At 39.5% G+C, this 72089-nt stretch overlaps 1 protein-coding gene across 6 annotated transcripts; it reads right to left on the reverse strand.

Annotated features, from left to right (window-relative positions):
* Positions 1-11916: 11916 nt before the first annotated feature.
* Positions 11917-42544, reverse strand: LOC127794892 (pyrophosphate-energized membrane proton pump 2). 6 transcript variants are annotated; one of them, XM_052326184.1, is made up of 17 exons: positions 42380-42544; positions 42144-42249; positions 41280-41331; positions 40949-41151; positions 37973-38176; positions 26542-26693; positions 26258-26405; positions 25948-26080; positions 18775-18947; positions 16699-16819; positions 15050-15237; positions 14175-14612; positions 13867-14031; positions 13623-13778; positions 13437-13548; positions 12672-12891; positions 11917-12305 (listed from the first exon to the last, which is right to left on the reverse strand). In XM_052326184.1, the coding sequence occupies exons 4-17, from the start codon at positions 41039-41041 to the stop codon at positions 12206-12208; spliced, it is 2403 nt and encodes an 800-aa protein (XP_052182144.1). In that variant the 5' UTR covers positions 41042-41151; positions 41280-41331; positions 42144-42249; positions 42380-42544; the 3' UTR covers positions 11917-12205. The 6 variants fall into 6 exon arrangements, with proteins under 6 accessions (XP_052182144.1, XP_052182145.1, XP_052182142.1 ...); XM_052326185.1 differs by having other exon boundaries at positions 42144-42205; positions 42380-42540; XM_052326182.1 differs by having other exon boundaries at positions 40949-41331.
* Between the last annotated feature and the right edge of the window lie 29545 nt (positions 42545-72089).

Genomic DNA, 72089 nt, shown 5'->3' on the forward strand with positions numbered 1-72089 from the left:
TTATGCTAGACATCTTGGTAGGAGACGTGCCTTCGGCTTACAACATGATTCTAGGAAGATCTGGTCTCAATGCCCATCGGGCCATTCCAAGCACATATCATATGATGATGAAGTTTCCCACAGATAGGGGGACAGGCGAAGTGCGGGGAGATTTGCGCTTAACTGGTGAATGTTACATGGCCTCTATAGGCATTGCGAAGGGTAAAAAAGCAAGGCCGCAAAGGGACACTGACCCTCCGAAGGAGGTCAGTTTTTTACTAGAAGGACCCGAAGATCCCAAAACAGCAGAGCCGGTGGATGAATTGGAAGAAGTACCTTTGGAAGAAGATTGCCCAAACCGATGCGTAAGAGTGACTATGGAGTTAAAGGACCCGCTGAGGAGTCGGATAGTATCACTCCTTAGACAGTACGCAGACATCTTCGCATGGACAGCCCGAGACATGCCAGGAGTAGATCCAGAGGTAATGACACATAGACTAGGGATCCGATCAAGCTTTCAGCCTATCAGCAGAAGAAGCGAAGCTTCGCCCCAGATAGAGCTCGGGCAATCGAGGAGGAGGTTGCAAAATTGACAGAAGCGCGCCACATTCGGGAGCTGGATTATCCAGATTGGTTAGCAAATGTCGTGCTGGTTCCCAAAGGGCAGAGCAAGTGGAGACTTTGTATCGATTTCACCTATCTTAATAAAGCCTGCCCAAAGGATAGTTACCCACTCTTGAGGATTGACGCCCTAATTGATGGAACTGCTGGATGTTCACTCATGAGTTTCTTGGATGCTTTTCAGGGATATCACCAGATTCCGTTGCACCCAGAGGACCAAGAGAAGATGACATTTATTACCAACAAGGCAACCTACTGCTACACCGTAATGCCTTTTGGTTTAAAGAACGCAGGAACCACTTACCAACGCTTGGTAAATAAGCTTTTTCACCACCAGCTCGGGAGAAATATGGAGGCATACGTTGACGACATGCTGGTAAAAAGCCTGGTGGCTGAAAGCCATCCGGAGGATTTGGAGGAGTGCTTCAAAACCCTTCGTAAGTTCCATATGAAACTTAATCCTGTCAAATGTGCTTTCGGCGTTTCTGCAGGAAAGTTCTTGGGTTACATAGTACACCACCGAGGGATTGAGGTGAACCCTGCGAGGTCAAAGCTATCATGGATATGCCAACCCCGAGGAGTGTGAAAGAGGTACAGAGCCTTACGGGCAGGATGACAGCCCTTGGCAGATTCCTTTCTCGTTTGGCAGAAAAATGCCTTCCCTTCTACAAGGTCTTATCGAAGGCAAACAACTTCAAATAGAATTCTGAATGCCAGCGAGCTTTCGAAAAGCTGAAGGAGCACCTGGCCACGCCCCCGGTTCTTACCAAGCCGAAGCCTGGAGAACCATTATATATATATCTGGCGGTGGCCAATGAGGCCGTAAGCTCGGTGTTGATACGAGAAGAAGAGAAGATCCAGAGGCATGTTTATTATGCGAGTAAACGATTGTCGGGAGCTGAGGTTCGGTATCCTCCTATGGAAAAACTGGCTTTCGCCTTAATAATATCGGCGAGGAAACTCCGACCTTACTTTCAAGCTCATACGATTATAGTGCTTACTAATCAACCTTTGAAGCAGGTCCTTAGCAAACCAGATCTTTCAGGACGGATGTTGAAGTGGGCAGTGGAGCTCACCGCCTTCGACATTGAGTATAGGCCGCGACCGGCTATTAAGGCGTAGTCGTTAGCAGACTTTATTGCCGAAGGGATAAGAGCTCCCGAAGGCGCCGAAGAAAATCAGAGACCATGGTTGGTGGCAGTAGACGGAAGCTCGACCTCGGGGGTGGAGGAGCAGGATTAATGATAAAAAGTCCTGAAGGACAAATATGGCCTTATGCTTTACATTTTGAATTCCGAGTGTCTAACAACGAAGCAGAATATGAGGCCTTGTTGGCTGGTCTGAGATTGGCTGAGCAATTGGGAGCTCAAAATGTCGAGGTGAGTTCAGATTCTAATTTAGTGGTGCAGCAGGTGAATGGAGAATATGAAGCTCGAGAAAGTCACATGGCACGATACTTGACCATGGTCAAAGAGCTAATGGCGCGTTTCCAACACGTAAAGGTGGAGTACGTCCCTCGGGCTATGAATACAGAGGCGGACCTGCTGTCCCGAATCGCTTCTTCCTCTTTCCCTACGAGCTCTCGGGAAATTCGGATCGAATCTCTTCCACAAAAGAGTATCGAAGAAGTCGCGGACCAGTTATGTGTAGATGACGAGCCTAGCTGGATGGACCCTCTGTTGTCATATTTGAGAGAAGAGAGACTCCCCGAAGACGACTCGGAGGCATGGGAGGTCAAACGAAAAGCCCGAAATTTCGTGTTAGTTAGTGGGGAGCTATACAGAAGGTCTTTTTCACAACCACTACTCAAATGTATCCGACCTCGCGAAGCAGATTATATCCTACGAGAGATTCACGAAGGAATATGTGGAAACCACATCTAGGCTCGGGCTCTTAGTCAAAAGGCTCTGCGGCAGGGGTATTATTGGCCAACGATGGTACGAGATTCGGAGCAGCTAGTCAGGACTTGCGATCGATGCCAGAAAACGTCTAATTTGGTCCATGTGCCGGCAGTCGCACTGGCTTATCTCGCTACGCCATGCCCTTTCACTCAATGGGGTATTGACATCCTGGGGCCTTTTCCCCCAGCAGCTGGACAAGTCAAATATATCATGGCTGCTATCGATTATTTCACAAAGTGGGTCGAAGCTGAGGCAGTGGCCTCTATTACTGCCCGGCGGGTGAAGCAATTTCTATGGAAGAATGTAGTCTGTCGTTTCGGAGTTCCTCGGGTGCTGATCTCAGACAACGACACTCAATTTTCAGATCGGTCTGTTCAGGAATGGTGCCAGGAGTTGGGAATCAAGCAGCAATTCACCTCGGTAGCTCATCCACAGGCTAATGGCCAAATTGAGCTCGCCAACAGGACTCTGTTGCGCGGTTTAAAAGCGAGAGTAGATAAGGCGAAGGGTAGCTGGGTGGAAGAACTATCGAGCATCCTGTGGTCTTACCGAACCACGGTGAAGGTTTCCACGGGAGAAACTCCTTTTAGTCTATGCTACAGCTCGGAAGCGTTAATCCCAGTTGAGATTGGAGTACCTACGCTAAGAGTAGAGTTGTTCAACCCTGAATCCAATGAACAAAGTTTGAGGGACAACCTAGACCTCCTTGATGAATTTCGTGATCAAGCGAAGGTTCGACAAGCTGCTTACAATCAGCGCATAGAGAGATACTACAATCGACGAGTAAAAACACGAAATTTCCTACCGGGAGATTTGGTATTAAGGCGAGTAGATGTTCAAGGAACCCGAGAAGCAGATAAGTTAACACCAAATTGGGAAGGTCCTTACAAAGTGACAGAAGTTCTCAGCCCTGAGGCATACAAATTATAGACCCTCGAGGGTGCACCGGTGAAAAACGCGTGGAACGTGCAGAACTTGAGAAAGTTCTATCAGTGATAACTCTTTATTATTTTCATATGATCTGTTAGTAATAATTTTTTATTACATGTCTTGGCAGCAGTATTTTTCTTTGTTGCTTTGCATATGCTATCCAGGAATAAATTCATTTTTTTTCTCCTATGCGTAAAAACTCATCGTTTCCAAAGACCTAGGAAGGCACATCAGAGCAAAAAGAAGGATTTGACATACCCCCAATGGGGCTAGATCCCTCAACAAAAACAAAGGATAAGATGTGATCCTCGGAGGGTCCGAACCCCCGGCAAAGACAAAGGATCATATGTGATCCTCAGGGGGTCCAAACCCCCGGCAACAACAAAGGATCAGATGTGATCCTCAGGGGGTCTGAACCCCCGGCAAAGACAAAGGATCAGATGTGATCCTCGGGGGGTCTGAACCCTCGGCAAAGACAAGGGATCAGATATGATCCTCGAAAGGCTTAAGCCTTCGACGGATATAAAAGGGTTAGATACGATCCTCCCGAAGCTCAACCCCTCAAGGACGATACGGGGATCAGGCGTGATCCTTGGGGGGCCAGAGCCGAGCCCTTTTGAGCAAGTGGCAAGATCAAGTCTTGCGATAAGCAGAGGTGGCAAAAAGGAAAGATCAAGCCTGATCCCAAACGGTCTTTTCTTGTTTTCGACAAAAAGCAGAGGAAACAAGACAACAAAAAGGCAGTAGCAAAAGAAAATTGTGCGAAAAAATCTAACACTTTTATTATTACCGCAATAGGTTTGAATACAAAAATATCTACTCTAAAGAGGACAAGGCGGCAGCAATGTCGAAGGGGATGGAGTTTACATCCAGGTTCGGGAAGCGCTCTTTGACGAGTTTCTTCATGTGCTCGAACCCGCCCCGAAGAACTTCTTCTAGTTCCGCGGCATAAGCTTCGGAGCTTCGGAAATCCTCGCGACCATTTTGAAAAGCCACTTGGGCATCCTTGAGGGCGGATTGGAGTTGGACATGAGCAGTGCGAAGGTCTTCTTTGCACCGGGAATAAGACTCCAACGCTTCGACCTGTCCCTTCTTGGCCTCCTTCAGCTCTAGAGTAAGCCTTTTTATATCCTCCTGAAGCTGGTGATTAACACCCTTAGTGGCGTCCAGTTCCTCCCCGAGCCGAGAATTGGCCTGATTAGAATCAAGCATGTTTTTTTGGACCAACTCTAGATCCTCGCGCACTTGAGCTTCGGCTTCGTTGGCGAGTCGGGCATCTTCTTGTGCCAGCTCAACAGACTTAGTTAAAATGTGAACACGGTGTTCGAGACTCGACAGTTGGGACGAAAGAGACTCAAGCCCCCGAAGCCTTGCGACCTCAGACTCCAGGGAAATAATTCAGGCTCGAAGTTCAGATTCTCGCCGAGAGACCAAACCTTGGAACTCTGTAAGGTTCTGAGGAAGCGAAAATAGAACATAGATTAAGACTTACTCGCATAGAAAAAGGGCGAGGTCAAAAGAGAAAGGAACACGGTCGTACCCTCAGAATCTCGGCGCAGTAGTTGGTTTCGTTCGGGGTTCGTAGGGTCCCCGATAGGATTAAAGCTGTTGAGGGAACATTGGTGGCTTCAGGAGCCGGAGGCTCAGAGGGAGTAGCAGCCGGGGAGGTGGTCTCCATCCTACGACGTTTCGTCCGGCGTGCTAATATTTCCTTCGTTGATAACGCCGAAGCCTCTTCCAGCAAAGCCTCTCCCGTCAGCTCTGAACGCCCCGCTGGTGCTAATGGCGTTAAAATTCGTTTAAAAATCGAACTAATAGGGATGCTGGGAGACGTAGCACTGGACTCCGTACCTGCCAAGGTTTGTTTTTTCTAGGCCTCTGTACGAGCTGCAGCAAGCACCTGGACGATGGTTGCCGAATCATCTTCATGAGAGATCGGCGAGGGCGCAAGCATGGTGGAGGTTTCCTGCCGCGCATTCGGAGGGTCTCTGGTCTGAGAAGCGAGGAGTTGGGAAGATGGGTCCCCCGAACCCCCAGCGACGTCCCTCTTGGAAGCCTCTTGGAAGGTTCGAGGATCTCCCTCCACTGCTCTTCGCGACCTAGAAGGTATTGAGTTTTTTTTATTATTCTTCCTACTCTTTGGAACTCGCTCGGGAGGTACAGCCCTCTCCGACATTCTCTGGTTGCTGGGAGAAGCCGAGGGACCCTTACTCCCTGGGAAGTCCAAAATCATTCCTCCGGTGATAGAAGAATACGATATCTCCCAGACCTCTTCAACTAAGAAAGAGATAACAATGAAAATCAAATACAGACAAAGGAAGAAGAAAGAGTAAAGAAGAGGATGAAAGAAGAAGAGCTCACAGTTCTCGCCGTCCAAGCCCGCTTGGGTAAGGCTGGGATTGGAAAGCCATCCTTCTTCCCAGTTCCGGCTGTTCTTCATAAGTCGGCAAGCGAAATCTTTGATGGTCTCGACGCTCAGACGCTTGTGCTTGGTATCTAGAGTTCACTCGTTGCAGACAGACCAGATTTCTTGAGAAGAGCCGGATGGCCTGGGGCGGACGAAGACGAAGCGCTCTTTCCAATCATCAGAATCTTTTAACCCGCCAGATTGCATGAGAGTCGAGGCAGAAATCTCAAGTCCGGAGTAACCCTTGCAGGCGAGGAGGCGGCCATCTTTCACGATTCGGGGGGAGATGGAGATCCACCCTCCTGGGTCGCGGTTGGTCATGAAGAAGTAGTCGAAGAGGTCCCCGGTTGGCTTAATTTTGCCAGTATGGCAAATAAGGAGGAACCCCATCAGGTATCGCCATCCGAAGGGGGACAGCTGGGCGGGAGCGATGGTAAGATGTTGAAGTAAGGACATCACTCTTCTTCGGGGGGAAGTCGAAAGCCCCTATCAAAAGCACACTTGTAAATGCAGAGGTGGCCGGCGACGGGATGACACGCTCGCAAATGGCTATTGAACTCTACTTCCCACTCTTCGAGGACGTTGTATTTTTCTCTGAACTGCTGGCATTCCGTTTGGCTCATCCATTGGCATGGAATTGAGGCAGCAGGGTGTTTTTCCCATTCAATAAGCTCTGCGCCGGCGAAATTGAACCTCCCAGAACCAATTATCGCCATAGCAAAGAGCTAGAAGAAAGAGATGTGGAAGAAGGGGAAAATGCTTACCGGCACAAGAAGAGCTAAAGCTGAAGGAAAGTCGTGTGGAAAGAGAAGTAAAAGGGGTGAAGAGTTCCCATTTAAACTGTGGGAGTAAGAGACCAAAGGGCGAGCAATAATGGGCATTAATCACCCCGCATTGGCAGAGCTCGAAAGACAAAAAGGCCTTGGACAACGCATAGGGAAGGGATATCGCCGTCAAAACCAATCGATTCTCGCGCCCTCCAAACACGAGCAAAAAAAAAAAAAAGCAGAAGTTAGAAGGAAGAGCCTTGGGAGCTTTACCACTCCTCGAGCCCTTCAAGCCGAAGAGCTCAAGAAGTGGGAGGGCAAGTGATGAGGAGAATGCCCTCGGTCCCATAATTACGCCATTGCCCCAGACGGATACCCAGTGGCGGTCAGGAGATACGTTTCCCAATAGGGAGTTTAGTCTGTGATCTTCTTGTTTAAATCTAGAAGATACATGGCAGACAAGCATCGCCACGTCAATCGAATAGGCACTCCGTAAAGAAATCTCCGAGGCCGTAGGAACAGACTAACTTGCCGAAGGTCACGGAAGCAGCAGCTATCCCGAACTCCTCGGAGACAGATACTATTACGAAATCCTTATCGGGAAGGTTCCGAAGAAAACGAATGGGAGATCCCGAAGATCCCTCCATGATCCTTATCCCGAGAAAAGGTTAAAAGGGGAGGCGAGGTAAGAGAAAGGGGATTCCTTTTTCTTTTCTTGAGCATATAGTTTGAGTAAATATACTTAATCCTCAATTGAGAGATATCTAACTTGATTGTCGGAGGTTGACCGGGGGAACAAGTCCCCGTCTCCATTGCAAGTACCTTTGAAGAGGCAAGAAGGAAACATGCGGCTACCACTTCATAAAATTAATCATCAAATAGCAAGATTTCTTTAGAATTGGTTGAGAAAATTACTCTTATGTTTAAATTAGACTTGGAATAATAATAAAAGTAGAATTAGAAAACCAAGAATTATAATTGAGAATGGTAACCCTAAATGAGGGATAACTCCTTATATAGTAGTTTAGAGATAATTCTTTACTTAAGATCTCATTGTTAGATATCATTTAGAAATAGTGATCTTAGACAAATTTAGAGGGATTAAAATTATCTGTGCGATTGCCTTTTGATATGCCTTGCGAACGAGGAAAGGTTCATAGAAAATCGAGTGGGCAGGCACCTCACGGCGCTGAGACTCCAAAATGTGTTGAGACTTCAAGATGCGTCGAGACTTTAAAATGTTACAAGAGTCTAAAATGTGACAAAACTTCAAAATGTGACGAGATCTGAGATAACTTGAACCTTAAAATCACCCACAACTAAAAGACTATCCAAAGCGAATGTGATATGCCCTGAAAATTGCACTCATATCCGATTGGAGAGTAGATCCAAGCGTTGGAATATAAATGGGTTTAAACCAAGGCGAAAAGGTAAGGGAGTCACTTAAGACTGAACAGGTGAAGACCCATTCGGTTATATGACCGAGTGAGTAAGGGGTTCTCATCCCTGTCTCTCTTCTACCTTTCAAGACATGAAAAAGTAAGGCCACCTACATGATCATTTGACCAAATGGTTGTCTCCCACCCACATCTCATCCCTTGGATACACCATCACAATTGTGAAACTCTTGGGACGGGCCTCGAAACTCTTGGGACGGGCCTCGAAACTCTTGGAATGGTCGCGAAACTCTTGGGATAGGTCACGAGACCCTCAAGATGGGCCGCGTGACTCTCGAGATAGCCACCAAGTGTCCCCCCTCTCTCTCCTCTATAAATAGAAGGCCACACCTCCGACCTCAGGTATGCTTTGCTTGGCACTCTAAGTACATTCTTGCTCTCCCGCTTTTGAGAACTAACTTAAGCATCAGAGGGTTTGTGTGGGGACACTCACCTGTGCCCCTAATCATGCATTCGTCTTACAAGTCTCTCGGTCATCAAGACTCTCTCAATCATCAAAGGTCACCCGATCATTAGAAAGCCTCTCGTCAGATCCAAAGAGGTCTCCTTTTCAAAAGATCACGAGTCTCAAGACACTCTGGTGACGAGACTCTCAAGGCACTTGTGACGAGACTCTCAAGACACTTTGGTGATGAGACTCTCAATGTACTTTGGTGATGAGATTCTCAGAATTTACAAGACTCTCATGGTTCTCAGGACTCTCAAGACTCTCAGGATCCCCGATACTCATAAGACTCTACATTCTCAAAAATCTCGTGATCAACCACACACATTGCATTCTTCTATGATTAAAAATAAATTGTTGTATTTTGACAACACCTTCTTATGATTTTGGAGAAAGATTTATCTCAATTTTATCTAGATTAAGATTAATTGTTAGATTATATGAAGTAATCTTAAATCATGTTTGACTTTATCCGCTAATCTAAGAGAAAATCCTAGTTAAATTGGGGAATTAAATTCAAGATTTGGTTGGTTTGCCCTTTAAGTTTGTGGGAAATCCTTTTCTAGGTCGAGCCAAGCGCAAGTGGAATATTGAGACTGAGGATGGCGTTAAACATGGCCCAAGGGTGAGAGTGACTTGAGACTGAGGACGGCCATAAACATAGCACAAAGGTGAGAGTGACTTGGTTATTGTGGTTGAGGCTAGGAGTGACCCAAAGAAGATACACACGTATCATCAAAAGTCCCCTACTTTTGTTTTTTTTTTAAGTTCAATATAATTTAATAGAGGAAGTTGAATTAGTGTCATCCTCCCTACTTGAATCTCAGGGCCAAGGGAGGCTTGCAAGTGTGGTGCTTGTAAGTGTCGTTAGTTGAGAGGCTCCAGATTCGTACATAATTAATGCGGTAGCCAACACCAGCAGCTTTCTTTCCATCAAACAGTCTTCACTTGCCTAGAAGGTCTAAGTCACGCGCTGTTGAAGTAGTGTGTGTCGCACACGTGCAGTCAAATACTAGGCTTCGAATGGCTGGGTGGGTGGTTGAATTCAACACCAATTTTTGGGCATATCACCCATTATTGAGAAAATGTGTCCCTGTTCATGCATTCAACTTCGGTTTTTGACTGCCAGCTTAGCGTCGCATGGAATTTCTGACAGTGGCTCGGGATTGCACCTGCATAACTCTAACCCCTACAAGTGACTGGGTTCACGATGGTCTGTTCCCTTGCCAAAGTTGAAGCTACTCCAACCCTTTGTTTTTTAGTTCTGGTTCAACCATGTCAAAGACTTGGGGGGTGGATCTATTTGTCCCCGAAGAAGCGACCTCATCTAAAGCACACAAAATATGATGCCAAAGAGATGATACAAAACAAGGTGTCAAAGTACTTCAATGATTGTAAGGATACCTTTATCCTAGTCTAAATGGTGAAATCACTCATCTCGGGCGCCTCCCACACCCCACCCAACCCAACAAGACATGGGGGGTTAATCATAGTGACCTAACCGGATGCAGTGACTAGACTCGAGCTCACCAAGAACACATTTATCTTGATTTGCTCTAGGGTTGACAACCCTTGGAAGGGCACCTAGTTCGCTCAGAATGTTTGGGATTGTGCCGAGGAAACACAAGAGTGTTGGTTTGCTGTTTAATAAATAAGTGACCTAAAATTAAGGAGTTGAGTATGATAATTAGTTTACAGTTTAATAAACAAGTGGCCTGAAAGCAAGGAGTTGAGGATGACAATAGTGGGAAGTTATTAATAAATAAATCTCATACATCCATTAATAAAATAATTGATGCTTGATAGATGTATCAGATTAAAGGAGGAGTTACACATATATTGGTTCTTTCTCTCCCCGTAAGAGAAAAATAATGAAAATCCATCCGTGAATTAGAGTGTGTTTTATCAAAAGGAGTAAGGGAGAGAAATTAATATACAGAAAATAACAAATGCACTGCAATGACTTCATCATCATCATCAAACCCAAGTATGTAAAAATCATAGATTTAAAAGATCGTAGGTGTGAAAGATGAAAGAAGTAGAAGATAATAATTTTTTCTTACAAAAACCCCTTTTGATAAGAAGTTTGAGATGAAGTGGTGCAGTTGTTCAATGCTTGAAACTAGTTCCAGACTTTAAGAAAGAGATATTTTCTAGCCTTTCTTGAGAAAGTTTGGCTTTTTAGGTAGGTGATGTACATTTTATCCATTTTTGCAAGGTGATTTTCTTTTTAGCGTATGCTTTTTCTCATTTATTTTTTTATTTTTTTTGAGGTTTTCATTTGAATACTTTGTCCAAGTGGTGCTGATTATCTAAATAACAAGATTTTAGATTTTTCATAATGAAGATTAAGTGATTAGATCATGATAAGCTAGATCTAGATCATAAATTTGATTTTTTGTCCTGTACAATTAGGTAAAATTTTCACCCGTAATTTATCTCCTCTATCAAAATCGATGACTCAAGCGATAGAAAATCACACAAAAATAATAATCTCAAGATTTTAAATTTCTCATACTCAAAAAGGTCATCTTCCCCTAGATAATTCAAAAAAGAACAACCACAAAGGCCAAGGTAACGTTAGTCCCTCAAAGATTCTTGAAACCAACAAAAATGACGCTAAAGTTGACTCGAGTACACTAAAAGTTATCTGAGATTTGCGATGGTTTCAATTTAATGGCTTTATAGTTCGGTGGTCTCAATAATATAGTGTTGTGCGTGCACGCACGTGTAAAACATAAAATCGATGAAATTTTTAGTTTGGCCATATCTAAATGGTACAAAAGTATTTTAAATTTTTTTTTGGAATTTTAACTAATAACAGAAAAAAATGTAATTGCTTTTTTTTCTTTTTGGATTACGCCTCACTGATGTCCTCAACCACCCTACCCCTAGAGTTACACTGAGGAAGTAAATCGTAAGATATGCCCGAGTAACCAATGTGGTAAGCCTTGACACCACTGATACCACTCCTAAAATCCTCCCTCAAAAAGAAGCATCCTGCTTTTTCCAGGAATCGAACTCACACTAGGAGTGCCAGACAAGTTTTCAGCCTGTCCTTTTGCCACTTGGTTATGCCGCCGGGGGGGGGGGGGTAATACTTTTAGGGTTTAGGGTATTACTTTTGGTTATGCCGGCGGGGGGGGGGGTATTACTTTTATTTCTCACATGTTTGGGGTACAATGTTTTTAGGCCAAATCCTACAACCAGGAGGGCATGGTTAAATATGTCACCACCCCCTTTCAAAGAAGCAAAATGAAAATGTATACGCCTCTCAAACATTACTCCCTTCCATAGCATCATGCTGCTATGTGTGGTGTTTAGAAACACTGAGTTAAAAAAGTTTCAAGTGCATGGTCTCTTTTGAACCCATAAAACATGATAATTGCCACAAACAGATCCATCAATCACACAAAATCAAATGCCTTGTAAGTAAATATCAGAGAGAGAGAGAGCACAAATCATTCACTAAACAAAAGTAAGTTTTCTAACTACTAATATCTTATATCAATTATTTAAGAAGAAAAAAACAAATTGCATGGCTAGGAATCATCCGGCAGGCATCTCATATCATTCATCATTTTACTAATTATCTTTCTACACTTGTTGCTAGAAACAGTATTAGGGGACTACCACCAGTAGTAAGTATTTAGGGCAGGCAGGAGGAGAAGAAGTTGGACATCAAGGAAACTCTTGAGTCACAGAAAGACGGGAGCCATCACCAGAGTTATTGTCGCAAGCATTTTGATGAGGACATGGAGTGAAGGCCCCGCTGTGTCTTTGAATGGGTCTCCCACACTGTCAGCAAATTAATCAATATTATCATCGATCAATCAATCACAAAAAAAAAAAAAAAAAAATGCGTAAGTAAATATTGGAGGACCTGCAGAGAAACAAGAATTCTGCTAAAAAGTTGGAACTTTATTCTCTCTGTTTGTATATGCATATAGATATAATTCTTTTCTTCCTGCTCATTATAGATTCAAGCTTTTCTTCCTTTGAATGTGCTAACACTAGTACTACTGGCACACTCCTAAAACAAGAAAATAAGATGGATGGGGGAATGGGGATGCAGCTCGGTAAATGCTAAAGCCACTAGTCTACTAACACGAAAATATGCTGCAACTATCATTCATTACTTTTAATCACAGAAGTGCTACTTACGTATCTCCGGTAATTGCAGCTTTATGGCAGTCGCTCCCTTTGCCCCCAAGAGCACCAGTCTCAATGTACTTCTTTGCATTATCCCAGGCACCACCAGCGGTGTTCAGGAAAAGAGCCATAAGAATCCCAGAAACAGTTGCAAACATCAACATAGAGGCAACAACTTTAGCCCCAAGTAGAGGGTGTCCAGTATAATAGCCCAATACCCGGAAGACAAAACCTTTATCATGATAGAGACAGTGATTTCAGTGAATCATGGTATAGCATGTACACATGAAATATACACATAGATGTAGAAGATTAGAAGACAAGAAGCTGGTACATACAGCTCTAGAAGATAAACTAAGACATGCGGATTGCCAAAATTAGATACAGATTTATTTGAACACAATACACACCCTAATGGCAACATCACAGCTCTGATCGTGATCATATTAATTTATCAACAAAAAACCTATTTGGAGTTAAATATCTGTTCATTTAATTTGAGATGCTAGTGACTTAGCAACTAAATCAGATAAATGCAAATCTAACTGCTATATAGAACTAAATCAAATACATGCAAATCTATTTAACTGTCAATCACTTTTATGGCAACAATGAAATGAATTATCACCGTGTAAGCTATCTAAGCCCTAAATCTTGTACTAGCCAAATAGATTGTTTTCTCATTTCTAGACAGCTGCGTACATTCCACCACCAAAACAGCAATAAGAATAACAACTAATTATTTGGGCAACAGAAGGAAAATAGTAGGTAACTCACCAACAAGTATAGGTGAAACAATAGCCAAAGCACCAGGTTTTATCATCTCCCTCAAAGATGCTGTTGCCACAATGGCAACACAACGACCATAATCTGGTTTCTCCTTATAGTCCTGTAGGAAAAATGCCCAAAATATTCACTGATAACGCAGACAATGCAATATAGAGATTAACTGGAGACACTCACCATGATACCGGGTCTCTCAATAAACTGTCTTCTTACTTCATTAACCACCTCTTGAGCAGTTCGACCAACGGCAGAGCAGGCCCATGCGCTGAATACAAAAATAAGCATAGAGCCCAACAATCCACCAACAAATACTTCTGGGATGGCAATGTCAACCTGCATGAAAGCAGCAGTAAACTTGGATAGTGTCAAACTGAAACTGGGGGGGAAAACCATACAAATTTGGATTAGAAATTGGACTAACCTGTCTAAAAGGTACTTGAGCAAATGCAGCCACCTCATCCATATAAGCACTGAATAGGAGGAAAGATGCAAGTGCTGCAGATCCAATTGCAAATCCTTTGGTAGTAGCTTTTGTGGTGTTGCCAACCGCATCAAGTATATCAGTAATCTCCCGAACACTTTCAGGCTGTAAGTTACATTGTTAATTATATAGTCCACATCCCCCCCCCCCCAAATGGGGAAAAATGAAAAAAATATATATATACATATATTTAGTGGACAGTTTCTACTGTCAAAAGGGTTAACATTTCCAAAGAATTGGCAGGTTACCTGTTGACTCATCTCTGCTATTCCACCTGCATTATCAGCAATTGGGCCAAACATATCCATGGTGAGAACATAAGCTGCAGTACTAAGCATTCCCATTGTTGCCACAGCTGTTCCAAATAATCCACCAGTGGGATTTCCAGCATCGTCAACCAGTCCTGAAGTATGACCCAGCCAGAATGCTGAAACAATAGATATACTTATGACAAGAACAGGAAGACCCGTTGATTCCAAGCCCAAACTGATACCAGCAATTATGTTAGTTCCATGTCCTGTGGAACTTGAAAGTGCTAATGTGCGTACTGGCTCATGCTTGTAGTCAGTGTAGTACTTAGATATCCAAACAAATACATATGCTGTCATAATTCCAACCAAACCACACAAAGCAAAGTTCAACCATGCGGAAGGGGCTTGTTCAGTATATAGCATCCACCGTGTAGACTGTAAAAATAGTGCAAACAATAATTCTTAGTTTCCATTGCAACCGGCTATTATTTAAAACACTTTGTTAATATGTTTCATTAGTCAATAAAAACTTGGTTTGCAGTCAAACCCCTAGTTGTTTGGGTTATTTACATAAGGACCCCCTATGGTTTAAAAATGTTTCTAGAGGTCCTTGTGGTTGACTTCTTTTGCTTAGGCACCCCTGTCAGTTTAAAATGTCTCTCGATGAGGTCTCCAAGCATAAAAAATTAAGCCACGGGAACCTCCAAAGATGTTCTTAAACCATAGGGTTAAAATGCCTCAGAATGAGGTGTTCCAGCAAAAAAACTTACACCATAAAGACCTCCAGAGACATTTTTAAACTACAGGGGGTCTCCTTGCAAATGACCCAAACCACAGGGGGTCTGGATACAATTTACTCTAAAAACTTTTACCAGTCCGAAAGTCACAACAGCTAAGAATATTGTAACAGAATATCCTCTCTGAAGAATTGCCATAGGATCCTCTAATGCTCCTATCATTCCGGAGTCACGTCTACTGCGAATTGAAAGTATTCCCACTGACGATATCACTAGGTCAAATGAGTGAACCACAAGTGGGAATAAAATAAAGCCCGATGGATCTGCATGCAATAGATGGAAGTAGCTGCATGAGTTCAATAAATAAGAAAAAACCTCAATCCTTATCAGTATTATTCTCAAAGGAAGCAACATCATAGGAATGAAGAAAATGGCTCATTATCTGGTGGATCCTGAGGAGTTGCTGCCCAAAGATCATCAGTTTCAAAACAAGAATGCAGAGCTGAGGGTATTACAACTACTTCTATTGTGAAGCAGAGAAAAGGGGCTAAGAAGTAATTTAACATATGGTGTTTGATGATAAAAGATAAGTAATTAATAGATTTGTGAGGTAGAGGAAAAAGTAAGAAAGTAATTCACATAAATGCTCTGGTGATAGAAGAGAGCAACCAACACACAAGTGTCTAATACATAAACAAAAAAGCAGCGACGGGAAATCAGCAGAGAAAAAGGCACTACTGCAAAACAACAATATTTCCAGAAAATGTTGGTTACTTGTCATGTACCTGCTGTTGGTTTTTGTTTGTACTTTTTAGTAGCAATATACACAGTTGTACTTAGAAGATAGCTGCCTTCAGTTGTACTTGATTTTGAATTTGGCAGCCTTGTTGGCGCCAACCCACTGCTGCCTGGATCAGTATATAAGGCTGATCCAGACTAATACAAAACTACCAAAGAATTATTTGAGAAATATCTCTGTTTCCCACTCAATTCTTCTCTCTCTCTCTCTCTCTTTCAATCCTTCTCTCTCTCTCGCACCCTCTGTTCTTCTCTCTTTCTCTCTCAATTCCTTCCCAATTCTCCCTAAATTTCTGCCCTAATTCTCACCAATTGGTTGAGAATTCACTGCCAGATCTCAGGATCTGACACTTGTTTGCTGAAGCTAAGGCTTCTTGTATCTTGATATAGTTACCAGCTGGTTTTTATGTTATCACTTATCAGAGATGCTAACATTCCAGCAATCAATGGACCAACACTCACTTTGGCATGCTAAAATTTCTCCCAAAACTTGGGTGAATTTAAAGACCCAAGTTGTCACAAAGTATTTTCTATTTATTTTCCCTAGGGTTTTGTCAAGAAAAAATATATACAATCAACCAAAATCTAGAGATAAAACAAAACATTCAACAAATAAAAAAGTGGTGATTATGCTTTCTGAAAATGTAATTTTACAACATTACTTGAACTGCATTAAAAACAACCAGATTGACACCCCCTAACCTGCATGATATTGATTATTATGCCAACAAGTAATACAAGAATATAAAATTTAGCACTTACAACTCCAAAAGATTAACTACAGCACAGGAAATAAATGATGCATGTGTGAATTCATCTTAGAGCTAAGAACTATGAGATTGAGTACTCAGTAACCCTGTGTTTGAGACCATGTTTAATGACAAGGGTCATGAGTTGAGATGTTACATCATCTGACTGGGCATCAACAAAGAAACAAGTCAATGTACTAATTCCATAAAAACAGTTACAAAGGAACTAACACATGCCTTCAATTTTGCAGCGCTGAGCCATTGTTCCTCCAAGTATCATGGCACTAATTATTTCTGCTGCGATACTTTCAAAAAGGTCAGCACCCCGGGCAGCACAATCACCAACATTGTCTCCAACCTCCAAAGTGAGAACAAATTAGTTCAATCATCAGAGAACAATCCAAGATTCATTGTGATAACAAATTAAAAGAGGAAATCACAGAACTTAAGCTGCAGGAAAATTAGGTTTGCACAATCAATTAAGCTAAAACTGCTGAAGCTTCACTGCACAACCGGGCCACCCTTTTCCTGGATGCACAAAAATGTTTTAATTGTTTTCCAGGAAGGGTGGAAATCTCACATTTAAAAAAATGTCTTGAACCGGAAGATGTATTTTTCTTTTTTTTTTTTTCCTCTGGATGGGGGTGAGGAGTTAAGGACCCAAAGGGTTCTAGAGAAAGTTTCCGACAGAAACAATACATTGTACAGTTACAGGGACAAGTCACAGTTCCTTTTGAGCCAGGAAGAAAATTAATAAGAGGTCTACATAAAACTAAATCGGAGGCCGCAAAGGGTTTGGGTGAAATCTACTTTATTTTTAACTTTGTTAATTGCTTGACCTAATATAAGGGGATGCTTGAGGAAAGAAACCAAAAAAAGAAAAACACAACAACAACAACAACAAAATACAAAGACCTCAAATGCTAAATTTAAACCGAAGGGGGTCTTCATAAAATGACTTAAACCATAGGGCATTTGGACACAATTTACCCCAAGCATGGATGATGTTATTTACATGTTCTATAGACAAATATGCTCAAATGAAATAAGACAAGCATTCAAAACAAAGAATTATAGTAAACAATTAAACTAGATAAGATACTGATAGAAATATGGAAATGTATGAGAAAAGAGAGCATTTTTGTTAAACAAAATTAATTAATATGATTCTTAGGTCAAAAGTATGTCGAACAAGCGGAGGAAGAGAACTTTAGTGCCTATTTACAAGAATGAAAGGAGTTTGTGCAAAGTTGTGGAAATCATAAAAGAATCAACCTAATAAGCCACACCATCAAACTTTGGGAGAGAGTAATTGAGCAAAGATTAAGAAGAGAAGCCAAGGTATCCAAAAACCAATTTGGTTTCATGCCAGGTCAGTCAACAAAGGAAGCTATATACTTGTTAAGGTGCCTAATGAAAAGGTATAGAGATAAAAATATTTATATGACATTTGAATATAGTGTACATAGATTTAGAAAAAGCTTATGACAAAGTTCTAGAGGAGTCTTACAAAGGTTTTATAGAAGAAAGGAGTCTGAATTGCTTATATACAGGTCACTAAAGACATGTATCATGGAACGAAAACATGTCAAAACATGTGGAGGCTTAGTGTGTATATCAATTGGTTTATGTCAATTATCTACTTTAAGCCCTTATGTATTTTCCCTATTAGCTAATGAACTCATTAAACATGTCCATGCAGGAGTGGCTTAGTGTTTGCTGTTTGCATATGATATTTTGTCAAATGGAGTGAATACTATGCTCAAAATATGGACTATAGAATCTAAAACCTCGAATCACCCCTGCCTCTAGTCCACAAATCCAAGTTGCATGAGCCGATTCAGATACTCAAATGCCACCATCCTTGAAAATTTGTGGGATTCAGCAAATCCATATGGGGTTGGGGTTGACACACACCACAGTTTAATTGATGTACCACATTAGTCTTGTGCGACAATAGAAGATTACTTCAATAAACACTTAAAAAGTGTTGAACAAGTTCCATTATAGGTGTCAGTTCTGAGTGCCCACTGGCAGCCTGTGCCATGCAGCAAAGCAGTTTATGCTCAATAGACAAGTGATGTTCATCTAATACAATTTCATCTCATAGCAAAGACACAAGTCTAATATAAAAAGATATAAAAGAAGAAGAAAAAACAAAAATGAAAATAAAGCAAAAGGAGACCACTGTTTTTTGTAGTTTCAAATTCTAATTCAATTGCAAACATCCAAAATTGTATTTATTACTAGCCGTGATGCTTCATATGCACTTAGTATCAACAAGAAAAAAGATTAAGGGAATGAATAGAATACCAAATCAGCAATCACAGCAGGATTGCGAGGATCATCTTCAGGTATCCCTTGCTCTACTTTCCCAACAAGATCAGCTCCAACATCAGCCGCTTTTGTGTATATTCCACCACCCAACTGAGCAAAAAGGGCGACAAATGAAGCTCCAAAGCCATATCCCACAAGAAGAAGAGGCACTGGGAAAGATAAAATATAAAATAACAACAGATGGAATTACAAGTTAATTCTACAATACCGAAAAGTATGAATATGCATGCTACAAACATATTACAGTTACGTGTCAAAATAAATCCAATTTATTTGTACATGCACATCCAAACATCTGTTAGCAAACCAAAATTCCAATCAAATATTGACTGCCTGCTCAAATACTTTAATTCCAATTTACAGTTAATCAGAAGCAAATCTCAAGGTTTTAGGGTTATTTGAACGGCTTGTGTTTTTCTAATCCAGATGAGTTTTCTATGTAGAGTACCCAAATGATTCCTACAAATACTCAGTCTTAGATACAATTATGACAGATATGACATCCTACGTGATATTAATCACAAAAGAAATATAATAATAAAAAACTAAAATAAAAGTAAAACATTAACAAAAACAAATGATAGGCATGACATCCTTGTGCAGCAATCTGTCTGGGAAAACAGAATCAACTCTTAAAGGAATTGAAAAACTAAATCATTTGATATCTCTTTGTTTGTTTTATATAAATGATTAAATTAATCCGTGAGAATATAATCCAGCAACGCAACCATTCAACTGAACCAACCATAACACCTACCAATTATCAATCATTAAATTACAACTTACTCTGGGGAGAAAAAAGTAAGTTCCAAATACTAGAAACAAAATTAGCTTTGACATTGTATGTATAGCCTTTGTATGCCCATCTCTATAAACTGAGTCCAAAATGCAGCTGTTCCATCATTCCATGATGCATTTGATAGAGATTCCCATCAGGACATACTGCATGCATAGGTTTGGTTTCACAATATATATCTCCCTCATCTTAAGTTCAATGCATAAAAGGCCTTGTGTTAGATAAATTTATGTCCAAGGATGAGGATATGACGGTGTGGCTTAATATGAGTGAATTGCCTGAGACTAATTGATAATGTATGTGCTTGGCAAGTTTCTGGATGATGTTGGACCATTGGAAGTGGGCAGCTGACACTAAAAAGTACTGTTGACCAGATAAGGCTATGTTAGTGCCAGTCAAGCATGCCATCTGTTCTGTAATCAACCATGCAACGCAAGAGAACAGTAGACATGGAAAGTCAACTATTGGCAACCTAGAATGGTAATTGGTGACAGATTGCATGCTTTCACCTAAACCCAAAAATTGTGTGAAGATGGACATCCAAGCAGATTGAAAGAGGAGAGGGAATGTTCGAAATGTGTCTTTAACTGTTTGGCATTTGGAATGGGCATATGTTGATTCCAAAAATGTTTATTTCAATGGCCATTTGGAGACCTTGGAAATTTATTTCAATTGTTGACAGATCAATTCAAAACATTAAGTTGATTCCAAAAATGTAAAAGACCACATTTTTGTTGTTGGGGGGGGGGGGGGGGGGGGGGGAATGTAACACCCCATACTTTGATTGAGAATTAAAAAAGGAAAAGCGTGAAGAGTAGACCTACAATCAACTACAGGGAGAGTGATGTCCAAAAGGAAGAGTTGACAATTAGTCAACTTTAGGTAGACCATTGGAAGCAGGCACATTAACACTCAGGTGAGCAGCTGATTTTAAATTTCATTTTGAGGGCTTAAATGAAAAGATAAATAAGCACACTTTGAATATGTTGTTAGGAATGGTAAGAGGATACCAATGACAAATTTTTTATTCAATTTGGTTAAGATCAGTGGAAATGTGATTAAAAGCTAAAGAAGGGGTTTAAAACAATTATTAATGAAGTTCCAACAACTAGTAGATCTATCCAAGACACTCTAGAAGCTTCTAAAATAGTGGTGACTTGTAAAGAAAATGTTGAAGCAGGTGATCATGCATCAAGGGACACCACACAGTTAGAGCATGTGGTAGCCAAAGAGCAGCCTACTTGCAACAGTTTCTGTTGCTTGTGGAGCTCTATAAATAGGGAAGTGTCAGGACCCTAGTCCTAACTAATGTTTTCTTTGAAGGTAGAACTAGAATTTGAGGGAGAAATAGGAAGAAACAAGGGAAAGAGAGACTGAAATAAGGGAGACTGACAGAAAGTAGAAGGAAAATTGGGAGAAATGGAGGAGAAATCTGACAGCATTGAGGGGCAAATCAAGATAATAATGAGAGATTTCAATAAATTTCTTCATAATTCATACATGATCTTGGCACTATGGGGATTACAGCTTTATATAGAAAGCTATATCACAATTATTTGTGACAGTTAACCCTCCTCCACTGCCAATAACTGCTCCTAAAACACTCCACTACCTCCCCACTTCTCTATAACTGTAATTCCTAGAACATAACCACTAATTAAATATATAACTAAAATAAAAAGAAAATATCTCCTTAATTCATGGGGATCGTGACATTCTCTCCCCCTTAAAAGATTTTTTGTCCCCAAGGAATCATGGTCACTAGCTACCTTCTTCATTCAATCCCTACAGCTTCTTTATATCCTACTGCCCCTTCATCCACTTCAATTTTCCATGCAATTTTTCATAATCTCACACCAAAGTTATATACATCCAAGCCCCTTTCAATCAACACATTGGACAACCCCAAAGGAACCTGCTTCGATTCTCTCTTTCAGAACCAAATCAGCCCATGGTGTATCTTCTTCCTCCACCTTTAGTGGAAGGTCTTGAGTCGGTTCAGTTGGAATAATTTGACCTTCCTTGACAAACCTAGAATCACCTTGGACTGTAATGTCCTCTGGAACAGTAATGCCTACAAATGGTTGAACTTCTCGATGATAAAGTAGAGGGAGATACTTTACAGAAGGAGGATCTTTGGCTATGTTCATTGAATTGGTGACAACGACAGGATCATATGATTTGAACAAATTCAAATCCCAGCCATGAACATCTTTGTTGCTACTTGAACTCGACACCTTGTTGTGCTCAACCACAGATTGCTTAGGACATGTAATGTTAGCAACATCACCATCAATACCTTCCAAAATTTGATCATCATTCTCCTTCAGCAGACAGTCCTCTGTCACAGGGACTAGTCTCTTTTGTTGAATAATTGGATCAGAATATTCCCTAAAAAGTAATTTTGCTAGAAAACTGACATGATACCTTTTGGCTATCATGATCATGAGTCGTCCAACTTTTTATTGGTTTCTTCCTTAAATACTCTCTCCAATATCTACATTCTCTCAAGAGTTCCTTTTTCCATCTACACAATCCATATTCTTCTAAATTCACTTTGGATCACTGATGCAATAACCACCTTGTTCTGAGCAAAATCAACTGCTATGAACCCTAATTCACAGCCAAGAAACTACTATAATATCAAATGTCAGGACCCTAGTCCTAACTAATGTTTTCTTTGAAGGTAGAACTAGAATTTGAGAGAGAAATAAGAAGAAATAAGGGAGAGACAGACCAAAATGAGGGAGGCTGACAAAAAGTAGGGGGAAAACTGGGAGAAATGGGAGAGAAATCAGACAGAATTGAGGGGGAAATCAAAGGAAACAATAGGGGAGAATGAGAGACTTTAATAAATTCTTCATAATTCATTCATGACCTCGACAATGTGGGGGTTACAACTTTATATAGAAACCTAACCACAGTTTTTGTGTCAATTACCACTCTTCACTGTCAATAACTGCTCCTGAAACACCCCACTATCTCCCCACTTCTCCATAACTGTAATTCCTAGTATATAATCGCTAATTAAATAAACTAATTAAATATATAATTGAAAAAAAAAAATATCTTCCTAATTCATGGGGGTCATGACAAGAAGCAAGCCATTTGATTTCCAGTAAAAAGAAGATAGAGAGAGAAGCTCTCAAAGCTAGAGAGAGGCTCCCAAAGTGAGGTAGTATAAAGGATGGGGAAAGAATTGGAAAGTGAAAAAAAACTATGGAAAGAAGGGAGGTTTTGCTAGAAGAAAGGAAAGGTTGTTGGGAGAAGCAAGGAACTAAGGTAGAAAGCCTGCATTGGTGTAAACTGAATTATACGGTTCCTTATGTCACATGTTAAATGATTTATGCATGAAATGAATGGTAGCCTAATGTGCAATATGACATGCGTGAATTATGTGGGCATGTTGTGTGGAATTGTTTAGTTGAGCATATAATAAAGGTTTAATATTGTGCATGTATTGTAATGCTCTCAAACAACTGATGTTTGGGTATCCAAAGCGAGTCTACATTTCTCAATTGCAACATCTAGAGGTTATTTGTGTGAGAAATGTAGCTAAAGATGCACATTGGCCCGTCCAAGACACCATTAACTGTAGCTAAAGATGAACATTTGACATCCTTAATTTCACTAGATGGTGATGAAATATTAAAGGAAGTGGCATTCAAAGTTAGCCAATCCTTTGGACTCAAACCACCCACATCAAAGGAGTTGTGATGGGGAAGTTGGTGAGAACAGTAGTCTGCAGGTTTCAGCTGCTCACTTTGACCAACAAATAATGATTGATTTTGGTTTTCCAATCGAGGTGCACATGAGAGCTACTACAAATTTGTTATGCATACAAAGGTTTTTCAAAATTTATCCATCCAAGATGTGGAAGAGAAGGAAAAAGCATATTGGGAGCTATGGAGGTTTGGCATTTCTTGGGGACAAGAAATGTTTTAAGGCGGGGGGAAATGTCAAGACCCAAGGGTTTTACTAGGGCTAAAACAACAATTTAGCCTATTTTACATTTTACTTGTATTTTTCTCTAGTTGTATTTTTCTGTTAGTTTGTTATTTTTGTAGAGTAGCTATATAAAGCTACTGAAAACTATTTGTAGGACATGTTTTGAATGATAATTGAATTTCAGCTTCCCTCTCATCAATTCTCTCTCAAATTTCCCTCCCGTTTCCCTCTGCTTTCTCTCTAATCTCTCCCTTTCTCTTTCTCTTTCTCTGTTCTGTCTGCAACTCTCCCTCATTTCTGTCTATTATCTCTCTCCTATCCAATTCTCCCTCAATTCATTCTGTTCTTGGTCCTAATTACCTCATATTCTTCCAAATTTCAATCCAAACACTAGGTACATGACACTCCCAGACCTACTCTCCCAATTTCCAAAGGCAGCATGGTTGCTCTGAATTTCTTGACGCCAAGAAATGTATCAAGGGAAGGGGGCCCGGGGGGGGGCAGTGGAATTGTCATGTGCCTGCGGTTATAAAGGCAGGAAAATAGAAAATATGGTTAAGGCAATTACAACATTATTTCAATTTATAATGTTTGAATTTGGGGCAGCCGTTGGCGCCTTTTCCGAGCCAAGGATCAGTATAAATGCTAACTAATCCTGCTCCATTTGTTCATCTTGGAATACAATTGATCAAACTTCTCCTGCCTAAACTCTCTCTCTCTCTCAAACTCCCCCTCACTTTCTCTCTCTTCTTCTGGCTCTCCCTCTCAATTCTTCACCAATTCTCCCCAATTCAAAAAAGAATTTCCCCTTGTCAGATCTGACTCTGACATAACTATTCCAAAACTTTATACTCCTAATTAGGATTTTATCTATTAGAAACTTTAAAGGTTAGAAATTTTCCATTTTTGTTTTCTACTACATTTTAGATTTCTAGTTTAGTAGAGAAGTGTACGAATTCATCATCATTGGACACTACTGATAGAAAAATTTATATTCTTCTTTCTCGAGTATTCTTCCTTTCTCCCATCCAACATCTATTCCTCCATCCTTTTTGTTCATTTTTCTTCTCTATATTCTCCTATACTTCTCTTCTTCGTCCATGTCTTTTTTTCATTTCTACTATCAGCTTTGGTTTCTATCAACACTTAATGAACATTTGATATACCCATTAAACACTTTTGTTGAACTACCAGCCTTAAAGGCCATTATTTTACATGCTATATAGATATAATTATTTAATAGAGAAATGGTCAATTTGGCCCCTAAACTTTTCGATTTTGGTCAATTTAGCCCTTTAAACTTTTTTTGGCTCAAATTCACCCCTGAATTTTTTGAAATGATTTAATTCAGGGGTACATTTGAGCCCCCCCCCCAAAAAAAAAAAAAAACAAAAACCTAGCATTTCAAGGGCAAAGTAAACCATTTTGAAAAGTCCGGGGGCTAAATTGACCAAAATCGAAAAGTTCAAGGGCCAAAATTGGTCTTTTTTCCTATTTAATACATTGAATCCATCAAACAAGATTCCAGCATTGGATCTAAGAGGTTGAAGAACTCATACGACACATTTTGTCACTCTGGATATTTTATCACTTGGACTCCTAAGATGTTTGAGGATGCCTATTTGAAGATATAAACAGTTAATGCCAGCAAATTGTTTAGAGTTCAATTTAATAAATGATTTTTTTAATAACCAAATTGGGTTTTTTGATGACTCAGCAGTAGTATAGTCAATGTGCTTCTTATAACCAAGATTATGCTTTTGTGGGTCCAGTGCACTATCGAATAATTTATTCATGGCATAGTGTCCCACTACAGGTACTTTATCCACTACAAAAAGGTCATCAGATCTTTATCATTTTACTGTTTCTAACATCAGTTCAATAACAAGTGCAACAATATCATTGGTGGAAAGAGTAGTAGAGGGTACAATAACAGTGTCCTGACAGCTAATGAAATAAATTTAGCATACTGTTGGCAGCACTCTAAAAGCCATGCACCATTTGCAAATGTTTTAGACAGTGAAGAACATGTTATCACATTAAATCAGTAAAGTTTCCCCATACCCTTTCTAAGTTTGGCCAAAAGAAAACTTGTAATAAAAAATTCTCAAATGTCCCATGACCTTAAAACCATATGATATATTTTGAATACAATGTCAAGAACGTCCTGAAAGGTAATCCAGATATGAATGCTATAAATCTCATATGACATGATTGACAACTAAAACCAGAAAATACAAATAGCGGCAGACAAGAACAAGTATAAAATTGTAGATTCTTCTAGTGCATTGCTCTCAACCTTCCATTAACTTGTGTTTACAAACATATCTCCTTTTGAAACAAGAATGGAAACACCTTAAGCAGTAAGTTAGATTTTCATAGTCTAACAAAAAAGTGACACTCACAATCAGTGACATTCATTGAACCTGGCAAGCCCACTCCCAACCAAACATAAAATGTGGCATAGAGGATGGCAACCCCAAGTACTGCCAGAGCAACAACCACGATTGCTGAGAAGCCACCTGCGCGGACAGCTATCTGCACATAAAAATCACAGATTAAAATGAGCAAGGATACAAGGATTCCACAGTTTTGGGCTTTAGAAAGGGTCTGATGTGCAGAGTCCCACCACTGCATGTGGGAGCTGTTTCCATGCTGATTGAGAAAGAAATCTGAAAGCATGTTAAATTGACAATTAAGTAGAGAAGAGACTACCTGCAGTGCCTCTCTTGCAGAACGTCTTGCAGCACTTGATACCCGTACATTTGCACGAACAGACACCCACATTCCAACATATCCAGCAATACCTGAACATAAAGCCCCAAGAAGAAAAGCCGCAACGGTAATATATGCAGATGTTGACCTGCATAAAGCATGTGTTGACAGGTGACCTTTTTCCAGCAGAAACTTTGAGGGGATATAAATGCCACAAACACAAAATCAAATTATCTACTATTTACCACGTAGCACCCAAAAAAAAAAAAAATATCTATTATTACCTCCCTAGCCCAGAAGATTCTTGTTGAGGGGTTGTACTACGAATCAAATATATACCAAGGATCACCAGCGCAAGTAAAACAGCCATCTTGGAGATAGTGCCATACTGGGTCCTAAAGAAGCCTTCGGCACCATCACGTATTGCATCTGAAATCTAGCAAATAATATGATAATCTTAGAAAGCCAAAAACATATAATATGTGGAATTCTCCTTTAGGTTGACCATTCTAGGAAGTTGTGCTCATGGAAAAAAAATTAGTGCTCATATAACAAGATACTTACAGTATGGTGCTGGAATTTAAATATGGGTAATAATTGAAACTACTCAATACAAAAAGTTCCTTTCTTGTTTTCCAATGTGCAGCCTCCATCCAAATACAGAACTATCTCTGCATCAAGAGTTTGACTGCATACATGATGTGTCTACCAGTCTCTTGAACTAAAGACAATTCCAAAGTATCTCTCCATGGGATCAAGTCCAAATTTCCCAAGGTAGAGCCCCTAAACATGACGACTCTTAATAAACTCTGCAAAAGCTCTCAGCGAGACACTTATTAGCTTTGTTTAGGAGATAGATGGGGTAGAGGATTGAACGGTAGAAGGGTAAAGGAAGTAATGTAAAGTTTGTCACTCTCCATTGGAAAGAATGAAAAGGGCGGGACCATTTAGCCTTGAGATGGAGGTGAGGTGAGGTGAGCTTGATTATGTATAAGTGTTTGGTAAATACTTGAGTTAAGGTGAGTTAAAATGATAAAATGACTAGAAAAGACATCAATGATAACTAATTGAACAAACTTAGATGCTTAGACAGAAATCCTCTAAGTGGCAAAGGGGTGAGTGGAAATAAATTCAATCACACTTTGAATTTGTTCATAGGCTGCATATATATACAGAAGCTGCTATCAGCTTTCTCCTAGAATCTAGGACTTCAAAAACAAATTTAAACTACAATACAACAACAGATAAGATAGGATTTAAACTTGAAAATTAGTTTTCCTCCTATCTTTATGGAATAGCTGTAACTTGTTATCTTCTTTTGATTTCAACTTCTTCTTCTTATTAACTTATCTCTCATTCAAACCGACTGTTCATATCATCAACAAACTGCTCATATCATCATTTAATTTCGGAATTCCACTATGATCCGAAATTTCTTCCTCAACACTCCCCCCCTTCAAGCTAGTAAATAAATGTCTCTCATTCCCAGCTTGCCTCTAACTAGCTCAAACCCCTGTTTAGTCATGGCCTTATTGAAAATATCAGCTTCTTGTAAATCTGTAAGGATATAAGATTGATTCCACCACCCTCAATTTCATGCTGAAATGTCAATCAATTCTCACATGTTTCATCCGATCATGTTGGGCCGAATTATTCACTATACTGATGGTCGATTTGCTATCACAATATAGCTTTGTAGGGATCATTATTGACACCTGTAGATCTTCCATATGCTTCCCAAGCCATATCATCTCACATATACCTTGAGCTATAGCTCGATATTCTGCCTCAACACTGCTTCTAGCCACCACACTTTATTTCTTGCTTCTCCATGTCACAAGATTCCCCCATACCTTAGTATAATATCCAAAAGTAGACTTACTATCTTCTAGAGATTTAGCCCAATCAGCATCCACAAAGCTTTTTATTCCTCGGTCCTCGTTCTTTTTGAACATCATCCCTTTTCAGGGAGTTCCTTTAAGGTATCTGAGGATATGATAAGCAGCCTTAAGATGTTTGCTAGTGGGTGAATGCATAAATAGACTCAATACACTGACTGAATATGTTATATCAGGTCGTGTAAGAGATAAATAGATTAATTTTCCCATTAACCTTTGGTATCTACCTTTTTCCACTATTGTTTTTGTGCCATCCTCTTTACCTTTCCAGTTGGGTTCCAATGGTGTGTTGGCTGGCTTACAGCCAAGCTTACCTGTCTCCTTCAGTAGATCCAACGTATATTTTCTTTAGAAAATAAAGATTCCCTCCTTACTCCTTGCTACTTCCATTCCCAGGAAATACCTTAGTTGTCCTAGGTCTTTGACTTCAAATACTTGTTGTAACTGGCCTTTAAGTGCCTTTATTTCTTGCATATTGTCACCAGTAATGATAATATCATCCACATACACTATTAAGATAGTTTTCTGACCATTAGCTGCATGTTTAGTAAATAAAGTATGATTAGACTACCCTTATTTATACTCTAGCTGGTTTAAAGTTGTACTAAATCTTTTAAACCATGCCCTAGGAGATTGTTTAAGTCCATACAACGACTTTTTTAACCTGCAAACTTTTCCTTCCCTACCTTCCGTCTCAAATCCAGGACGAATTCTCATGTAAATTTCTTCTTCTAGGTCACCATTGAGGAATGTATTTTTTATGCCTAGTTGGTGTAATTCCTAATCCAAATTAGCTGCAAGAAACAATAACACAATAACACACGTATAGAATTGAGCTTTGCAACTAATGCAAAAGTCTCTTCATAATCTAAACCATGTGTTTGGGTGAAGCCTTGGGCCACCAACATTGCCTTGTACCTCTCAATACTCTCATCAGATTAATACTTAACAGTAAACACCCATTTACTACCTACCCCTTTCTTGTCTTGAGGTAATCTTACCACTTCTCACGTGCCACTCTTTTCCAATGCATTCATTTCCTCCATTATAGCATTTTTCCAATGTGGTGTTTGTAAAACCTCATAGATATCTCTAGGAATTTGCACTTCATCAACCTTTGTAGTGAATGCCCTGAACTGTGAAGACAACAAAGAATACGCCAAATGTTTAGAAATTGGATATTTAGTACATGATCTCACTGGCGGCTCTGGAACTAAGGTTTGTATTTTGGCTCTAATAGCATGTGAAACTTAGAAAGAGAGAAATTTATATATTGTATATTACAAATTAAAAGATTGAACACATATAAATACAAGTACCATGACATAATGCCAACTCATGACATAAGCCATGACATAACGCTAACTATCTCTATATACAACTCAACATGTGTAATTAAGAGTTGTCCAAAAGTCAATCAAATGACATTTAGTTAGTCTGGTAAGAGTCCAATATGTCCTAGAACCTTTTTTTTTTTGGGGGGGGGGGGGGGGGGGGGTCTATAAATAGGGATTTACTTTGTATTTTAAAGTAGCTTTGAAGAATATTTTAATTTAATATATGTAAACAATGGAATAAAAACTCTTTTTCTATCTATCATAGATCTAATTACACGGGCTCTTCTTTTATAGAAGAGGTTTTTACATAAAAAGGAAAGCAATCAATCTATACGATAGGAAACTATAGATCCATACACAATAGGAAACTATACAATAGGAAAGAATAACAACTGTATACTTAGGAGAGTTTCCTAAGACTGGTTTAGGCAAGATTCCCTAAACTGATTTTAGGAAACCCATATCACCTTGAATTCTCCGAATGATAACAATATCTTTTGATATTAACTTCTATTCTCTCGAATTAGGTATCTGAATTCTTTAGGTTTGTCCAAGGAGGTGGACTCCTCCCACACATCCAACCTTTTACTAATTTTCCTCTGGGTTGCATCATTGCAAACGACATTTAAGCAAAGCATTTCAAGCTAAAATTATTTATGCATGTCATTTAATTGTTTAATTATTGTACTTGATATTTCTATCAACCAAAAAAAAATTTAGTGTTATTTTGATCAACAACCTGGAAAGTTCTTTAACCCACAACACTAAAGTAAAAGGACTAAACCCTACACAAAGAAAAAAAGAAAAGAGGAATAAAGTTAAAAGGACCATATAGAAACAGGAAAATATATTCAAATAAGAGATAGAAAAAAGAAAAGAAACGAAGTTAGAATCATAGCATGGACAGTAGCATGTCATGTACCAGGTAGGTTAGGGGATGAAGTTCCATGAATCGGATACTTGAACCACAATAATGATGTCTTAGAAGTAGTAGGCTTATTTTCTGATGTTTTCAAATGAACACAAGTGAATTAAAATTTAAGCAAAATGAGAATTTTAGAAGTAAACTAAACATCCAACTATTTGAACTAAATTGTATGATTTCCAATTTCCACAATTAAGCTTTATCTCATACCACATAGTTTCATAGAAGGTAATGTCATGATCCCAACGTCTAGAGGCGGAGGTATATAGTGCAAGTGGCAAGGGTTACATGTGCAGGCAATTATGAGTTGCTAGCTAATTCTAGAAAGGGTAACAATGTAAATAAGGTTGTGTGGTTGGTGGGAGTTTTGATCGCAGGATCCAGTATATAAGGACCCGCTTCCCCAGTAATGAGGCATCAAGAAATTGAATTTGAATCAATCTGAATTTCTCCCTCATTTCTATCTTTTCTCTCTATCAATTCTCTCATCTCTCTCTTTTCTTCTATCGATTTCCTTTATTCTCTGGAATTCTCTACCTAATTCTTAAGAATTATTGTCAGATCTCCAAGGAGATGACAATTTGGTATCAAAGCAAGTCCGGGCCAAGAAAATTCTGCAAGATCAACAATGGCGGAAGGGACGCAGATGAAGAACCTTGAGTCGCAGGTACAACAATTCCACTTGACGGTCACTGATCTGCAGGCCCGAGTGAAATTACTTGTGATCGGATCCAACCGCAACCATGAAGCAATCATGGCAAATGGATCTGAAGTTGGAGATGGATCGGAAGTTGGATTCCTCTTTGGGGGGGCTTGGAAACAAGGTTGGATGGGATCAGAGATGAAATGGGGGTTCAGATCAAGGATCAATTGCAGAACTTGATGGTCATGTTCACTTGCCAAAATCAGTCTGTCACTTGATTTCCCTCCTAGAGAAAAAATAGAACCGGCCCTGAAGCAAGGAATGTGAATGCAGGGTCCTCTAAAATTGAGGTGTGTCATGTGCCTAGGGTTTAGCCTAGGATTGGATTAACAATCAGAAAGATTTGATGGAATAGAATCAAGAACAGAACATTGGAGAGGAAAAATGGATAGAAATGGGAGAAAGAATGTAGAGAGAAATGAGGGAGAGCAGTAGAGAGAAATGAGAGGGAGAATGGAGAGAAGTCTTAGAGAGAAATGAGAGTTAAGAATTCATTCAATTCAAGCATACTCTTCTCTACATACCTGAGCCTATTTATAGGCTATATAACTGAAAGAAACATCTAGAACAACAGTCCCATGTGCTATAACAAAATAACAGAAATAGCTCCTAAAAAACTAAGGTAACTAACAGTGTTCTAAAAGGCTGGCCGCCACGAATAATTGTTAATCGGCACCCTTAGACACTGGGCCGATTAAACTGGACCAATTGGCGCCTAGGCGGCCACGGCGGCGCCTGGGTCGCCCAGACATGCATGCAGCGTGCATGTATGCTAATATTGAGCTGGAAGCTGGAAGCTCAATTTCGCTGCACCTGGTGCTGCCATGGGGGTCAGAAGAACCAGTCCAGCGGATTAAGCAAATGGACAGGAAAGAGGAAGAAGACAATCGGAGCACTGAAGAAGCAGAATGCACACTCACGCATTCTGGAGGGTTCAGGGAACAGAAAGACAAGACTCTGAAGAAGGCTCTTGCTGCTGCCTTTTATTCATCCTATTTTAATATCATATATTATGCATATATATATATATATATATTCAAGTGAAAGCACATGGGAGAGAGAAAATGGCAGTGGAGGTGGAGGTGGAAGCCCTTTATGCGTCCAATATGCTGGAAATTTCCACTCTGATCTTCTCATTCCCCTACTATTATATGATCTTAATATATTATGTTAGTAATATATATATTTATATATTTATGTTATTAATATAATAGTTGTTAACATTATATGTATATATATAATTACATTACATCTTAATATATATATAAATTAGCAACAATAGTCTCACCCAATTTCCAGCTACCTTTCATGTCTCTTTAATATTATTTTTTTTAATATAATACATATTATTCAATACCCAACTACCTCTCAATGTTATAGAGAAAGATTTATATATATATAATCTGTTTATATATATATATATATAAATATGAATTTTATTTAAATTTTAAATAATTTTTCTAGTCCCCGCCTAGGCAGCCTAGGCCCTAGTCTGGCACCCGACTAGCGCCTAGCGCGTTTTAGAACACTGGTAACTAATTACACTATTACCCTTCTAATTACCCTTAGGTCGTGACACATTCTTAGACCATCGCACATTAGGGGCAAGTAAGAAGAACAAGCGTAGTCAATACTTAGTGAGGTGGAAGGGAGCTCCAGAGAGAGAAGAAAGTTGAGAGAGGGATACAACTCTATGGCAATTTGAAGACATTATCCAACAGTACTTGTCTTCACTTCCGACGAGGTCATTGGAACCTTTTGGTGGGGGTGGTTTGTAATGTCTCCGGCAAGCTCATCGACGACCTTCCGGCACCAGCAAAGCACATTAGCATGAGGAGGGCATGTCAATGCAGGATGCGGATGGCTAATGACTTAAGTGTTGGAAGGCGCAGGGTTGTCATGCCAAGGTGGTAGCAAGCATGCGGGAAAATGCAAGAGATTGAGGGAGATTTCAAGGGAATGGCTAAGATGGCAGCATGCAGCATGGCTGGGACGCATGCATGCAGCTAGGCGCGATCATGTGTGCACATATGCCCAAGATATGCGAGACACAAGGGCAAGTTGCATAGGTCGAGATGTGCAGGACACGCTAGCAAGCAGTTGTCACGACCCTGGGGTAACCTTGTCATTACTTACCTCTTGTAAACCGTTGGGGGGTTAGAAGGCAAGAAGAACGGGTGTAACAGCTAGCGTTAGGTTGTTAAGTGGTTAGGAGAATTGTTGTATGGCTAGAGGTCCTTTTAATAGAGACCTACGGCACACAAGGAGAATTACCAATTGAATGAATGAATAATCATCCTTCCCTCTTGATTTCTCTCTCCCTGTTCTCTCTCATTCTCTCTCTCCCTCTCTCTTTCTCACATTCTTACAATCAGCATTATCGAAATTGCTAGCCCTAATTCAAGGGCTTGACAAAGTGGTATCAGAGCCGACGATCTTGGCCACCGGCGAAGTGGGTTCGAAGGTGAGTTAACAGAGTAGGCCAGTTAGACCGAAAGGGCGTGACTGAAACGGGAACTGACGCCAAAGGAATAGGTGGTGGTTGGTGGGTGGCATCACGATGAAGGTTGAGTAACGGAATTGACGAACAAACCAATTGTGGGGTAATCGCCGGTAGCAGTCTTGATTGAAATTCGAAAGCGAGGAGCCTGGGCTTAGGTAGGCGAGCACGGGCAATAGCTCTCGATCCAATCTGGAGTGCCAATCGCAAATAATCAAAGGAACAGGTTCAAGAAGACAGACGCAAGCTTAGGTGATGGGGTAAGAAGTGGTTGGTGATTGGGAGGCTGTGACTACGAAGACTCTTGGGGGTCGGAAGTAGAAGGTGAAGGAGGATGTAGTCTCAGGGCAGTGAATTCCGGAATTTTCGGTCCACAACAGTGATTCCAGCAAGTAAGGGAAGTGGAAGCAAAGCCGAACGATCTGGCTGTGGGGAAACTTGCGATAGCCATGCCACGACGGAAAAAGCGTCGGAAGAAGCAGGGTGCTTCTGTGTGGGAAGGACAGAACGCACGATTGAGGAATTCAATTCGTCTAGGGATCAAGGTGCCATGGCTGAGGGAACACGCTTGAAGCAATTGGAGATCAGGCTAGAATCCATGGAGTTTAGGGTGACCCACACCAAAGAAACCATATGCCAAACGCGGGGAGGACTTGGTTGAATGGAAAGAAGCCATGCAAGCAACCACATAGAAGCACCAAGAAGTGTTGGAGAAGCAACAAGAAGCGATGAAGCAGTGCTAAGAAACGATGGAATTGCAGGGACGAAGGATCGACAACGTGCTAAGCAACTGTCTTCCCTACCTCAATTCCAGTTGTGAATTTCCCCCAAGACAAGCCTCTGACCCAATTTTGCCACACCAAGGCAACCCTTCGAACACACAAAGAATTCTTGACAAAGTAGATCAAACTACAACTCAAGAAGTTTCGGGGAGGAATCGACAACAGTGGACTCAGACCCATGTTTCGATGCCAAGATTGGAGATTCCGATGTTTGAAGGAAAGAAACCATGATGGTGGGTACGAAGGTGCAAAAGATTTTTCCAATTCTACCAGATCTTTGAAGATCAAAACATAAACTTAGTGTCGGCCTATTCAAATGAAGAGGCGAATTCTTAGTATCAAGGATGGGTCCAAGACAAAGGAATGCATGGAAGCTGGGCAGAATTTGTTAATGGGTTATGTAATCGCTTTGGGGAGAAAAACATGGCAGATGTAGTCGAAGAATTCAGCAAGTTGAGGCAAGAAGGGATTGTGGTTGAGTACCAAGCTCAATTTGAGTTGAGATTTATGGTGCGCGCGATGCAACCAGGACTCATCGAGCAGTATTTGGTAGCAGTCTTTATTAGCGGATTGGGGGAGGAATTGCAGCCCATGGTGAAGATGATGATCCCCACTTCTGTGAAGCAAGCTGCAGAAAAGGCTAGGCTGCACAAAATGACTTTAGAGGCCATTTTTACGAAGCATAATGTTCCCTACGACCCAAGTCTATTGGCCGGACAATATAGAGAAGGGAGTTCGAGGCCCTTGCTTACAGGGCCTAATGATAATCAACCAGCAGCTAAGGCAGTAGCAAATAATAATAATGGTAAAGGAAACTTGAGGGAACAAAGAAGGAAAATGGGGCTATGTTTCAAGTGTGATATAGCCCTGGTCACCAGTGCAACAGACAGCTGATGAATATGGAGGGTTATGATGGGGAAAAGGAAGAAGAAGAAGAAGATGTTTCCCACGAGGAAATAGGTGAGTGCAGGGTGATCACCGGAGAGGAATCACAGTTGCATTCTATACAAACTGAAGTGTTTGAAGGAAAGGTTGAAGCAGCAACGGAACAGTCAGAAGCGGACGATGCTACGCTTCTACTACTCAAAGGGGAAAGGCAAAACAGTAAGAAGAGAAGGCAGCAACAAGTGTTGAAGGTAGGGATTGGTTGAACCATAGCCATCGCTATCAATTCTTGGGGACAATAATTGTTTGAAGGGCTGGGGATTGTCACGACCCTGGAGTAATCTTGTAATTACTTACCTCTTGTATACCGTTAGGGGTTAGAAGGCGAGAAGAACGGGTGTAACAACTAGCGTTAGGCTGTTAAGTGGTTATGAGAATTGTTGTATGGCTAAAGGTCCTTTTAATAGAGACCTACGGCACACAAGGAGGATTTTCGATTAAATGAATGAATAATCATCCTTCTCTCTTGATTTCTCTCTCTCCCATTCTTTCTCTCCCTCTCTCTTTCTCTCGTTCTTACAATCGGCATTACCGAAATTGCTAGCCCTAATTCAAGGGCTTGACAGCCACGTAGACCGAGATGTGTGGGACACGAGGGCAATTCACGTGCCAAGGGCTGATGTCAAGCGACAGTCAACAGCAGGGGAGAACGATTGCAACACCCATGCGAGTGTGGCTCACGCACATCTGCAATATGCAGAGCTTGTCCACACGATGCGTGCCCACGAAGCCCATGCGCCCGCACGACCGAGGCAGTTAGGCTAGGTGGCGGCCTAGCAAGCCATACAAACCACAAAGACAGTTTTCCCACATGATGCATGCAGCCCTACTAAGTCTGATGCGACGATTATGTGTGATAATCGCTTGTACTTTTGTAGCCTATATATATATGTGGCTAGATGGGCGTTTTTGGTAGCTTAGAAAGAATAGCCCAAGAGATTGTCTTTGTATTCTCGAATCTAAATATAAAGTTGGGACTTTTCCCGTATTTCTTTGTGTATGCTTTTGTTTATACTGTGCTTAACCCCGTAGGGTTGTTGGCTGACCTAAGGAGAGAACTTAGGGCCATCACAAGTTCGCCAACCAGATTCTGGGAAGGCTAGTCTTGTAACACTACCATCTTGAAACAGATGGCCAGACCAAACGAGTCAATTAGTGTGTGGAGAGTTATTTGCGGTGCTTATGTTTTTTGCACCCTAAGGGTTGTGGCATAGGTGGATCTCACCTGCACAATGGTGGTACAATTCCAACCACTATACATCAATTAAGAGATCACCTTTTGAGGCACTATTCGGTTACAAACCTCCACTACTCCCAGTTGTAGGAGAACAGACCATAGTGGCCACTGTGGAAGCATATATAGAGAAAAGGCAAAAGGTGTTATAGCAACTGAAGAAGGAGCTAGCCTTGGCTCAGAACCACATGACACAGTATGCAGATCATAAGAGGAGTGAAAGGGAGTTCGAGGTGAGGGAAAGGGTGTATCTAAAGCTTCAGCCAGCTCATCTAAAGGTAATTACTCGAGGGCAGGTGACTAAGTTAAGCCCCAGATATTATGGACCCTACCCAATTGTAGCCAAGGTCAGAAAGGTGGCATACAAACTGTAGCTACCTGAGGAATCAAGAATTCATCCGATTATCAACGTCACTTTACTCAAGAGAACTGTCGGAACACAACAGGTGGCCTCTAGCCTACCCCAACTGTCTAAAGATGCAAATGTTACAGTGAAGCCCAGTTCCGTACTAGACCAAAGGGTCTTGTACAAGCAAGGAGCTCCCCTCATACAGGTGCTGGTGAAGTGGTCCAATCTCCACCAAAATAACAACACTTGGGAATACTTGCCTGATTTACTTAAGCAATTCCCTCAAGTAGCTAGCCTCGTTAGCATTTCTTAAGGATAAGAAATGTCTCAAGCAAGGGGGAATTTGTCATGATCCCAACATCTAGAGGCGGAGGTATATAGTGCAAGTGGCAGGGGTTACATGTGTAAGCAGTTAGGAGTTGCTAGCTAATTCTAGAAGGGGTAGCAATGTAAATAAGGTTGTGTGGTTGGAGAGAGTTTTGATCGCAGGATCCAGTATATAAGAACCCGCTTCCCCTGTAATGAGGCATCGAGAAATTGAAATTGAATTTGAATCAATCTGAATTTCTCCCTCATTTCTATCTTCTCTCTCTCTCTCAATTCTCTCATCTCTCTCTTTTCTTCTATCGATTTCCTTTATTCTCTACCGAATTCTTTAGAATTATTGTCAGATCTCCAAGGATCTGACAAGTAATCACCCAAGTCCCTTCCAACTAAAATAAGAACTTATGCAACACCCTGCTTTGCAAAAAGCAGCTTAAACACTTCAATAAATCTAGATTAAAATCATTGAGTCCATATGAGTAGAATGTCATTTCAACTAGATTGAAAGATATTGCATTTTGACAATTATTGAGAAAGGAAGAAGATAAATATGCACAATTTCAAAATAATAGACTAAACCACCACATTAATATGTTTTCAAGGTCATTCCAATCAGATGGAAAAAGCATCGCACTGACAAATACAAAAAACAGTATAACAGTTCAAACCACCCAAGAGAAAATCAATACAGTAACAAAAAACTAGGCACCAGTTGTACCTGAGCCATCTCAGGGGGACCTTCATCCTTTGAGAGTACCCACTTAGTGAGATATATTGAAAACAGAAAGCTGATTATGCAAATTGTGAAGACAAACACAATAATTGGAGAGGTACTTGCTCCAATGTAGAATACAGCTCCAAGGCCCAACAGCGCAAGTACAAAAAGAACACGAACGTTTATTCTCATGAGAATTCGGAAAATCTGCACGCACACATGCCAAAAAAAAAAAATACTGTTAAATAGAAATGTATAGAGACAGAAAAACTCTGTCAAGCCCCTGGGGGCTGAGAGGAATCTAAATAAGATACACAGAAAAAGGTAAGAAATGCACATCCCAGAAAGCAGAAACGGAAAATTCACAACTAATTAGCAAAAATATTTTCTTGAAGCTACTGTACATCAGTTACTGTTTATTTATTTATAGGAGATGAAAATTGACTCAAACTCCCAACCAGTTAGGCTGGAGAGACAGTCCCAATGCCACCTGTGACACAAGAAGCTAAATGCTACTCCACCATTTCGGCGGCGGACCAATCCTCGGCATCTTGAAGACACCTTTGGGTTATCTGGCATTTACAAATTTCAATCAAACTAGCACTGTTCATCCCCAAAAAGGTGGGATCAGGCTAATAGTCTCAACCCACAGATCTGACTCAAGTTTTTGAACAAAAAATAAGGAGCCTTTGGCCAAAGCCCAGAATCAGAGTTGAGTCTAGAAGAATAATTGGTTTACCTGGCTTTTATTGTATCCATCAAATTAGACTCATCTTCACATGCATTTAATCCATGCTCCGTCCCCACCCCCCACTCCCACAAGCACACACAGAGCATGCTATCAAACCTAGATAAATGGCTGCCTGCTTTCCAGATTAAGGTATTTTAAGATTGGATATCATGCATCCACTATCAAGCTTTAATCCAAAATTACAGGTGATGCAATCCACTTGGGAGCTAGAAAAGGAAAAAACAAAAGAAGTTGCAAGGCCAACTCTAGCAGTAGGTTAGCTCCAAACCTAAATGACCCCTTGGTTTCAGTTAATCATGCCATCAACTTTATCTATATTTCATGTTAAGAGGCATTCTACTATTTCACAAATTTTTAGATAACAGCTAAGAACACAACTGTTAAATTTTAGCTTCTTATCTAAGAATCCCACTGCCCAAGTTTCAGTGTCCTATATCTCAACATTTACATAAAGTGCTCTAGTTATATATAAATAAGCTGTTTGAATCTCTCTGGGAACTGTGTGATACAACTTGTTGTCTAACAAGGATCCTAGGTTTAACACCCGCACCTTCTTTTTGTTCTTTTCACTCAAATTGTTCAACATTTTAGGCTCCAGACCAAATTATTGAAGTTGTTCACAGAACCACAAACAGCCCCTTAATTTTTCTTTTTAATCACAAGACTGTAACTTATACTATCCCAATGCATTAGGCTCCCTGCTTTGCAGGAATCAGGGAAATATTGCATTTGTACGCAACCTTATCCTTGCTTTGCAAATAGGCTACTTACACCACTGGATCCTGTGACCTTTCAGTCTCAAAGGAGCAACCTTACCATTACTACTAAAGATCACCCTCTGCCCTAACTTTACTATCATATAAATAAATATAAAACATAAACCAATAAGATTTTATCCCCTTTCCAACCAACTAAATTATTAGTTTGGGCCTGATAACTAGAGTCTTTCACTTCTGTCTTATCTTATGTTTTCACTCAATGCACTTGTCCTGCATTAGAGACTTCCAATGATAACTCATTAAATTGTTGCATTTGCATTAACCACATCAGCATATTCTCATTTTTCCTGTCAGTTTTTCTTTTCTATTATTTATTATAGCAACTATATAATGAAGAGAAACTGCCAAAGGGGAGAGGGTTAAGAAAGAGAAACCTAAAAACTACAGACAAGGATAAATCATCTGAAAAGGCACTAAAGACTCTACGGAATCAGATTAGCTGCCCCTGTGTATTACTTCTATTTTTCTCCGTTCTCCAAAAAAACCTGAATCGTTAATATTCAGCGTTACATAAGGGTTCCAAAACTCTGAAAGGAGATGCATACATTAAAGTTATGTTTTTGATTGATAATATAGATAATACAATTGATACTGTTTTCTCCTGCCTCATTCTACTCCAGTTCTTCTTATCTTCTCTCTATTCCTCTTCTTCTCTTCCTCATTTTATCTTATTCCACTAGCTTCATCACAAGGCTATTCTTGTTTCAGTTTTGTTTACTTTACACACTGATTATATGGTCATAGCCTCTTTGGAAATTTTCTAACAAGTTCTTATTGTTCTATAAAACAAAATTAACAGTTTCAATAAGCAAACATTTTGTACACATGGTGCAGGGCTTTCTTTTGCATTTCCATATTATTTCCTATTACTTCCAGAATGTTGCTGTTTTAAGGCAGGATTCATATTACACTGAAAATCTCCTTTTCGAAAGGCAATAACTAGATTATTATAAAATCTGTGCCTTGTATGCTACAGCAAGATTTTTTTCAGTAATTATATGTTACATTAAGATTACCATGAACTAAAGCCCTTGAACACAGGGCATACAGGTTAAAACATTAAGACAACTAGAAAGTAGCTGAATTGAGGTGGAACATACTAAGTGCACTATCATTGCGTAGCATATCTTACAGTTTGCATGATAATAGGCAGTTAAAGAGATGTTTAAATTAAATCATAGAGCAGGTAGCAAGATATATATATATATAGACGGGTTAATGCAAGCAGAAAGGAAAAACATACGGTTCCATTACAAAATTCAGTTTTCATGATGAAAAATGGCATACAGTTGCACAACACAAGAAAACAAACAATATTTTAACATGAAAAAGTAACCAATAAAAAAGACTGATCTGTTGGCAACAAAGTAGGGCATTTGGTTTAAATGGTATAACTGAACATAGCATGCAACAGAAGACAAAATAAGATCATCTAGATATGGTCTTTACCAGTGGTGTGTAGGTTTTATTACGCATGTTGGGGAAAGTCCTTGGCCTGTCTTGGTAAGGACCCAAATTGCCACTCTCCATTTCATCATCCATTGCAACAACAGCATGGGAGGAATTCACCCTCCTAGCTTTGGGGAAAGGGTTGAACTCACCAATTTGGGGCAAGTCACCCCCTGAACCTGGTCGCTGAATCTTGGATGTTTCTAGTTGAATGAAATAATAGTAAGATTAATCCTATACTTCTAAAATAGCCAAGAATCTTATTTACTGTTCATGCTCCTCGAATCTCTATATCTTCAAATCCTTTTGTTACTTTCTTGCTTCCTCTCACCTCAGAAGTTAAGAGTTACTTTGCTTGCCAACTCTTTGGCACGTCAAGTTTCCTGAAAATGCACATTCCTCAAACATAAATACCACCAATCTCCATTGTGACATCAACCATATTTACTAAAACATATATATATATATATATTATATAATCATAGAAGAAAGGACATGCTACACATTGCAATAAGCAATCAATGAAGTAGAGATTTTACCAAACCAAAAAAGGCATGCCAGTACACAAGGCTCCCCCGCTTTACGAGGGTTGGGCAAGGCTCATATATAGATTTTACCAAACCAATAAGAAAATTAAGAAAAAAAAAAAAGGAAGGCAGAGAAGAGAAAAACTACAAAGAATACCAGAAACCAGGAAAACTATGGTATATTAAGAAATTATTAGCAAATTCTGAGTACAAATAGATTTATACACCCAGGTTCTGATCATAGTTAGGATAAGAAAGTAGTGTTATTCTTTAAAGAACCGCTTTACGGGGTGATCAAAGGAAAAAGAAAAATATTTATCGAGAACCCACATACAAGAGAACGGAGAAACAAAAACTGGGCAATGTAAAATGACCCTACAATAGGTAACGCACGAACATGCTTAGAGAATTTAGACAGCGACTTCAATTGAATACAACTAAGGGCGAATATTGGAAATCAATATGATTTCTTATCTCCGAAACCACACACTTGTAACAGATACACCTAAAATTCCACCTCTTGCCTGCCTCCCTAGATTGAAGAAGAAAGAGAAACCCTAGATTCAATGCTGCCGTTACCAAACGAACCAAGTTGATTGAGGAGGCGGTGGAAAAAAAGCACAGAGAGAGAGAGAGCCAAAGTTTTCATGATCTAAAAGATAAATTACCTGGACGCAGAAGAATAGCAGGAACAGGCACGCATCACAATGTGAATAGATCGAACGATGAGCTTCCAAAGAGAAAACGAAGAGAAGAAGAAGACGACGATGAGATCTATTTATAATCCAGGAATCAAAAAAAATGTCATAAATAAATAAATAATATAAAACAAAATCCGCAAAGCCAAGGTAAAAATAGACAGACCAGACCAAATAAGAAGAAGAAGAAGAAGAAGAAGACTGACTTGAACGGGAACCAAAGGGAATTCAAACAAACTCTGGCAGGCTCTTCCTGTGGACTGGACTTCCGGGCAAAGAGATAGACAGCGAGAGAGAGAAAAGGAGGTAACAGGGAATTGAAGGAAGATCAACGAATTGAATTCTGTTCTCTTCTCTCCGCTTTCTCCCTTGCTTCTCTTCTTCTCTCTTTTTTTTCTATTTATTATTATTATTATTATTAACCATATACTGTTTAAATTACATGAATAACAGTATGGGTTTTGCCAAGGTAAGGTGTATTTAATATATTTTATTTTTAATATTTAAATATTTTTATTTATTAATAAAAATATTTAAATATTAAAAATAAAATATATTAAATACACCTTACATTTATCAAAGATAATTTTCATAATAAAAATGGTATAATAAATACTAATAAACAAATAAATCATAAAATCCATTTGGACCTTCCAGCTGGCAGATGCTGGGAAGGCCAAGTCAAGCCGCCAGTTAAATACCGCCATGTCATTCCCTCAAATTTCAAACTCCCCGTCTTACATTTGTCCCTTCTATTTTCCTATTTGATTTATCTATTATATTATATATAGGGATGAATTCATAATTAACCTAAATGAATATAACAAATTTATTTTTAACCACTTCACAGAAAAAAAAATATTTTTATACAATCAAACAAACTAATTACACTCTATAGCCACATTTATGTAAGATACCTGAAATACTCTTAATAAGATTTTAAAATGAAAAGCCCACATTATCCTTAATTTCATTTATCAAAATATCCTTATTTCTTTCACTTACATTTCATCTCTCTTTTCTCTTCCAATATTCACGCTTTTACTTTATTCTCTCAATTGCTGAAACCATCAAAGTTAACCATTCTTCCTACATTCAATCTTTTGCTTGTTAGGTCATTTAACTTCTTCATCAATCACCGCAGCAACCTCATTGAAATCGTATTCATGAGAAGTTTCATTCTCCAACAAGCATTCAATGTATTGATTTTGATTTGTATTTGTTTTATTTTTCAAAAGTATTTTTATGTTGACATTGCTTATTAAAGTTGTGTAAAATGGTTGTTGTTGTGAATAAAACATTTTTGGTAGATATTCACTTTAAATCTGTGTGAAAAAAAATCAGAAAAGACACACCATCATCAAAATTTTAAGAAGTGGCACACAATCCCATCAGACTCCGTTACCCAACGAAGCCTGATAGGAATCCCCACGAGGCCCAACTAAGCTTAATAAGTTTCCTATCGGCCTCTTACCCCACGAGGCCCAATGGGTTGGCAACGAAGCTCGATGAGAAGCCCTTGGGCATAACTCTTATGTGTGCCAAAATGTGATAAAATAATTAAATTAAATGTGTTTAATGTGTTATGTTAAAATCCTCTAATGTTTTTATAAATCTTTTTCATAAACTAAATATTTTAGTTATAATTAGAGAATATTATATTAATAATAAAATTGTTATTTTGTAAGTAAAAAATCATGTATTTAAGTTGTACCTTTTATACTTACTAATAGTTAGAATTGGGGAATTTAACATGTCCGAGTTAAATAGCTTAATTTCTTGTTTTGAATCTTGTAACAATGGATAAAGTGTCGTTGAATCTAGGAGTAATAAGACATGTATGATGGGCAATAAAAAAGCGACTTTGACTCAATTAACTAATATTGTTTACACAGTGACAGAAATTGATAAAACAATGTACGACATCAACATTCATTTTTTAATGGAATCATCGTGCAATCTTCCAGCCACTAAGCTCCCTATCAAAGATGACTATGGTGTTGAGTTTGTTATGTATGAATGAAGTAAATATAAAGTGATTTATGTTAAAATGATTCATAAAGATACTAGAGTTTGTAATATACATAGTGAGCCGCATTACCAATTTCTTTTATATAGTGGTGGTAATCAGGATGCAGGTGTTGACGTTCCACTTACATCAGCACGCAGTCCACTGTGGAACAATGATTTTGGTACATATGGTACGACTGGTTTGTCAGATGATACTACACACACAGATGATGATGGTGATAATGAAACAGATGATAATGGTGATGATAGCAATGGTGATGACAATGGTGATGGTGATGGTGATAAAGGAGAAGCTAGTCTGGAGTATCCAGAAGTAAGATTTTCATATTCTCAATTTGAGGACAACCCTTTACATGGAAATTGGGTCGTTCTTGGTGTAGAAAATTATGTAATTGAGGCAACGTGACCCGAAGTGCTGATTCCTTACCAAGATGATATTTTTTATCAGGGCGCACTATTTAAAAGTAAATAGGAACTGATTTTGGCATTTGAAAAATATTGTGTTGATGTGAAGATAGAATATCAAATCAAACATTCGTGCACGATTCGATTTGAGGCAGGTTGCAAAGATGTGAATTGCAAGTTTTTGCTTCATACAAGATGCAAAATTGGTTGTACGTTTTGGGATGTGATAAAGGTTATGCCGAGTCACATATGTAATCCCATGACAATAGCTTTCACACAAGATGCAAAATGCTAATGGGAGAGCTGCTTGAACAACATGGTATACAGATCATGTACACTAAAACTTGGAGGTCTTTACAATATGCAAAGAGACTTGCTTATGGCAATGCAGATGTGTCATTTTAGCAGCTTCCCTCATATTTTCACATGTTGAAAGAAACAAATCCCGGCACTATCACGGCAATAGAGACAGATGAAAATAATCGTTTCTTGTATTCATTTTTTTCTCTTGGAGTTTCGCTTTAGGGTTTTCGGTCTTACATAAGACTGGTTGTTGCTGTTGATGCCACCTATTTGAAAGGTAAATACAAGTAGGTGATTTTTGTTTCCACTAACAAAGATAAAGAAGAGATGATTTATCCCATCGTTTTTGGATTTGAAGATGGTGAGTCTAACAGATCATGGATTTGGTTTTTAAGAAAATCGAGAGAGGTTATCGGCATGCCGGAGGATTTGGTAATTATATCCGATCAGCACCAAAGCATTGCGAACGCGATGAGCCTTGTTTTCCCTCATGTCTCACATGTATTCTGTTTCTTCCACCTTAAGCAAAACCTAAAGAAATGATGTAGACAACGAATGGATGTGATGGAAACATTCTACCGTGTAGCATACAACTACACCAAGTAAAGTGTAATATACACATGATAGAAATTCAATTGATGCATCCTCAGACGCATCTAACATTGGTGGAAGTAAGAATGGAAAGGTGGTCGCGTGCATATTATCCGAGAAGAAAATATTCTATGATGACCACCAATATTGCTGAGTCTCTCAATAAATGCATGATGAAAGCATACCGGTTGCCTATAACAAGTGCACATGAATTTTTGAGACATATGCTTTCGAAATGGTTCAACGATAGACATGCTACTGCTGATAGGATTGTAACTAAGATTACCTTCATTGCAGTGGCACATGTCAACTTTGCCATAGCAAAACATTAGATCAAGGATGTAGCGTAGTTCCTATAATACAGGGGAACAAGTTCCTCGTGAAACATGCTAAGGAAGGCGATGGGATCGTTAACATTGCTGCAAAGACATGCAATTGTCGTAAGTAAGATCTTAATCAATTACCATCTCTTCATGCAGTTATTGCTGATAGGTATCATGGTTTGATTTTATTGTTCTTATTATATTCATTGTTTAATGTGATACATTAACACTCTATCTTTCATTATCGTACGTGACAATTTCATGCAGGTGCACTACCATTTGTTTTGCCATCCATATTACACCGCAAGCTGGATCAGAAAAGCATATGAATTTCCCATCAATCCGGTCCCTAATAAGTCCGTTTGGCTTAATGTTGCACATGTCAGAGGGGTGGTTGTACACCTACCCATACAAAGAAGACTACCGGGTAGATCGAGAAATGGTCAGATTCCTTCTGATGGGGAAGCTTGTCTAAGGAAAAAATATAGAAAATACGGTGCACAGGAGCACAACAGTCTATCTTGCTCTAATAAATGGTCTTCCTCCATTGGAGAGTCGAGTACAACCGCTACTACAGAAGTAAGAGACACTGCCATGACCACTACAAGAGCAAGTCGAAAATGCAGCACTTACAAAGAGAATGAACACACTTATCATCAGTGCCCTATACAGTTGAGTAATCAAAGTGATGATAATTTTAGCAACGAGGTAGACAATCAATAGAAATAAACTCATTCAGGTATGATAATGTCGTCACTTATGTTAATTGTTAGATTGTTTGAAGAATAATGTGATTTCTTACTTGCATTTATAGTGTGAATGGATTTCTTATTGACCATATGATACTTCATGTATCAGCAATGCTTAAAAATCAATGCCACAAGAGAAAAATGATGACCAAAAGGCTTCTGAGACATCATCAATCAAAACTATTTTGTTGTCATGCTCCACCAGAAATGAATATTGTGTTTTACATTATTATTTGAATTGAGAATATTTTAGCAATTGTAATCTTTCGATTTCCTTGATCTAAACTTGTAATTAATGATTGAAAGGTTGTGTGGTTGTATGTTAATGAACAGGGAGACTGAGTCTTTAATGTAAGGGCCTGAAAACAAGGGAGACTCTAACGAAATTTTTTGAAATTTTAACTAACAATGACAAAGATGATGTTATGATATTTGATTTTCTTTCTTTTTCACTAGCAATCATCCTCAAAGAACAGAGTAGATGCTCAAAAACTAAAAATGTTCATACTAGATGATGTTATGAATTGGGAATATTATATTGTAATTTTTTTGATAATTAAATTAAATGTATAACTTTATGATCAAGTAAAAATGTAAATTAATTATAAAATAACCATATTTCATTAAGATTTGCAGTTTATAGACGAACAATACTCCTATTGAATTGCCTTAGATGACTTATATTTTTTTTTATTTTTTCAATCAATTTGTGGGTTCAATTACCATTAAAATTATCTATTTTATTGGGAATAATATAAGATTTTACAGAACCTAAGGTAGTGTTTTCTTGTGTTTCACTTTTGTGTTTTGAGTTTTAAATTTATTTTAATTTTGTGTTTTGAGTGTTTGTTTTGAGATTTTTGAAAATACATACTTTTTGTCATTCTAAAAAGCTGTTTTTTAAAACAAAAAATTAGAAAACGCGTTTGGTTTGAAATTTTGAGAAATTTTATTTTATAATATTTTAGTTAATAAATTTGATTTAAAATAAATTATAAACAATTATTAATAAATTATAAATCATTAAAAAATAATACAAAAAAATCATATTACATATTTCAGTATTCAAAAAAAACAAAAAAAAAAATCAAATCACAAAAAGAAAATCAAATCACAAAAGAATTCAAAACACAGAAAGAGGCACAACAGAAATCAGGAAGGGGAGGCCGTGAGAGGTGGCTGGGGTTGTCCGTTGGCGACAGTGGGCGGTGGCTGGGGTTGTCGGTCAATGGTGATCATCAAGCCATCATTGTCTGCTTGCTCTTCCATGGCTGTCGTCTACTCGACATCATCAAGCTATCATCACCGGCTTCATGTGGCCGTCAGTGATGGAGGATGAAGAAGAAAAGAGGAGGAGTCAGCTACAGTGGTGGCGGGCGAGGAAGAGTCGGCGACAGTGGTGGAGGATGAAGAAAAAGAGAGGAGAAATGGGAGAAGAGATGAGAGAAAGAGAAAAAACGTAGGTTCTGTGAATGCGAGAATGGGTTTGGGGGTTGTGAGAGGCGAGGGGTTGCTATTTTCCGTGTTTTGTGATTGTTTTGTATTTTCAGTAAGTTTTCACTGAAAACACCCAAAATAACATTTGTTATTTTGGCTTTCCTTTACAAAAATTTTAGGTGTTTTTTAAAATGCGTTTTTGAAAATAGTAAAAAGAACACGTTTTTGGTGTTTTGAAAAATTGAAAATAGAAAATGACCCAAAAACGACAAAGAGAACAAGCCCTAAGCTTGTGGGTGGAACAAGATTTTACAAAATGAATACCATAACGCTAGATTTTAAGGGATAAGTATCTGTTTTGAAATTATCAGTTTTTTCTTTTAATTTTTAATTTCAGAGATAATAATAATAATAATAATAATAATAATAATAATAATAATAATAATAATAATAATAATAATAATAATTTTAGAGATTTTTAAAATAATTACAATATAGTCAAACTCCATTCTTTAGGGAAATTGGTTAATTCAAATCACTCTCTGGTACCTTGCTAGAAATATTTTTAGAAGATGTGCTACCTTTATTGTTTTAGTATATTTTATAAAATAAAATTTGAAAGTATAAATTAGTGATTTAATTTTTTCAAACTATTGGGAAACTAAGAAAAAATCCCATTACAAAAAAAAATTGAAAAATTGACAAGAAATTTTATATCGAGCTTCTACAAAGCCTGATAGGCTATCTTCATGGGTCACGAAACCCGATAGGCTATTTATTGCCAAATTTTTATTTTTTTTAAATTTTTCTAATTATTTTTTGGGTTCAATTACCACTAAAATGATCTCTTATGTTCTTCGGGTTAATTAAACAGAAAATGATCCTCAAACAACTCTATACATCACATTGGAATTAGGTGGAATGGATGGATGATTAAGGGTGCATTTGATAGGGGTGGAAAATGAGGGTGAAATTTATTTTTCATCCAAATTTTAGGAAATTCCATCAAACAGTTTTTTTTTTTCATGGAATTCGAATTCCATCATAGTTTAAAAAAGTAAAGATTTTTCTTGAAATCAAGGAATTGAAATTGCAGGGGGTGAGATGAAAATTAGAATTTCACCCCACTTTTCATCCCCCAATCAAACACACCCTGATTGCATTACTTAGAATTAAATTGTAAGAAATGATTGCCTTGAAAACAAAAATCACCCCACCCCCTTGAAAAATGAATTCCATGAAAAGAACCTTTAAATGCTTGTACCATACATATATTTTTCATAGAAAAGTTAAGAGTGTTTGATTGCTTTCATAGAAAATATGTGTAATAATTATACATTTTTTATGGTAAATATGTATAATCAAACACACTCTAAGTGTTCATTCTATCTATCAAGTGTTTACATTAGACCAAGTAGATGTTAGTATATTTTATAGAATAAAATTTGGAAGTGTAAATCAGTGATTTAATTTTTTTTAAACTATTGGGAAAATAGGAAAAAACCCCATTACAAAAAAAAAATATATATATATATAAAATTAAAAAATTGGCAAGAAATTGCCTATCGGGCTTTGTGGCCCTACAAAGCCCGATAGGCTATCTTCATGGGTCACGAAACCCGATTGGTTATTTTTTGTGAATTTTTTATTTTTTTTTAATTTTTTCAATTAAATTTTGGGTTCAATTACCACTAAAATGATCTATTCTTACGTTTTTCAGGTTAATTAAACATAAAATGCACCTCAAATAGCTCTATACATCACATTAGAATCAGGTGGAATGGATGGATGATTAAGTATTCCTTTTATCTATCAAATGTTTACATTAGACCAAGTAGTTGTTAGTATATTTTATAAAATAAAATTTGGAAGTGTAAATTAGTGATTTAATTTTTTCATATTATTGGGAAACTAGAAAAAAATCCCATTACAAAAAAAAAAAATTATAAAATTGAAAAATTGGCAAAAAAAATTGCTTATCGGGCTTCATGGCCCTACAAAGCCCGACAGGCTATTTCTTGTCAATTTTTTATTTTTTTAAATTAATTTTTGGGTTCAATTACCACTAAAATGATCTCTTCTTACGTTTTTTGGGTTAATTAAATAGAAAATGCACCTCGAACAACTCTATATATCACATTGGTATTAGGTGGAATCGATGGATGATTAAGTGTTTCTTCTATCTATCAAGTGTTTACATTGGACCAATGAGATGTTAGTATATTTTATAAAATCAAATTTGGAAGTGTAATTCCATACGAATGATATAGTCCCTTCATTTGAACTAGATGAAAAGAGGTAAAAACAAATTTTCAATTTGAGATATGGTCACTTCATCATTGTTCTTTACATTTAGTTAATCAAATTTTAAAAAAATTTCGACAGTCGCCCTTGTTTTTGGACAATAAACCTGCATTAAAGACTCAGTCTCCTTGTTTAACAACGAACTATCGCCCCAACTACATATCTCATCAACAATGCAAAAACACATATCATCAAGAAAAATAGCCACATCCTAGGTATACACTCACTACTTCCATCTAGTTCAAATCACACCACTTTACAAAGAATACATCGATATACAATCTATACTACAGTGTTATATCTATACAAAAATATTTCTATCTACTTACGAAAGGTACGAACATCCGGAGTTGGTTGCATCTTCCACTGATCCTCATTATGCCTCAGGATGTCAAGAGTGTATTTTAAAATAAGGCATCCATAGCTGTCCCTGTATTAGACATAATAATCAATTGAAAAATAATCATATTGAAAAATTCAATTGACTCTATAATAAGATTCACATTAGAATTAATTTACTCGTCCTGTTGCTGAGGCACCTTTTGAGGATCGATACTCTCCACCTCCCATTCACTATCTGAAGTGGCAGTTTTGATTGCTTGAGAGTAATATGCATTGCTCTTCAGCATAATGGGTAGAAGGCTTGCCAATAGTTGTACAGATTCTACCCTAATCCTCCGGTTGTCTTTGCGCGTGGCGTTGGAGTCATATATCACAACTTTTCTATCCTTCAAACAAATCTTGACCAGAAACCAATGATAATTCTTGTAATTGCACGAGACCAAAACCTGCATTTTTAAAGATGCGTTAGTTGTACGAAAATAAATATATCAATGATAAAATTATTAACACTTACATAGTCAATCGTCCACCAAGGAAGATTTTCGTCAACGCTCCTGTCAACGAAACATGCCCATTCTTTCGGGACAATTGCCGTAGCAGACACGAAAATTGTCCCAATGTCCCCGTATTCTTTTCTCCAAAATTCTACTATAGACACTTGAAACCAACAAAACAAAACAGAATAATAACCCGGTCGACAAACTAAATTGAAATGCAAAAAAAACAAAAAAACAAGAGTAATTTAAGATGCTTGGAGTGCTCACAAATAGCTCGGTCGACATGATAGCATAATTCCTATCGTATAGTGGATAAGACTGTGCACGTCTTAAACAACACATGTAACTATCAATGTGTTTCTCCCTCAACCATTATGTTTCTTTCTCTATGCACTGGAAGTCGATCGGGGATAGATTGAGCACGTAGCCGGTGTGACGACTACAATAACCAAGAATTAGAATTTCTAAAGTTAAGAATGTATTGCTGTTGTAAATAGAAAAATAATACAAGTTACTTACATTGATGACACTGCCTCTACGTCTAACTCATTTCCTGGGACATCTTTCTTTCTCTTCTTCGATCGAATCGGATCAGTGTAAGGAGATTTTAGAAACTGCGATGGCTGTTTGTCTCGCATAACACATTTGGCGACCCTAACCACTTCCTCTTGCAACTGTACGAAAAATAACTATTACAACATGCATTTTTAGAACGATATGTAAAACGTATAAATAAAAGTGAATTAGGAACTAATTATCCCAAATGTAGATGTCTAGCTCTAAAAATTGTGATGATCAAGATCTATCTGATCAGCACCCAAGTGCTGCTTATCACCATCGTCGCTGTGAGCTGGGGAATCCTCAATAGACGGGACACGTAAATGAGTGCATAGTATTGTGATATGTTCTCTCATTTGACCCATTTTCTAATCAAACTATGTCCTTATCTGACTGATTTCTTGTTGCATCCTGATCACCCTAAAATATACCGCAAGTGTACAGGTCGAACAAGTAATATAATAGTAAGTAAGAATATCGTTCCCACGAGGAAAGATTTCAAATACCAAATTTTTTAAAATTTCTTTATTATTTAGATAATAAAAATTTTTAAGTTTAATGAAGAACAAAAGAAAAAGAGTAAATTAATTAATTAGATTAATAAAATAAAATTGATTTGGAAGGAAACTTGAATCAAAGAAATCAGTGGGTTTTAATAACTAAGGCACATGTATGAACCTAGCTGTGTAATACAAATCATAGATTTTTATGGGAATGAATTGGTCAATTGAGTATGTGACGATGAAATATCCTAATGCATTTGTTACCCTATTTCTATGTTATAAAGAGTCTATTCTCATTTAATAACTTTCTATATTTCTATGAAAGTTTAATCAAACAAAAACGCATTACAATTTGTGAAATTCCTAGTTTATCGCTAAAAATCGCACAAAGAAATCGAATTCTATTTCTAGTCGGTTTTACTTTATGGTGTATGGTACCTACAATGCAATTCCCAACCTATCTCCTTTCGGTCTCAAGATTAGGCATCAAATCATGTAAATAGTGGTCAATTATTCACAAGCATTAAATCCAATACCACACAAATCAATATAACTCAATTTATTCAATCACATAAAATTATAAAAAATGCATCATCATAGTTTTGGCCAATACATGGCCTTTGTTTAATAGATTAGTTCATGGTAGAATCAATTAAACTCAAAGTGATATTAAAAGCATAAGAAAATTAATTAAACAAGGAATGAGAAGACAAAAATTCCCTAGCCCAGATCTATTCAGATTTGGGTTAAACAATCTCTTGCCCGGATCTGCTTGCTCCTGCTACTTGCTTCTACCGCATTCTTTAATCTCCAATCTACCAATTTCTGCCACAGCCTTCATCAGTGCGCATGCCTAAAAACTTGATCACCCTAAAATGTACCGCAAGTGTACGGGTCGAACAAGTAATATAATAGTAAGTAAGAATATCGTTCCCACGAGAAAAGATTTCAAATACCAAATTTATAAACTTTCTTTATTATTTAAACAATAAAAATTTTAGATTTAATAAAGAACAGGAAAAAAAATTAATTAGATTAATAAAATAAAATTAATTTGGAAGACAACTTAAATAAAAGAAATAAGTGAATTTTAATAACTAAGGCACATGTATGAACCTAACTATGCAATGCAAATCATAGATTTTTATGCGAATGAATTGGTCAATTGAGTATGTGACGGCGAAATCTCCTAACGCATTCGTTACCCTATTTCTAGGTTATAACGAGTCTATTCTCATTTAATAACTTTCTATATTTCTATGAAAGTTTAACCAAATGAAAACACAATACAATTTGTGAAATTTCTAGCGTATCGCTAAAAGCCGCACAAAGAAACCGAATTCTATTTCTAGTCGGTTTTACTTTATGGTGTATGGTACCTATAATGCAATCCCCAAACTATCTCCTTTCGGTCTCAAGATTAGGCATCAAATCATGTAAATAGTGACCAATTGTTTACAAGCATTAAATTTAATACCCCCACAACTCAACATAACCCAAATTATTCAATCACATAAAATTATAAAAAATGCATCATCATAGTTTCGACCAATACATGGCCTTAGTTCAATAGATTAGTTCATGGTAGAATTAATTAGAATCCGAAGTAACATTAGGAGCATAAGAGAATTAAGTAAATAAGGAAGAAGAAAAAATAAATCCCCTAGCCTAAATCTAGAACAGATCTGGGTGTTGAATCTGTGTTGCTCGCGTCTTCTTGCATCCGCCTGCTTTTGTTGCATGCGCTACTTCACACACACACACACATATATATAATATAATATATAATATATAATATATATTATATATAAATAATATAATAGATAATATAATATTTAATATACTTTTAATTATATTAATTTTAATTATTTATAATATTTATTTTTTATTTATATTGTAGTATTAATTTATAGTATTAATTTTATAATTTTTATTATTATACATTTTTTATTTTTATTTTTAACCCAAACACCAAGTAGTTTTTCTGCAAAATAACAAGAATTACTAGAAATTAAATATATATAAAGAAAATTCAAAATACTCAATAATTAGAGGTAAAACACATATAAAATACTAAAAACACTACTTAATTATGACCAATAAATATATGAATAAATTCTCACATCACATCCATATCCTCAACTAACAAATTTCCTGTTGCATCCAGGGCCTCAACTGACTGATTTTCCCATCCATCATTCGCAGCGTTTTCAATGTTAGATTCAGCCTCTCGGTTAATCTCAAAAGGCCAAAAAATAAAAAATAAAAAACTTATTACAAACAATTACAAAAAATAAAAAATAAAACATTATTGTAATAAGCATACCACATTCTAATACTGTGCGTGATGCGGACTGTGTTACCCAAATCTTGGCGTCATCTCTTCATGTATAATCTCTTCCTTCTCATCCCTGTGTATCCTACCCTTCACCTACTCATACCCGCCCTCCCTACCTCTACCCTGCTTATCTCCACCCTCCTCCTCCTTATTATCCCCATTCCCAATTTTGTAGATGTCGACTCCAACTGAGTGCCGAGGGTTATATGACCTCCAAAAATTCGTCTCCCGCTCAACATCGGTGGGGTCTAGTGTCATAAATGATCCTCATGCTTACAAAATTGTATTGTTTAGATAGATATTACATAAATAAAAAGAAACGAGACATTTTAGATCACATTTACACTTACATTCATCAAACATTCCTTGTAATTTTTTATTTGTGGCATTTTATTGTACAACCATTTCCTGCACCTAGGAATGGTGACTGATTCGGGTAGTGCCCATTTATTCTCAACAAATGGGAATGTCTCGATCAACCACCACTGTAAAGAGTAAAAAAATTTATAATAAAAAAATATAAAATAAATTAAATTAAACAAATGTTAGTAAATACAAATCATATGCAATGTATAATGTAATGTAATACAATATGAAGAGAGTAACATATTAGTGATTGTACGCCTGAAGCGCCCACATAAAACCATAAAGGTCAATTTTCTTCCCAACCTCGCTAGTCAGCTTCTTCTTCTTTGTGGCCAAACGAAGGTAATGTATACTATGACTATAGATGTACGTCCCCCAAGGGAACGCCTCAAATGCATGTAAATTCTTGACTAGAGTTCACATGAAATCCTCAACATATACACGCTTATCATGGACCAGCAGTAGTATATTGATTACAACGATGTAAATTAGTTTCAGGATAACCTCTGTTACCAAGTAATTTTTCGTAAATTACAGTTTTATGTTGTGCCCAGACACAAATCATTGCGGTGGAAATAGCCATGCCCGTAAATTATCTGCCTCAACTGGCATCGCTTCAATGCTTTCTTTATCAATGCGGTCAAACTAGAGTCCATTAATAAGGATGAACTCCTGCCTCCCATACTTGTATGATGCGCCGCTAATCTTGAACCATATTTCATTGTGGCGGGCACCAAGAAATGTTACCTTCCTAACCAGAACTTGAAGTAGCAGTTGTGGTACAGTTATCATTTGTGATAGAGGTATCTGCAAGAAGTGACCTAATGGGCCCTGCACGAATCTATCCAACAATGCATATTGGTTGAGAGTCTCACGAATAACCACAAGGTGTTTGATCCTACAATGAGTAGTGAGTCACGTTCCCTAAGGTACTACTTGGTGAGTGTGAACATAAGTAAATTCCATAGTCTGTTGATTAACCATCTGCAGGAAAAAGAAAAAAATAATATAAAAAATTAAAATTAAATTAACAAACAACCAAATAAAAAATTTGAAAAACACTAAAACTAATATAAGAAAAAAAAATTAATAAACTAATTGAGAACATGTGATAAAAATGTAATGAAAAAAATTAATTTAAAATTGATTAGTTGCCCAAGCAAAACATACGTAAACCAATCATTAATGCAGTTAGTTTTATTAATTATTTGTGGAGATCCTTTTTTGGAATTAAGAAAACAAATTCAAATTTGAAATTAAATTTTTTTTCCTTAATTCTGTATTTGTATGACATGGCAAAGAAATTAAAACTTGGAATTAGATTTTTTTCCCATTATTTTCCTGTATTTGTATGACACATTTTTTTTCTTTTGCATTCAAACTTGTATTTATATTTTAAATTATTATTTTTTTCCTGTTTTTCTTCTGTATTTGTATAATTGTTACAAGTTATTTGTATTTGTATATATATTTGTACAAATATTGTTACAAGTTATCTGTATTTTATCCTATTAATAACATTTTTTTTTATTTTCTTCTAAATTCTATGTTATTTGAAATATAAGGCCCATCGGGCCAAATCCCTATCGAGCCGTGTATTCGACTCGATAGGGCTTCGGCCAAAGCCCTATCTGGCCGAATCCTCGGCCCGATAGGGCTCAAAGCTGAGGCCTGGGGGGCCAAAGGTAGAGATGTCAAAAGGGTTGACCCGGCCTGGCCCAACTTGGGTCAGCCCACAGGTTTTTTAAACGAGCTGGGCCGGCCCATTTACTAAAAGGGCAGGGCCTTTTTGCTGTGGGTAGGGCCCGGCTCGGCCCATGACCCCCCTACAAGGGGCCCGGGCCGAGCCCTTAGCCCACAGGGCCTAGCAGGCCAAGCTTGATGGGCCTGGCCCACAGGCCTTGGTAAGTCGGGCCTACCGAGCCTAGCCCTATTTTTCTTTTTTAATATTTTTTTAAAAAATAATGCATATAATATATGCATATATAAATATCAAAACAATACATATATAAAAACCAATTTTTTTTCTTTTTTTCCTTTTTAAACAATTTTCTATCTTAAGTTTTAAATATTATTTCATCATTTTATATTTCAAAATTCTATATGCCTTGTAAATTTATATGAAAAATAATGTCCATATAAAAAGGAGAATGTTTATTTATAATTTAAATATATAAAAATTTTAGCTTGAAAATTTTAAATATTTTGATGGTTATTATTTATATATATTGCGAAATGTAAATTTTTTAGCATCCAATATCAATAATTAATAAACAATAATATAGTTAAAAAAATAAATGAGGATGGGACACTGCAATTTATAGAAGTTCGAGCCATTCGGTAAATAAATGGCCTACTCTTCTCTCTTCAAGCCATCACTTGAAGAAGTTCAATAAAATAATTTTTTTACCTTTTTTACATGAGCTAGTAATCATCCCTAATAATCCTAGTCTCTTTTTAGAGGTAGGAAATTTTTAAATCTATTGCTGTAGCAAGATTATTATCTTGTGGCTAGCAAAAAAACTCTCATCACTCAAATGGTGATTGTCAATATTGATTGGTGAGATAGCACAATAGTTAAATTAAATTTTTACATCTTTTTGATTAAATAAAAGAAAATAGTACAAAATTGCAAAAGTAAAGTGGTTTCAGCTAGTCATCAACATCATCTTCACTTGATTCATCCACTAACTTGATCCTTTATTGTTCGAACTCCACATCAAATCAATCTTTAAAACAAACACACATTTCCAATATTTTTGGTGATAATCTTGATCTTTTTGGATCTAACACCCTGTTACCTGCAGACAAAGCAGACTGTGATGGTACTATGGACACCGGAGGAGTTAGCACATCACGAGCCATGGCAGCTAAAACGGGATATGTGTGTTGGTTTAGGCGCCACCATGCCAAAACATCAAAATTATTTATTTCATCATCAAAAAATTGCATATCTCTATTTGTTGTTGCCAAAATACAACAATTAAAATTTATGATGTGGGGTCCACTCGAGCTTGTTGTCGGGTGAGGTTAGGTTGCCGTAAGAAAAGTTACCTTCAAGGGAGTTTGCCGCTAGGATGTTCGCCGCAAGGATTTTACCACAAGGCTTTGCCATTAGCTCTTTCGCCATAAGGTTTCGCCACAAGGCTTGGCCACTAGCTCTTTCGCCATAAGGTTTCGCCATAAGACTTTGCCACTAGTTCTTTCGCCATAAGGCTTCGCCACTAGCTCTTGCCACAAGGCTTTGCCACTAGCTCTTGCCACAAGGCTTTGCCACTAGCTCTCGCCACAAGCTTTTGCCACAAGACTTCGCCACTAGCTCTTTCGCCACAAGCTTTTAGCTTTGCCGCTAGGTTCGCCGCAAGCTTTTGTCATCGCCGTAAGGATTTACCTCTGCCACGAGGTCTCGCCGTAAGCTTTTAGCTTCACCGCAAGCTTTTTCCTTCGTCGCTAGGTTCGCCGCAAGGATTTAGCCCTACTGATGCTCAAAAAATAGGTTAGAAGGCTCGTAGGAATCTTCTCCCGCGAAGACCCTCCGATGCCAAAGTCAGTCTCGAATCCCAATGAATATTCACGAAAACAGTAATGGTGCATTCAAAGTGTCTCGATTTTACTGAAGTTGAAGGTCCTTTTTAATGTCTTGTAGCTGGGTATTTATAGGGCACAATTCTCAAGGATGCTTGGTGCTGACACGTGTCGCTTGTTGAATGAACTATGTTTGAGATGTGTGGCTACAATCAAGTCTTTAATGCAAGGTCTTGCCACAAGGCTTGCCGCAAGATTTTGCCTTTGCCATAAGGTCTTGTCGCAAGGTTTTCCCTTCGCCACAAGGTCTTGCCGCAAGGTTTTACCTACGCCACAAGGTCTCGCTGCAAGGTTTTGCCTTTGCCATAAGGTTTTGCCTCCGCCACAAGGATTCGCCGTAATGTTTTACCTCTGCCACAAGGTCTCGCCACATGGTTTTACCACAGCCACAAGGTCTCGCCGCAAGGATTTGCCTCCGCCACAAGGTCTCGCCGCAAGATTTTGCCTTCGCCACAAGGTCTCGCCGCGAGATTTTGCCTTCGCCACAAGGTCTTGCCGCGAGGTTTTACCTCTGCCACAAGGTCTCACCGTAAGGTTTTACCTCTGCCATAAGGTCTCACTGCAAGGTTTCGCCACAAGGTTTTGCCTTCACCACAAGTTCTCGCCGCAAGGTTTTTGCCTTCGCCACAAGGTCTCGCTTCAAGGTTTTGCCTTCGCCACAAGGTCTCGCCGCAAGGTTTTAACTCTGCCACAAGGTTTTGCTACAAGGTCTTGCCGCAAGGTTTTACCTCCACTACAAGGTCTCGCCAAGAGGTTTTGCCTTTGCCACAAGGGGGCTCGCAGCACACTACCGCGAACGTTTTTTTTTTTCTTTAAAAATTCTCAATTTTTCTCAACCTATTTTCCATGGCACAACAATTGCCCCCTACTCTTATGTTTTGTCTTTAGATGAAATTGAAGAGTAAAAATATTAGCCAAGGAGTCAGGTCTAGCACCTTGACTCAATCAAGTGCTCCAGAATGCCCAAAAGATCTTATTTCGATCAGGGGCTGGAGTACCAAATTATCTCTGGGCAACCATGCCCTTGATAGATAGACTCCACTGCGGAATTCTTGTTGGGTGTCCGAGCTTGCCGGGAGGTCTAGGCGCCAGATCAGCTAAGGAGTCGGGTTTAGCTCGGGAGCATAGCACTAGACTCATCCAATGGATCCTGACGAGCCTACGGGCACAGTCTCTGGAGCATCTGGTGATCCTATGATGGATCATAACGCTCTGGCTATTGTGTTCTCCATGTCCGTCTTTCAGGGTTAGCCTACTTCAAGGAATTTGGGTTTGGCCAGTGGTTCGGCACGAGATTCTAGCCAGACATCCAAGTTTGTCGGGAGACCTAAGCGCCAAATCTACCAAGGAGTTGGGTCCAGCCAAAAAGGCATAGCACCCAACTCAAGCAAGGGATCTGGGTGAGTCTACGAGCATAGGCATCAGATGTTCTGGTGATCCCGGGCCAACTCGTGGTCATAGGACCAGATTCCAACTGATGGCTTAACTCCGATAAGCGGGGTCATGGCAGAGTTGTCATAGGGTTGTTGTCTTTTCATGCCTTCCTTGGCCCAGTCTACCTCAGGGGATCTGGGTTTGGCCAGTGGCCCAGCACGGGATTCTTACTAGGCATCCGAGTTTGCCGGGAGACCTAGGCGCTAGATCAACTAAGGAGTCAGGTCTAGCCAAAAAGGCATAGCACCGAACTCAAGCGAGGGATCCGGGTGAGTCTTCGGGCATAGGCACTGGATCCTCTAGTGATCCCGAGCCAGCCCGTGATCATCGGCACCAGATTGCCACTAGGTGACTTGACCTTTAGGAGCGGTCTTATGCTGGAGCTATCAGGTGATTACTTCATTTCTTTTTCGCCTTCCTAGGGCCAATCTACCTTAGGGAATCTGGGTTTGGCCAATGGTCCAGCACGAGATTCCTACTGGACATCCGAGTTTGCCGGGAGACCTAGGCACCGGATCAACCAAGGAGTGGGGTCTAGCCATAAAGGCATAGCATCGAACTCAAACGAGGGATCCAGGTGAGTCTGCGGGCATAGGCGTCGGATGTTCTGGTAATCCCGGGCCAACCCGTAGTCATCAGCACCAGATTGTCGCTAGGCGACTTGACCTATTGGAAGTGAGCTGTGTTTGAGCCGCCATACTTGCAAGACACATACAAATAATCTGGGCTCCTGCAGATTTTACGTGGCTCGACTTATAGTTTTGCCTACTCCACGAAAATACATGGAATATATCATTTTATTTATCGGGGGATGTTATTACAATGGAAAATTTAAAGACAATTCCGGCCTCTAACCGGGTCGAGGAACGCTTCTGACGATAGGCTTGACTCTATGTCTCGTGCTTCGTCCCTTCCCCTGGGGCTAAAGCCGGGAAGTACCTCTTAAGGTGCACGGTGTTCGAAGCTTTTCCTATCGCCTCGATTTGTGGTGTCGGTAGTGTGCACCTGTTGGTGTCTATCATTTTCTGGATTTTGTAAGGTCCTTCGCACTTCGGGCTAGGTTTCCCTTCCTCTTCTATTACCTTCCCTTACGTCCAAAATTTCCATTTGGGCGACAAACTATTCTGCTCGATCGAACAACTCAGTTACTGAATTTGGCTCGGAGAAAGCTAAGGATCTTCTAAGTGGGGTGTATGTAGTTCCGTTTAGTAGGGCTAACACCGCTAACCCGACTAGAAGATCTCTTACTTCCTGCATCGTGGCTCTGAATCGCTCGATGTATTGCTTCAGGGATTCATTCAGATTTTGTTGTAAGCTCATTAGATATATTGCATTATTCTTCTTCGGGAGATAGACGAAGAATGCCTTTAAGAATTCTTTCTTCAACTGTTCGAATGATCGTATATGCCCTGTTGGTAATTCGGTGAACCACTGTTGAGCTTGTCCTGTTAGGGAGAGTGGGAAAGCCCTGCACCTCGTGACCTCATTCCATCCATGTAGCATGGCTACTACGACAAAATGTTGTAAATGCTTCTCGGGGTCTTCGCTTCCTTAGTATATCGAAAGGTGAGGCAGTTTGAACCCTGGTTGCACTGGTCACCTTTGGAGTTCTTCAAATAGAGGGAACCCTTTCGAGGGAGTTACCTTTGGTATGATCATTACTTGCTTCTGTTCTAGCACCTCTTCTATGAGGTGTTTAATGTCAAACACGCTGAGTGTTTCCTGCTTCCTTTCATTTTAGCAAAGAGATGGGTCATAAGGCAATCCAGCTATGTGTGCTTCTCCTTGCTCTGAATGCTCCATGCCCCCCAGCCCGGTGGTATGGCTGCATTCGAGCACCAGGAAGTTACCGGAATGCACTTCGTTGTTAGGGTGATCTACTGAAAATTCTGGTACTGGAGAGTATGCCCGGTGGGGGCCTTTCATGGCTCTTGTCCTGGTACGAGCACCCCTTCGGGTGGGGTCAGGCGGGTTGACCCAACTGGTTGATCTTGTCCCTCTCAGCATCTTGTGTTAAGATTGACTTTTTATTGCGTTTCACACAGATGACGCCAAATTGTTGTTGTCAAAATACAACAATTAAAATTTATGATGTGGGGTCCACTCGAGCTTGTTGTCGGGTGAGGTTAGGTTGCCGTAAGAAAAGTTACCTTCAAGGGAGTTTGCCGCTAGGATGTTTGCCGTAAGGATTTTACCACAAGGCTTTGCCACTAGCTCTTTCACCACAAGGTTTCGCCACTAGCTCTCGCCATAAGGTTTTGCCACAAGACTTGGCCACTAGCTCTCGCCGCAAGGTTTTGCCGCAAGGCTTGGCCACTAGCTCTTTCGCCATAAGGTTTTGCCACAAGACTTCGCTACTAGCTCTTTCGCCATAAGGCTTTACCACTAGCTCTTGCCACAAGGCTTCGCCACTAGCTCTTGCCACAAGGCTTCCACTAGCTCTCGCCATAAGCTTTTGCCACAAGACTTCGCCACTAGCTCTTTCGCTATAAGGCTTCGCCACTAGCTCTTTCACCACAAGCTTTTAACTTCACCGCTAGGTTCGCCGCAAACTTTTGTGATCGCTGCAAGGATTTACCTCTGCCACGAGGTCTCGCCGCAAGCTTTTAGCTTCGCCGCAAGCTTTTGTCTTCGCTGCTAGGTTCACCGCAAGGATTTGGCCCTACTGATGCTCAAAAAATAGATTAGAAGGCTCGCGAGAATCTTCTCTAGCGAAGACCCTCCGATGCCAAAGTCAGTCTCGAATCCCAATGACTATTCACGAAAACAGTAATGGTGTATTCAAAGTATCTCAATTTTACCGAAGGTTGAGGTCCTTTTCAATGTCTTGTAGCTGGGTATTTATAGGGCACAATTCTCAAGGATGCTTGGTGCTGACACATGTCGCTTGTTGAATGAACTATGTTTGAGATGTGTGGCTACAATCAAGTCTTTGATGCAAGGTGTTGCCACAAGGCTTACCGCAAGGTTTTGCGTTTGCCATAAGGTCTCGCCGCAAGGTTTTACCTACGCCACAAGGTCTTGCCGCAAGGTTTTGCCTTTGCCATAAGGTTTTGCCTCCGCCACAAGGTTTCATCGCAAGGTTTTACCTCTGCCACAAGGTCTGGCCGCAAGGTTTTGCCTCCGCCACAAGGATTTCGTTGCAAGGTTTTACCTTCGCCACAAGATTTTGCCTTCGCCATAAGGTCTCGTCGCAAGGTTTTACCTTCGCCACAAGGTCTCACCGCGAGATTTTGCCTTCGCCACAAGGTCTCGCCGCGAGGTTTTACCTCCACCACAAGGTCTCGCCGCAAGGTTTTGCCTTCGCCACAAGGTCTCGCCGCAAGGTTTTGTCTTCGCCACAAGGTCTCGCCTCGAGGTTTTGCCTTCACCACAAGGTTTTGCCATAAGGTCTTGCCGCAAGGTTTTACCTCCGCTACAAGGTCTTGCCACGAGATTTTGCCTTTGCCACAAGGGGGCTAACGGCACACTGCCGCGAACGTTTTTATTTTTTCTTTAAAAATTCTCATTTTTTCTCAACCTATTTTCCATGGCACAACAATTGCCCCCTACTCTTATGTTTTGTCTTTAGACGAAATTGAAGAGTAAAAATATTAGCTAAGGAGTCAGGTCTAGCTCCTTGACTCAATCAGGTGCTCCAGAATGCCCAAAAGATCTTATTTCGACCAGGGGCTGGAGTACCAAATTATCTCTGGGCAACCATGCCCTTAAAAGAGGGATTTTGTGTAAACAAAAAAGTGCATTCTGATTTAATTATCATTTTAGCTAAACACTCCATGTCTAATTCTAGATTATAACGATGAATATTACCTAAAAGATTTAATTGAGTTTGTGTACTACCTTTCTCACTACAGGCCATTACCTCCTCATGCTTTGTCGCATGTCTTTTTAGATGACCTATTCCATCGCCACACACAAGACATTTTTTACATACCTTACATTGGGCCCTTTCACCCACGCCTTGAACCTGAACTATTTCATACTAGTTCCAAACAACGCTTGTCCGTTGTCTTTTCCTAACAGTTCCCAAATTTGACGGACTTGCATCATCTTCTTCGTTCTCTTTGGGTGTTAGTAGGGGTGGAAAATCAGCAAGCCCAGCAAAGTTGATGTTGTCATCCTCTTCTAGTGAGTCAGGTGGAGTGTTTCATCATGATCTGCATAATTTGTGTTATACAAATCAGGAATGAAATCTACTAGGGGTTAGGGCCGAGGAGGATGTGGTGAACGGATTATGGGATTAGATGTGCTAGACCGTGGTGGATCCATAGAACCAGAAGGAGCCCCATGAGAAAAACAGATGGATTTTGAGCGACGAAAAAAAGACATTATTATTGATTGGTTTAGAAATAAGAATAATATCTAACTTGTGAATGGATAAAACTTATAAAATAGAAAGGCAAAAATAAGTAAGAATTAAGAAGTCAAACTCGAGAACAATCAAATAACTGAATTGCATGTAATTCGAAAGCAAATAAAAATAACTCATATTTGTTCTCCTATTTATAGACAATCAGGGAACATGCAAATTTGAATTTCAAATTCAAACATTAGTGGAAATTCAAACGTCGGTGAATTTAAAATGCAAGCTTAGCACTTGTGACATAAAGCACTTGTCGGCTGTCACAAGTGCTTTTGTCACAATGTGACATAAAGGTGTTCGTGAGTTATGACATAAAGCACATGTCACAGACTCACAAGTCTTGTGCAAATTTGAATCTCAAATTCAAACCACAAGTACTTGTGGCTGTTACAAGTGCTTTTGTTACAATGTGACATAAAGGTGCTTGTGAGTTGTGACATAAAGCACATGTCATAGACTCACAAGTGTTGTTCAAACACTGGTGAATAGTGAATTTCAAATGGCAAGCTTAGCATTTGACATAAAGACATAAGTTGCTTGTGAGTTGTGACATAAAGGCAAAGCACATATCACAAGTCTTGTGACATAAAGGTGCCTATCACACATGACACATAAATATAGTCCACAGGGCCTAACCGGCCGAGCCCATAAGGGCCTCATGGGCCCGGCCCTGTAAGGCCCCACTTTCCCGAAGGGAGCATTAATGACAGAATTTCGGGCATACATTTTTTTTCCTCATTAATCATCCATCATATACTCAACATCATTCGAAATCCCGACAATCCCGAGCCATTTCCTCAGCATATTAACTTAAGAATAAGCTGAGATTAACAACATCATCATACTAGCGGAAGCTGAATCGAAACCTCGAAATACATAACCGAATTCATTTCATTCATAACGTACAAATTGTTCGACAAAAAATCTCAAAACGAAATACATCAAGTCTCATATCTCAATAACAATTACTAACACCTTGAGCATAACAGAATATATGCTAATGAAATCACTGCCTTCACCTGGAACGTTTGAATATTCAAGGGACATAGTCCAAATTAGATGCTAAATGATCTAAGTGAGAGCTCAAAATCATTTTCATGAATATATGCAACATGAGTAACATCAACATATCCTTTAACAATCATTCAACATAAACTCATCCCGACATACCTCAGCCCAAGAGAATCCCACATAACACTTAACCCTAACCGAAGAAAATGCAATCTCTCTAAAGGCAACATAATCACATCGACACTTTGGCACAACGTGATCCTGCTTATGAGGGACAACCTCACACATGAACCTGGGTATCACCCCCACATCATGTCTAAGCATTACGCTCACACTCAAAAGCATTTGGATCCTAACACAATCGTGGCCACAAGATGATCAGTACTAACTTGGAATCAACGTCAACCTCAGAAACAATGCTACCACTCAATGGTCCCGGGGTGGTGTCCACTCGCAGCCCCGCCACTTGGGTCCTGTTGACGTACGAGAACCGTCAACCGGAGTTTAAGAACCCACAATGCGATAACAGGTGCCGAAGAGTAAGGAACAGAAGCAAAAGAACAAACAAGAAGCACACAAGATTTTTACGTGGTTCGGCCCGAATCATGCCTAGTCCACGACTGTTCTCTGGTTATTCTGGCAGAGTCACAGTATGTAATTCAGTCATCGATCCTTTTACAGTGGCGTATCCTCCTCTATAAATAGAGTCGTGTTGTTTACAATTCGAATCAGTTCTAAGTATGGAAGGAGTCTATTCCGTTGATGACGCTTTCCTTATCGTTTGGAATATCAGGGATAGGTTCATTGTCTTCAGGGATTTGAATTACTTCTGATAGGCAGGTGTATATAACTTCCGATTATCTCGCGGTCTTCTGGCTGTTCTAATCTTTGGCGCGTCTTTTGGCGAAGCGGAAGTCATGATGCTGGGATGTTGTTTCGAGCGAGCTCGCTTAGGGCGAACTCGCTGTTTTCAAGCGACCTGACTTTTTACTGTGAGACTCTTCATTGGTGGTTCTCGATCTCTGGGCCTGGCGGGCCTCTAAGGAATTCCGGCCGGCCTATTGGGCCTTGGGTATTTTGGGTTCACCTTGCGGGACCGGGTCCAGCTCGATAGCTGATTCCCGGAGATCGCCCATAACATAAGCCCCCCAGCTCTTAGTGCGAGCTGCGGATTGAGAGCTATTTTAGTTGTCGCGACCTGTTTATCCGCATTTCAGACTATCTCTCGTCCTTTCCTCGAGAAACGTTTCGAATGGCACGTCTTGTCCGTACCGTTTTTAATGTGCGCACTTTCCCATTACTGTGCGTGATTATGCCTGTGGGCCCCACGAGATATCGTGCGGCCGATTTACTTGGGGCATGCCATGAGCCGTTTTCTGATCCGACGGTCGAGATCTTAAAGTAAAAGGTATAAATAACGGGTAGAGGCTTCCTTCTTCCCTCTTCGCTTGTCATTTCAAATTTTTGCTTGTGGAAAGGCTTTTTCTTCCGTCTTTGCGCTCAGCATCGGTTACGATCGCCTTCTTGGTTTTTGAGTGCCTTTGCTGCCGTTCCCGACTCCGGCACCACTTGCCTGCTGTTTTTCCGGTAAGTTCCAACTCTTTTAATTCGCCTTTTGGTTAGCTGCACTTCAGCCCTACTCGCATACTACCTTCTTCGTGATGGCTGTCTTTTTCCAGTTTCGGAGCGTCGTTTGCCCCTTTTTGGATCGCGACTGTAGAAGCGAGCTCGTCTTGTGTTTAGATATCTTCCGGGCTGGAATATCCAGCCCCCCCACCCCCCTTGCTTTAGGAACTGTCCTTGTTTCGCGGATCTTGCGCGACCTAATTGAATGGGGGAGTCCTTAGGGCTTTTTTCTATCTCGCGAGTACTAGTTGGCTTCCGGCGACCTGACTCTAATTTTGTCGTAGATGTCCCTCTCAGGTCACAGGCGCCGCGACTACAAGATAGGAGACATGGACACTCCGACTTCTTTGGAACCATGCGAAGGATGGGAAGAGACTGTTCAAGAGCTCTCATCTCGGCGAGATGGGGGTGCTCGGGAAATCGCTTCGTTTGTCTCTGCTGCTTCGTCTCAGCGGTCTAAGGATGACCGAAGTTCAAGAACCCACAATGCGATAACATGTGCCGAAGAGTAAGGAACAAAAGCAAAAGAACAAACAAGAAGCACACAATATTTTTACGTGGTTCGTCCCGAATCATACCTAGTCCACGACTGTTCTTTGGTTATTTTGGCAGAGTAACAGTATGTAATTCAGTCATCAATCCTTTTACAGTGGCGTATCCTCCTCTATAAACAGAGTCGTGTTGTCGTGTTGTTTACAATTCGAATAAGTTCTAAGTATGGAAGGAGTCTATTCCGTTGATGGCGTTTTTCTTATCGTTCGGAATATCAGGGATAGGTTCCTTGTCTTCAGGGATTTGAATTACTTCTGATAGGCAGGTGTATATCACTTCCGATTATCTCGCGGTCTTCTGGCTGTTCTAATCTTTGGCACATCTTTTGGCGAAGCTGAAGTCGTGATGTTGTGATGCTGGGATGTTGTTTCGAGCGAGCTCGCTGTCTTCAAGCGACCTGACTTTTTATCGTGAGACTCTTCGTTGGTGGTTCTCGATCTCTGGGCCTGGCGGGCCTCTAAAGAATTCCAGCCGGCCTATTGGGCCTTGGGTATTTTGGGTTCGCCCTACGGGACTGGGTCCAGCCCGATAGCTGATACCCGGAGATCGCCCATAACAGGTCCCATAGGGTGAAGTTCGGTCTTAGCCCCGTCCCCAATGGGCATTTTCCCTTGGCCCGCATCCCGAGTACTATCAATCAAGTACCAGCTTAAGGGGGACAACCTCGCGCATGAACCCGGGTATCACCCCCATATCATGATAGGCATTACGCTCCCACCCAAAAGCATTCTGATCTCATCATAACCATGGCCACAAGAGGATCAACACTATCCCTGGGAATCCACATCCACCTCGAGAAAAATACTACCGCTCAATGGTCCCGGGGTGGTGTCCACTCGCGGCCCCGCCGCTTTGAGCCAGTCCGGGATGGTGTCCACTCACAGCCCCGCCACTTGGGTCCCTTAGGTTGAAGTCCGGTCTCAGCCCCGTCCCCAATGGGCATTTTCCTTTGGCACGCTTCCCTAGTGCTATCACTCAAGTACCTCACACAGGTTGATAACACACATCCCACATGAACATCACAAAACATGCCATTGCCAACATCATAATCCATGCATCGTTTAAACATCATTTCATGAACATAACTTATCGCACAGAGTCAATGCACATGCGTAAAACATTTAGGGACAAACCGCCCTCATGAAAACAATCATCATACTTTAAAACCATTCATATGCAACAAAACCTTTTCACGAGATCAAATCCAGTTTAGGGTAAGACCCTTGTAAAACATTCATCGTAGGTTAAAAACGTTCATATGCAATCTAAACCTTTGCAAGTAATCAATCAAGTTTGGGAGAATCAAAACCAAGTTTTTATCATTCACATGCCACAAAACAAGTTTTTTCGGTAGAACCACTCACACATCAAATCATTTGCATGAACAAACCAAGTTTTATGCAGGTAGAACTTCTCACCCTAAGACACAACTCAACTTTCCTCGAAAAGCGTGCACCGCCTCGATTCGCGTGCCAACCTCAAACTTCGCACAAGCTACTTCACCTCAAGTCTCAAGGCACCCTAGACATCATATTTATTTCAATAAGCATCATTATATCATTTTCTCCTAAATTTCCTCATATTTCCTATTTTCTCTATTTTTCCTATTTTTTTCCTCAATAAATTCCAAATAAATACTTCCTTAATAATTTCTCAAATCTTATTTCACCAAAATTCATAGTAATCAAATATATTGTAAGGAAAATTACTGATCTTACCTCGGTGGTTCAATTTCATGCAAAACGAGGCTCTTTGATACTAAAATCGAGACACCAGAAAATCCAAATCCAAAACTAATTACACACACTTCGACATCTTGATTTTTCAGGATTTTAGGAATTTTTTCCCGATTTTTCCTCAGCCGGACGCGCTCTCACGCGCCACCCAAATCTCAGCCACGTGCCACACGCGTGGTTGTGCGTGAAAGCCGCGCATGTGGCGCACACGCTTCATCTTCTCAAGCAAATTGGTTCGCCGTCGGCACCGGAATCCGACCCTGACTCCACCACACAATAGCCCACTTGAAGTCGATCCCGATGGCACCTTGAATGGCTTGAAAAGATGGCCGGAATGGCCTTCAACGTACTGCCAAAGTCTCGGTCAGACTCACTGCCTCCGAACTTCGGCCAAGCTCGAAACCTACTTAAACCTCAACCAAAACATCTCAAACTCTCCAGAAACCTCCCTCAACTCATGGGCTACAAAAGGCCTATGCTCTAAGCTCTCAATTCGTTCAGATGAGCCTTCGATTTGAAGCTCAAAAATGCGAAACCCTCGGCCAAACCCTAACTCTATTTATAGGCCAAATAGACCCTCGAAGCTCCCATGGACGCATTGCCCGATGTCTTAAACGCCTCAAGCATCCCTTGGTCAACCCAAAAACGTTGACAAGCGGCCTCGAATGGCCGATTATAGGTCGCGGTATTACCGTGACATACCAACCAAAATGTGGTCAATTTTCGACCACCTCAAGCTCGCCGACCGTCCAGCCTTGCTCCCCACGCTTGCTGGTCGGCCATGCCTACCTCAAGTTTTGCTTAATTACACATTTACCCTTCTAACTTTGACTTATTGCACTTTGCCCTTTTTTCTCAAGCCCCTGGACTTTTCGATAATTCCAATAGGACCCTCATGTTCTAAAACTCACACTTCCCCTTTTTGAAGATTCCGAAAAATTGTTGTTTCGACCTCCCTCCAGCCGATTTGATAAATTTCAAGAAATTGCACTTTGGCCCGAATTTTTGTTTGCCCTTTAATCCTTTTTGTTTCTTCGCAAAACCACTGAAGGGTTACTCTATGCACCAAATATGACCCTCATCGGCATTCTGTTGACTTCTCGGAAGCCCCCTGCGATTATTCGATTTTTCAGCCTAATTCCTAGCTATATTTTAGCTATACCGAAAACTGTTCCCGATCCAATTTCTCTCGATGCTAAAAATCACTTCTCGACTTGCTCATTAATACTATATTATTTTCCTTTGATATCTAAGTCTTGGGGGACTCCCTTCGATTGATTCGACAGCTTATTTCCACTATTAAGCCAATTTTTGGTATTCAAATCTCACTTAAATGACGTGGCAACCTTATGCCAAAATCGGGTTTTTTACAGGCCTAGTGGACATAATCGATTGGGCCCGGCCCATAGGGGCCCAACGGGCTGAGCCTAGTGGGCTATGGGCCGGGCCTTTAGATGGGTCGGCCTGTGGGCCCAAATTCCTTTGCTCGGCTCGGCCCGTTTGAACAATGATGAGCTAAGCTGCTCGGCCCTTTTGATGCTTCTAGCCAAAGGGCCCTTCCTGAGCCCTAGGGGGCCAAAGGTCCTGATAGGGCTAGAAGCCGAGCCCTATCAGGCTAAACTAGGCAAAAGGGCCCGATAGCGCTCGGCCTATCAGGCTATATTTGGCCTGATATGTTTTCAAAGTCGAAGCCCTATTGGGCGAAAGCCACCATATTTCTTTTCGAAGACGGTGGGCGAGGAAGCCCAACGTCGGGCTTTGTGGGGCGGCGAAGCCTGATAGGGCTTCATCGCCCGAGGTCTGGTGTGAATCGTGATCCCCCAACGAAGCCCGACGGTAGGCTTTGTCGCCTGATGTCGGGCGAGATGCCCCGACGAAGCCCAACGGTGGGGCTTTGTTCGCGATGAAGCCCGATGACCAGGCTTCATCGTCGGCTACACAGGCGAACCGGGGGCCATGTCCACCAGCACCAACGTCTAACAAATCTACACTAAAATCACACAAAAAAACTAACCTCGTTCAGCGATGATGAGATCGACGTTGGTGGTAATGGTGCCGGTAACGACAGTTGTCACGGTGACGGTCAGGCGACGGTAGTGAGAGAGATAACACAGGTGAGTTCAACTGGTTGTTGTTGTGAGGGTTGGGTAAGGGTATTTTAGGCTATGTTCTCTTTGTGTTTCAATTTTCAGTTTTGAGTTTTAAATTCATTTTCAGTTTTTTGTTTTGGTAGTCTTTTTTTAGAAAATTGGAAACGCGTTCTCTTTGTCATTTTGAAAAACTATTTCTCAAAATAGAAAATTAGAAAACGCATTCTCTTTGAAATTTTGAAAATAATTTTTTAATGATATTTTATTAAATAAATTTGATTATTCAGTAAATTAAAAATATTTAATGTTAATATATTATTAAAAATATATATACATTTTAAAGTTAATAAATTTTGTAATATTTTTTTCATTATAATAATAAAATATGAATAAATAAATGTATTTTGAGTTTAGAGTTTGTTTTGAATGAAAACACTCAAAACAACTTTGTATTGTTTTGAGTTATCTTTACAATTTTTCCTTTTTTGTTTTGAAAAATGTATTTTTAAAAACATCAAAGAGAATGCATTTTTATTATTTTAGAAAATCGAAAACTAAAAATGACTTGAAAACAATAAAGAGAACGCAACTTTAGTATTTGCATAGTGTTGTGGGTTTAAAGTGTGTGAGGATATTTTGGTATTTAAATGTTTTTATTTCTTTTTAAATTTTTAAATAGAATTACGGTCAAATTTGGTAAAGTGCGTATATGATACAATTAGTTTGTTTGAAATATTAAAAAAGTTTTTTTTTTCATAAAAGTGAATAAAAA

The sequence above is a fragment of the Diospyros lotus genome, chromosome 2 (genome assembly GCF_014633365.1).
Source record: "Diospyros lotus cultivar Yz01 chromosome 2, ASM1463336v1, whole genome shotgun sequence".
NCBI lineage: Eukaryota > Viridiplantae > Streptophyta > Magnoliopsida > Ericales > Ebenaceae > Diospyros > Diospyros lotus.

Excerpts from the sequence above, each read along its gene's own strand:
- LOC127794892 (XM_052326184.1), bottom strand. The coding sequence starts at position 41,041 with ATGGATGATGAAATGGAGAGTGGCAATTTGGGTCCTTACCAAGACAGG. Across the intron at positions 14,613-15,049 it reads CTGTTGTGACTTTCGGACTG|TCTACACGGTGGATGCTATA; the intron begins GTAAAAGTTTTT and ends CTATTTTTACAG. Across the intron at positions 12,306-12,671 it reads GCTGCAATTACCGGAGATAC|TGTGGGAGACCCATTCAAAG; the intron begins GTAAGTAGCACT and ends ATTTGCTGACAG.